This window comes from Dendroctonus ponderosae, unplaced genomic scaffold (genome assembly GCF_020466585.1).
Source record: "Dendroctonus ponderosae isolate FM_Combo_2020 unplaced genomic scaffold, Dpon_F_20191213v2 Dpon_F_20191213_5, whole genome shotgun sequence".
Taxonomy (NCBI): domain Eukaryota; kingdom Metazoa; phylum Arthropoda; class Insecta; order Coleoptera; family Curculionidae; genus Dendroctonus; species Dendroctonus ponderosae.
The window spans coordinates 1,530,647-1,598,557 of NW_026018715.1; the positions used below are offsets into that span (position 1 = coordinate 1,530,647).

The 67,911-nt window shown below is 34.9% G+C and overlaps 2 long non-coding RNA genes across 4 annotated transcripts; both read left to right on the plus strand.

Annotated features, from left to right (window-relative positions):
• Nucleotides 1-939: 939 nt before the first annotated feature.
• Nucleotides 940-2,591, plus strand: LOC125504639. The gene is made up of 2 exons (XR_007281616.1): nucleotides 940-1,022; nucleotides 1,078-2,591. It is a non-coding gene; the product is annotated as an uncharacterized LOC125504639 (long non-coding RNA).
• Nucleotides 2,592-20,349: 17,758 nt separating this feature from the next.
• LOC125504637 lies at nucleotides 20,350-60,211 on the plus strand. Of its 3 annotated transcripts, XR_007281613.1 has the most exons (4): nucleotides 20,350-20,445; nucleotides 20,502-20,547; nucleotides 49,314-49,348; nucleotides 60,096-60,211. It is a non-coding gene; the product is annotated as an uncharacterized LOC125504637 (long non-coding RNA). The 3 variants fall into 3 exon arrangements; XR_007281612.1 differs by lacking the exon at nucleotides 60,096-60,211 and having other exon boundaries at nucleotides 49,314-49,439; XR_007281614.1 differs by lacking the exons at nucleotides 49,314-49,348; nucleotides 60,096-60,211 and adding an exon at nucleotides 27,836-27,887.
• The last annotated feature ends 7,700 nt before the right edge of the window (nucleotides 60,212-67,911 follow it).

The window sequence follows — 67,911 nt, forward strand, 5'->3', positions numbered from 1 at the left end:
GGAGCAAATATTGGAGATAGTTGCATCAGAGCCTTCCAGGGGTACTCAGACCACAATAACTGACACTTTCCTAAGCATCAACTAAATACCGAAGAAGGGCTACACACAACAACACCGGTACAAATTGAGCAGGAGTTAATTAACCGGATACGAGATGCTGCTCAATAAGGGTGGATAATAAGGTAATTACACAGGCGCTAACTTGTTTCGAATTAATGACTCAAATGTATGTTTAATTGTAAACATAAATTCGAGGTTATGAGGACAATAATTGACATATCGGAAAAGAACGTTCCAGAGTCAACGAATCCTGTTGAACTTACCGTTTATCCTAGTATATTTTATTGTCACATTCGGTGTAATTCAATGGTCACCGCAGTTTTTAATAATTACGAAGCAACAGGTATTTACGTAATGTTAATTAGACAGATTACCTTGAAAAACATTGTTGCTGTCTTTTTGATATATATTTCTGCAAATTTCTCAGTTTTTAATAACAATTCATTATTTAACTATTCTTTATGTACTCTTAAAACACCGYCAGACCACACCCCCGGAAGCATGACGTTAATTTTGARTCATCCTGTTTGKCCACGAAGAAGTTTTTCCAAATTTTCTCGATTTCTCTTTTGTTCCTGTTGCACAGAAATGCATTTCTTTTAATTTGTGAAGCAATGTATGCCCATTAAAAAAGTTACCGAAATATACACAACAACACTTGGAATTTTCAATTATTGATAACATGTTTAGCATTACTCTGGTAACCTTGGTACCAGAGTACCAAGCGATCAATTTTCCAATGAAAAACAATAGCAATATCCATCTTCCACACCCATCGCCCATAGCTTGTAACCAAAATAAATGGGTTGTCCTTTTATAAACTGCTTTAGGAAGTGATCTTATCATCATTTCGTCAACTGACAGATTTTCTTTCTTCGAAAAAAAAATCAAAATTTCATCATCAATAAAAAATACTAACCAAGACAACAAAAAAATCAAAGACGGTGGCGAACTGGCGGAAGGTATGGCCAAAACATGTAGCTAATAAATTCGAAATCAATAGCACATTTGCCGCAGTCAAAATCCGGTGGAGCCGACACCGGGAATACTCCATTCTGAGGCTCAAAAAACACTAAGAGAGATAAAACTTTGAAAAGCTGCCGGCCTGGATGACTAGAAAAAAACTCAGATAATCTAAAACTTATTGAGGAGGAAAACATACACATTGCGAAGGGCAAATGGGTTTTTCTGAAAGAAGGGGTACCATGGATGCCTTCCTTATTCGCACTGTCTGGCCTGTTGTAAAAATGCATCAACAGAGGGAAGTATATATGTGTTGCATAGATTATACAAAAGCTTTTGACTGTATCAATCCGACCACACTCTTAGAACTGCAGGAACGAATAGGTGTCGATGCCCAAGATATAAAAATCGTTCAAAATCTTTATGAACAACAAGTGGCATCGGTCAAGCAGGAAAACATCGAGACAAGCACCGTACCGACAAGACGGGTAGTCAGACGAGGGTGTGTACTTAGTCCCATGCTTTTTAATACGTATTCAGCATCTATTTTACAAAACGCTTAGAACGAGGCAGTAGACGGTCTGAAAGTCAATGGGAATTTCATAAACAACTTAATATATATATATGCCGAAACAGCGCTACAGCGATAATGGCAGACAGTTCTGATGGGCTGAAACGCATAATCGACAGCATTCCAATTTCGGACAAAATTGGACTGAGGATTAATATCTCCAAAACGAAGGTCATGCTAATAAGTTGCAATCCGAACAACTACTTCGACATAAACATATACGGTTTTCCAATCGTTTTCCAATCGAGCAAGTCAAAAAATTTATATACCTAGGAAGTTGGATCAGCGATGATCTCATCCTGGAGAAATTAATCAGATGCCACTTAGAGCAAGCTAGAGCCCATTTTATTAAAATGGGGAACCTGAAACTGACAGGAAACCCAATTTAACCATAATTTTTAATTTTTAATTTCGTTAGATGTGTATTCCACGGTACTATATGGAATCGAGGCCTGGACGCTAAAAGTCAGCAGCATTAACAGGCTGGAAGCATTTGAGATGTGGGTGTACCGCGTAATGCTGCGCGGTCTATGGAAGATCATACCACCAATCTAAAGGTCTTACATAGAATAAACAAAGACCGAACAATTCTCGAGACCATAAAGAAGCGAAAGACTGCTTACCTTTTATATGTCATGAGACATGACAAGTACAGATGCCTGCAACTGATTATGGAGGGCAAGATTGAGGGCAAGATTGATTGAAAACATGGTCCTGGACGTAGACAGTGCTTTTGGTTAAAGAACATTAGGAATTGGACAGGCTTAAATTCAAGCTCTCTGTTAAGAAGAACCCAAAACAAAGACGAATTTTCCAGAATGATTACTGATCTTTACTGAGTGGAGAAGGCACTTCCAGAAGAAGAATAAAAGTCTTAATATCATTTTGAGTAGTACTAAATACATGCTTATTTTTTTGTGTAACTTCATATCCTACTGATTCTTGAGTAATAATATTAAATGTTTTGGTTTCAAATATATGTACGGCACAAAGTTGATTCAATGCAGTTTTCAGTTAATTGTATTTTTCTTTATCAACGGCTGACTGGCTAACTCACAGTTCGATTCACGAAGAGGTTACCTCGCGATCCGCTTGAAGAACCTGTGCTAACTCGAGAGCGTTTCCACCTTGTCTAAATTTGTAGTGGCAGCTCTGCACGATTTCGATATACAATACCTGTTAAATATACGCTATTAAAAATTCTGAGAAAAATTGAAGCTGTCTCTAAGATGTCAGTTGTCTTATACAATCGCAATTTCTTCAAAATTTTTAAAATTGTTGTTCCTTATAATTAGTTAATATAATCCGAAAAAACCTATCCAGTGTTCAGATATCAGAAATTCCAATCTGGAATCTACTGGCTCACATTCTTCACCCTTAAGGCATACGTCTTTTTACCGGTCGAGTGCCAAAGTCATTATCACCTTCTTGCTGTTTCTCAGACCTAGGCTTTATTTGACATTTTGATGGATGGTGCTCGAAAGCAAAACTGAATTATATGGAGAAATAATCGTTTTATGATCTACACGTTGGGATTGCTATTTCCTGAATACGGTGGTTGCTTTTGGTTTATTGGCAGCTAAAAAAGCGCTGATGTGCCTCGGGAAGTGCCATGCTCCTTCAGCAAATATGGGAATTTTCCAATAGTAATCGTGCATGTTTATGAAATTTGCAATTTCTTCAAGTAGACTTATTAACACACATGTAGTAAATTCATGGATATCCAATATGTGATTCCAACAATTAAATTAAAATTTGTATATTTCAGAATTTTTCGAGGGCCGGAAAATATATTTGCGTTAAGCTTCAACTAAATACGACAAAAACTGGAGAAAAAAATGAGAAACTGAAATAATTGCTATGTTCAATTAATTGCAATAATGTCAAAAGTGTCAACAGTGGATCATAAAGTTACATCGAAAAAGAATGCATGTTCAGATTTGATGGCTTTACATTAATAGCAAAGACAATTTTATTTTCAGTTTTGTAGTTTATTTCTTGTTGTATTTAATTTCTACATTTTGTTGCGTTTGTTAAGACAAAAAAAGGTAAGTTAAACATCAATATTTCGCTTAATAAAATGTAGGAAGCTGTTAAATGTTACGAAATAGTAGTTTTTATTCGAATGAATCTAAAAGTCTCATTTTTCGAGCAGAAGCGATAATCGAAAATAAGCACTTTTCTCTACTGTTCATTTGTTTTCCTTTTACGCACGTACTTTTACGGACATGTGCGCAAAAGTAAATGTGACAAATTGAACCTGCCACTGTTGTTATATTTTTTAAAGTATTGTTATTAAAAAGTGATCGATATGCTTTTTTATTACAACTATTGATTATAATTTAAAGTTTACTTACAATTTCTAAATAATAACTTTGTTACAAGTGCTCTGCGATCGCCGATGTTGCCACAAGCAAAACACGATTTTTTTAAATAGAGCAAATTTCATACGAGATATGCACCTTATACAAACACCATACCGTGAAAGCAGCACTTGAATTGTCAACACTTATTGTTTCACTTGTATATGCTTACAAAAGTACGCTTTTAAATAATTACAAACGTCAAAACGTGACAATTTCAAAAATCTCATTGACATCAGATTTAAAATATGAAGTTGACGCCTTGAATATTTTAATTTATTACAACTTATGATTCGTCTCATGTCTTTAATTCGAATAAAAAATATTGTTCGATACGAGGGCAAAAATCCGTTTTTCGCCCTTGTATTGAAAACTACTATTTCGATACAAGGTCGTTTTTCGAGCGACGACGACGTTTTGATGTCAATGCCATTTTTGAAACTGTCATGTTTTGACGTTTGTAATTTTTCAAAAGCGTACTTTTGTAAGTATATAAATGCAACTGAAACAGTGAGTGTGAAAAATTCCAGTGCTGATTTGACTACATGGTGTTTGTATAAGTTGCATATTTTGTATGAAATTTGCGCTATTTAGAAAATCGTGTTTTCCTGGTCGCAACATCGGCGAGCGCAGAAAAATAGACCATTTGAACGACTTTGAGACTGAACTTGTAACAAAGTTATAATTTATAAATTGCTAGTAAACTTTAACTTATAATCAATAGTTGTCGATAAACATTCGTAATTCATTAAAATAGCAAATTGGTTACTTTTTAATGACAATACTTTAAAAAATATAATAACAGTGAGAGGATCAATTTATCACATTTACTTTTGCGCACATGTGAGTAAAAGTCCGTGGGTAAAAGTAAAACACATGGACAGTAAAGAAAAATGTTTCTTTATGATCATCGCATCCGATTGAAGAATGGCACTTTTAGATTCAGTCGAATAAAAACAACTTAATTTGATTAACAGTCAGAGAGTGGCGAACTAATCCAAAGTAATGCTAGGATTAACTTCCTCGATAACACTGTCCTTAAAAAATCTATATTTTAAATTAGTTGTTCCGTTGAAGGAGTTTTTAGTTAGTACATTTTTAATAGTTTTTAGACAAAATTATGTGTGGCATTGTATATTTGCAAAATAAAAACTACTAATGTTTCATACTTTTTGTATTTACAGATTCTAGATAATCTAATGTTATAGAGAAAAATGTATACATATGCTTATTCTCTTTAGAAGATTGGCGTGTTTTTCGGAATAGAATCGATATTATCTAGATGGTATTTGAATAGTTGTAGTATAATGTTTATAGCAAATCATCGTTTCTTTAGAACAGTTAGCTTTCTTCCCTTAAAGCACGTCTTCCTACGGCGAGTCCGGTCTCAACTTCTTTTCGGCTTTGTAAAAATGTTTAGAATCATTCACTTCAGGTTTATGTAAATAACTCTTGGTAAAGGTATTGTCAGCGCGTTCGGTTCTGAGATAACTGCAACTATTTAAAAAAAATGAGTGTAAATAATAATGTTTCATTGGGATCGCATCTGATTTCCTAAATATACACTAAGGTAGAAACTATAACTTGAAAACAATTCATTTCAGTTTGAGAAAGTATCTCGAAGGTTTTTGCAAGCTTCCATAATTTATTATCTAAAGTTGACTAAAATTCGGAGTAGCTTTAAGTGCAATCTTTTAAGAAACCAATGAATCAAGGCGAATTTAAAATCTCCAATCTAAGCGCAAAAAATCTCACAGCGATTAAAATGGCAATAATGGTAAATTAATTCAAAAGAACAATGTAAACAGATCTCGTTGCCGAGTATAAATCTTAAAAGAGATCAAGTGTTTGCACGGGAAAGAAGAAAGTCGTTTTAAATATCAGCTGATAATTTAATTAAGCGATCTTTTAAGCGTCCCTTTAGGTAAAAGCAAGCAAAGAAGCCGAAAAAAAAAGAAATGTAGCAGCGGTTTCCTCAAATGCATTAGCGGGTATACATTTTAGATGAGGAAAAATTATAAAATTATATCCTTTTTTATTTAAAGGCTTTGAAATATTTTAAACTGCTTTTTCATGCGTAGATATGCATAGCCATGTTGTGCATTGTGGCTCTCATCGTGCTTTCTAGTTAACATAGAACTAAACTAAGATTTTAATTTTACTTCAAGTACATACTTATGTACGTACGTACATACACATGTGGTGCATTTACAAGCTGTTCTGAAACCATATCAACGGCTTCAACTTTCAATAATATCAATCGGATATGAATTAAGAGTTCAATCGGAAATTTTGCTTTAAAATAAAGACATTTCAAACCCAATCACCAAAAATACAGAGGTATTCAATTATAAGATTGAAGTTCCGGTTACATTTTAGCATATCTGTAAAGATTTAAATTTCATAGCGGTCACACAGTCTAAATTATATAGCCTTCAAAAACTTTGAACCTTCTCCAGTGTAGCTATAGTTACATATTGACACTTATGCTAAGAAATGAAATAAACTATTTGCAAAAGCACATAGCAACACTTTTTAACTTACGTTGTTCGTATACTCTTGTACGCCTTTGTTTCCATGGGTTTTGGATAACTTTATAAAAGATTTTTGCATTGCGGTTTCGAGTAACGCGAATCTACCTGATTTCCTTTGTTATAAAAACCGGCATGTTCTTTTATGTGGATTTTCGGTTGGTTTAGTGATTATAAACTTTCGCCTTATGGCTCGGTTTTATTAATTTCGGTTGGAAAGCTATTCGCGAGCTTCGTCGAGGGTTATCGCCATATATACGTCATACTTGAGGTTTTATTCCCCTCCTTTCTAAAACGGCGGCAAGCATAAAGTGTTCGCCTCGGTTTTGACTTATTTACGGTATTTTTTTATTACTTATTACTCTTACCTTAAAAGCAAAAGGGATTATGACTCTGCTAAATTAAAATTTATTGCAAAATATTCGAATTTAAAAATGCAAATCATAAACACAAATTGCAAAGAAATATTTGCATTTCCGACATACGTATTATCTGAAAGTCAGTATAGATGACGTATGGAAACTAATCAAATTGAAATTCAATTCTTTAGATTGTGAAGTTTAGCCTCGATTAAAATAGCCATGATTTTAAAGAATATCTTTAAATTGAATAATTGATTTTAAGAAAATTATCGTTATCTTTGTGTATTCGAACATGCGGTTACTGTGGGCATACTAAAATCGGCATTCGAAAGTGACGGTTATTGCGAACAATACAACAAGAGGAAAAAATTCTTAATTTAAGCCATTTTCTAAAAACTAACACCGGTATGAAAAGTCGATCTTTCTAGATATTGTTTTGGCGGATAGCCGAGGGTGCTGCGGTCGACGCGAAAGCGACGGATTTTTGATGCAAAGTTGTTCTTCGTTAGTTGGAATCGCCGACGATTCTCCCATAGAATGACTATGCGCAATATTACTATGCTGGTGGCCAAGCAACAACACATCATACATACAAGCCTGAATTTTTTTCACCAAGTAGAGACTGACAATAAAATTAATTTAACATTTCTGTCATCATAAGAACAGCAAGGCCTAGATTTGTGTTTTGTTCCTGGTGACTGATTAATGGGAACAAAACATTTTGCATTAATACAATTATTATTTGAATTGCATTTCACGCTTTTTGATGTTTTTATACTTACATTTGTGTTATGTTCAAATCTAATTCCAAGTCCAAATTATCCCAATTAACATTGTACAACACGTTGTACTTGTTGTTTAAATATACTCATATATTTAAACAACAAGAGAAGTTGAGACCTTTCGCTCATAAAATAGCTTTGGGAATCGTTCGGAGATACCAACACACATCTCCGACGGTTTCCCATTGCATTGCCCAACAAGATTAAAATGTACGTCCGTCAGACGCTCAACCGCTCGGTTCTGCAACCAAAATTGCCTTGAGCGAACGTCGGGAGACCGGCGGATCGTAAGAGATCGACTATGCATACCAGCCTAAGAGTTCCATACGGACAGCTCAATTTTGCCGCTATTTCAAAAAATGCAAACAAACACGGAGCGAATAAAATAAAATATATGAATGTTTAATGGAAAATTTGGTAATAAAATCAAGTTATACTATAATTAATTCGTGCAAACGTCCGATTTATAAAGTCCTGCAAATGTTTCGTGCATTTTTCAAAAATTATGAAATTAATTAAAATGCACCTCGGACAGTGTCAATGCGTCCCTTTCTTATGAATCTTCCGCAAAGCGTAGCCATTTGATGAGACCTACCTTTATAACATCAGATTTCCCTATCGCTCGATGGAAAAGTAATAGAAATATTAGAGTTAATACCGAAACACTTGAGGCTCTAGAAGCATAAAGAATTTACAAAACACTAACAGTAGGATTGTCTAATATGCAAAATCAAATTTGCTACGATTTCCAGAGAAAAATTTTTCAAGTCATAAAGACTTCTCATATACAGGGTGAGTTTTTTTCGATGACCAGTACAGGGATCTTCGAAACTATCGCAGTTACTAAAAAGGTTAAGTGGACAAAGAATTGTAGTTTTGAATGCTCCAATCGAAACCCATTTTATTTTTTTATTTGACAGCTGTCAATAGATATTTGTGAAAAGCTTATTTATGGTGAATTTTTAAATTACTCCTAGTTCCGTTGATTTTACTCTTACAGGAAAATTTTAAATCGAAAACTGTAGGAAATTGAATTCCAAACAAAACGGCAAAAGATATTTCTCGAAAATACCTGTCATTTTTGACATATGGCACAAATTGAAGTTTTTTTTAAATGGGAACCATACTTGATTATTGCTTTACCGAATAAGACATTGGATGTTTTCGAAAATAAAGTGTTTAAAGAACGCAGTTTGCACGAAACCGCAACCAAAGGACGGCCGGCCTAACTGACCGAACTAAGGAAAGACGCCCGTCCAATCTTTCGGGAAGAAAGTGAAGTATCTTACAATGTTAGGAGTCTTGTGTGCAGTCTTGTATTTAAAAACATATTCCTATTTACTGAAAATAGTTTTGATTCGCATCGTTTATTTTCCGAAATCTGGTGGTGCTTGAAAACAATAGTGGAACACGTCATGATGTCATCGCTTGTTTGAGGTATCAATTTTCAAATTGACAAGAAGGGGAAAAACTCTTTACTGGCATCCTAATCGCAATGAAAAGTAATTGTCAATTTGGTACCTTAGTTAAAGATAATTGAGAATAAACAAGTCTTTACGTTATGGTAATGAGGCAGATTATCTTCAAAAACATGTTTTTGCTATTTTTTCTATTCTCCCAACATAACCAATAACTAGAATAGAATAAAGAATATATATAMATAGAATACCCCCGAGGAAAAACTCAAATTTTGATTCCCCTGTATATTATGCTACACATATTTCGAGTATGATAGGGTATTTCCCCGATAATTGCAAATTTTAATTTGAAAAATGCGTTTTTTGAGGCAAGATTATCGTAAAACACACCCGATTAGAATAATGCCGCAAGTCATGATTAATACTAATCACCTTAATTTAAATAGGTTGTAATCTTCGCGATAATAAATATCTCGCCAAAGTGAAAAATTAATTTCCAACCCTTATTCATTTTAATTACCGGGCGCAATAAATATGAAAAATTGAAAAGCAACCTTGTTAAGGTCATAGAATTAGCATAATGGCATAATTAAAACACCAATGAAGGTTCTTAGGTGCAGAGCCCGTCAAAATCAGGTGCTTTCTATAACGGTAATTACTTTTAAGAGCCGTTTTAGACCGTCGACATGGATATTCTTGAGGTTTTTCAGACGTTTGTTGTATAATTAGTGGCATCCATTTAAAGAAAATGGTCGCATATTGTGCGCAAAATCTCTAATCAGATCAATTAATTACATTCGCATTATCCCCATGATTTTAGAAAAGGTGGGTCTCTTTAATTAGATACTTTTAATATCCTGATAAAATTCAACCGATTTTACATTGTTGTGCTTTTTCAATAATAAACTTAGTAAGATTTAGCTTTCGCTATGACTGCTTTCAAAATAGGCCCATGTGTCTAGACGTTAAAGTCTAGAGATAGCTTAAATTTAATGACTTAGTCGGCGGTGGAATATTTTTAAAAATCTACAGGTAAACTCGAATTCAAAAGTATTGATTTCAAAAATCAGATCCAAATGGCACGTGTACTCAATTTCCGCAGGGGGAAAACTTTGGCCTCATTTAAGTTTGTTACTTTGAAAAAGTTTAAGATCGCTGATCGATTGGCCAAGGTCATGAACTAAAGTGGATGGGGACATTGTTGAGTATTAAAATCCCAAGGGAAACGCTGGAATTAAAAATTTAGATTACTTAGAGGGCACTTGGACCCCTCGAACCACTACAAATCAACTAATTACTCTTTCGACTGAATCGCAATTTATCAAGGATTTATAGGGTTGTGCAAATAGATTAATAACGGAAGTGCCAACATGAATTTTGAAAAAGTGGATAAAATTGTTCATATTTTCAGCATGTTTAATGCACTAGGTGTTGTAAAATCTATAATGTATGAACCCTGCAAGAATAATTAAATCACGATCAAGTATTTATAGCAGAATAATTCATGAAATTATTTGATATCCGATATTAGGATAAATAAATTTTATGAATAAATAACTATTAATTCATTATTCAAGTAGGAATAAATATTATTTGAAAGCATACTGCTAAAGGTAGTGGGAATTTTACTGGACTAAAAGTCGGAAATGCATGTTACAATTGCTACTGAGTGGTTTCATTAGATCACGGTCAATATTTGTTTACTAGTCACTAAGTATATTTATTATTTTGTAGCTACGTTTGAACAGTAGTTAATTCCTTTAAATTACTCATAATTATTAAATAGTTTGCACTTATACAATATGGAAATGGGTTACTCAGTAAATTTTGAAGAATACTCGTGGAATGGGTTGATGCACCAACCCAACGCACCGGTGCAGTAACCACGTGCGTAGTATACTTTGGTTGATGAGTTATAACTCATTAATTTACAGAGCGACATCAACTTAATAGTGATGAATAGAAATTTACACAGTGTTACCCATGTCTATGCATAATGCATTGGAATATTCATAGTGCTTTGTAACGACGTGAAGATATTGCGAGAAGTTGTTTCTTAGAGCTTTTTAAGTCACTTGCTTCCAATAAGAATTTTGGACTTGAACAATCTATACCATTACACCGAATTTTGAAGTTAACCCGAATAATTGGATTATAGTATTTTGACAGAAATAGCCTGGTTGATTAGTTTGCGGTTTACCAGATTAGTTGGATCATTAAATATGTTGCGTTTTAAAGAAATTAAAAAATTATTCGGATATAATGTTAAGCTTAATTTCATTTAGCTTGAATTGAGTTCGGTTGAAAAAACATATACTAAACATCAGATATTTTAATTTATTTTGTTCAATGCATGACTCGAAACAAGGTAAGAATTGCAAAGTTTCATTAAACTAATTGAACTCGTGTACCTTAACTATTATTTCTCAGTTGCTTCAATATTCAATCCAATTTATAGTTGAATTATTTAGAAGTGAAATATTGTCGATATTTAGCACACGTTTCGGCATTATTTAATATACTAATATGTAGAGTAAACTCAAATCTTAACAAATATTGTGAGGTGCGAGCCAATAAAGAACAAAAATCCGAATCATCCCGAGTCTATGCATGTTAAAGGGTTAGGTGGACAGTATAGATTTTTTTATTTTTTAAAAAGACTTTAGGACTTTACTATTTTCAATTGTTTTTTTTGCTGCTTAAACAGTTTGGAGCTCAACTGTGAGAATGTGGAGCGCGGAACGTGCACGCGTAGCCTTATTACACATGAAAAAATAAACGCAGTTCAAACGTATTCCGTATTACGGTCGACTGAGCCGGTAGATTTTTCTGGAAACGAACTGCTCTGCACAAATCTTGAGTACTTCACTTCAGTAAGCAAAACGCGGTTGTGATACCAAATGTCCTAAACTTGATTTTTTTCTCTCCGGCATTTTACCTTTGCAGTTCAATCTAGAAATATCGACAGTAAACGCCATATTACCTTTTCCTTCAGGGTTGGTGTCTGTGCCAGGGAATTTGGCAGTGATAGAAACGCTGCTTAATATCCAAATGTTCATTTGAGTTATTTTCTTATGACAAATGGACAAGTCCCTGACAATGAAATAAAGTTCCCTGCCATCAACAAGAAGATTTTAGGTCATAAACTATTACATTACACATTCATGTTGTTTTAATAAATTGTCTGAGTTAGGTTCATCTGAAATTGTCTTTAAAACCGTCATTTGAACCTGCATGACTACTAACGCATAAAGCAGATTAGGCGATAGGCTTGGGTAACACTCTGTTGAATTGCGCTTTTGAGTTGATGCCGCTCTGTGAGTTTGTGAGCTATAACTCATCGCGCCTCACTGCGCCGCACCTCGTATTGCGCTTGTTGCGGAATAATTCTTCAAACCACCACTTTTAAAAGATATTTTAATTAGTCGCAATTTCGCTCGTTTCCATCATCGCTCGGATATTGTCAATCACTCCTAAGAAAAAAGCCTCCCGAACTGTTTATTAAATTAAACATTCACAGTGCAGAAACCAAATAAACAATTAACGATTTTTATTATTATATGCAATTATTGGCAAAGTTATATTTTTTATGAATCTATTAATAAGTAAAAATCAAGCAAATTTCAGTATGCCCAGTTTTTTCTACAGCGATAATTTGTTCATATATTTCAAACGAACCCTTAAATATCTTATATATCTGTAGAAAGCAAAAGAACAGTCAGACAATTTCGTCGAAATATCAGTCGAAGTGCACACAACTGCTAAATTGGTTCTGTTCTTTCCCACTCAAGATGCACATAGGATTTAATATTAGCGACTGTGGCATGTATGGCAATTTTGCCCGCAGAGGTTCTTAATTAAACGAAATATATTCCAAAACGAGTCGATTTTCTTCGGTTAACTTTACGGTTATGATTCGATCCCGCTCCGCTAAGGAACATGCTGTTGGCTCATTACATATCTGAATAACTGAACCGTAGCGTAGTAATGTTATTTTTATACGACATAAAATTCTAATGGCATGTTCGAGACACAATAAGCCGAGCAGAGCCAGTAAAGGAGACGCTATCGACTTTTCTATGTCGTCTACCTGCAGAGATGAGGCTCCTGTATTTTAATTGTCCTTACATCTAAATGAGAAAGCACAGGACAATAACTAGAGCCGTTAGGCTAATTATAGATAAAGGAAAAAGAGATTTCGGAAAGTATCTTTTATCTTTCGATGCAAGTCTAAAACAGAAAAAATCGTTAATCGCGGACATCAATTATTACATGACACTTGGAAGTTAAGTAGTAGTTAGTAGTTTAATGTTAATAATCGACTATTTGAATCAAAATTTGTTGAAGACTGAAGGAGTTAAACAAACGTGTTGTGTAACATTGATTCTTCGCCAAACCGCAGCATCTAGAATGAGAGTCAAAAAGGATTTGTCCAACCTATTCATAATATTGCTGTTGGCTTTAAATGTAACATTGTTATTGGACTGTGAAAGGTAGAATTTCGAAATGAGTACTAAGTTATACCGAAAGACAATATTTAGGGGCCTACTCAGGGTGACCCGACTGAGAAATGGCGGTGTCGCCAACTACCGGGCGAATGTCGCCAAACGTAGACTTAACAATTGCCAGTTTTGGCACCAAGTAAATGCAAACAAGGTAAACCAATAAAAACAAAGCGAACGGTTCATATTAAACAAGAACTTTATTTTTTGTTGTCAGAAGACAAATAAACAGATTAATAAATAATTTTTACTTATACTAATGCAAGGAACATCAAATTGTCGAAGTAGGTCTAACATTTCGGTTTCTTCTTGTTCATGATCTAAGTCAATCGCTTTGACTTTACTATCAGTATTTCGTTCTTGATACATTACGTTTGACGGATGTAAAATCTTTAATAATGTCAGTAGAAGGATTAAAATTCTAACAGCATATATCATGTGCATACAGAAATTGCATCTTTATCCTTAAAGACGACTCGAAAATTTGGCTTCTCTTTTTATAACATATCTAATGGTGGGTATATCTCTGGATTATTCGATTATCTAAAATCAATATATGCTTTACCTTCCCGAAGGGTTTACGTATAAGGTTCTAATATGCTTAGGTTTATGATTTAAGCTTAATCTTTCAGATACTAGCGTTTAGATCTTTAAGCTTCTACTGTATAATATCAAAATTTTGTTCAAATTTTCCGAGTCCTTATGCAAGACGAACTTCAGAATTAACTTGCGCAAAAAATCTACCGGTGCAAACAATATTTTTCTAGCGTTTAGTAGCAAAAGGTCTGTTCTATTCGGGGAGAATGTTTCGATTTTAGGTCATCATCAGGAAATGTTAAAATTTCCGGAATCCCGATTGCGGCCGAACAAAATTTATTTACGATTGTTTGAAAATTGCTTCAGCTTGGACGCTCTGCTTTACGTCATTCACTTTAGCCTCTGAATTTTTTTCAAACTTTTTCTGTCCGAAACAAGACTTTTAGATTGGAAAACCTTTCAGTCTGATACTCATCCCATTGCGTCGTAGGCTCTTGAAAACTTCTTCCAGTCCAAACCAACTACGTCTTATAAACAAATAATTGCGATGATGATACAATAATGGTATGGATAACAATGGTGAATACATAAGAAATTAACGTAATTTTGTTTTACATAAGTGTCTACATGTCTGCTAATTAAACGGAAGTTTCTTATGACTCGAACTGATGCACAACCATCGAAATAACTGAAAGTTTGTCTCATGTATACTAAAACATTTCAATAATTAGCAGTACATTAAAATTTTCGGTAAAGCCGTAGTTTGTTTTAAACATAATTAAATGCGGAAAACCAAGTTTATAACGGCCTTTCGTGATGTGCATTTTGGTATATCCGAAAATAGAAAGAAACTATTGAGGGAGCACAAATCCTTCTAACTGAAAATAATATTTATTTCAGTTGTCGTTCGTGATCACAAAAAATATCCACTGATTTAAGAAAGATTGGCCAAATCATGTGTATTTCTTCCTGAAAGAGCCGGAACTGACCCGTTACAGCCCTATTAGGGTAGATACAATGCGATAAAAACTCCCCTATGCCTTATTTCTGATAGTAAAAAGCGCAGTCTTGACAGAGTCCTTTAGCAGGAATTAAGGGTGAAGTACAGTTTATCTCTTAAATATGTTATTTATAAGTTTACGGTATTAAGAATTAAATCGCAGCATTATTAAACGTTGACGTTGAGTTCGTTATTATTTCTGTCGAACGTTAATATTTATTGGGATTGCCTGTAAATAATTTGCATCTGCTATATCATAGGCCAATAAAATGATGCAAAAATTGCTTCGTCTTCGAAATTTCACACAAATTATCTATTTGAAAATACAATATTTCTATTCATGATTTACGCAAAAGAGCAACAGCAATTATTCATTAGTGCATGTATTTTCGCGCATTACATTCTTGCATGTGATTCCAGGATTATACTTTCCTTAAATATAATATAATTCTCGAACTCAGTCAAACTATGAAAAATTATTTTTTCTATGCCGATAATGAAAGTAATCGCAACGAAAGTGCTAAGCGCAGAATTCCGAAAATATTGCTGATTTTTCCACTAAAACACTAATTCCCGAAGATAGTACCTAATCACGAGCAAGGATTCAGACTATTTTGAGATCTATAGTAATCTTTGTTGGATCTATAGTAATCAATAAGTTGTTGGTTTCACACATATTGTGGTTACAATAGGACACTATAGAATTTTAAATCACATTTTATTGGCAGGAACCAGAATGAAGAAGATGGTTTTAATATAGAATTTTGCGCTTACAATGTTTAGATCGTCTACCTTCCTTTTAGACCAGGTATGGCCAATAACCGGCCCACTTTAAGATATGATCCGGCCCGCGCGACATTTTTAGAAAAACCCAAAAAATTGATTTGTGCGTTTGGCAGTACTTATAAATGCGAACAGTTCTTTTCATTGATGAAAGTTAATAAATCAACACATCGTACAAGACTGACTGACGATAATTTGGAACATTCTTTACGTCTTTATATCAGTGAAATTAATCCAAATAACGATGCATTAGTTTCCCTAATTCAAGCTCAAGTGTCTCTCAACTCTCGTAATTTGTAATAATTGAAAATTTAACGATTTAATTATAATGCACCATTTTTTTAAATTTCATTATATCATTTTAATTAATTGTACTATAATAACATTGTCGTATTATTTCATGACTAATATCTATCGCAAAAAATCTTATTTTTATACTTGCTATTGCGCCTGTCTCCAGTGTATCCGACATGTTTCAGCCAATGTTTGATATATTCTTTTACTTCCGAAATGCAGACACTAGAATCTTTAAATCAAATGGATTCTAAAAATAAAGTTAATACATAATATTGAACTGTCTGCAACCAATCAAATGTGATTACCATTTATTGCCTTGTTAACTTCCAAAGCACTAAAACTAATTTTGGAGCGTTTTCCATAGTAGCCAAATCGTCCTGCATAGTTCATTTAACAGCCTATGATGCACTTTCAATTTAATAATTTGGCCATCATCCGTTTCGCGTTTCTAACTGTACTAAAATCCAATATATATAGCGCGAAAGAATTTACAAGAAGTTAATGACACAATAGACAAAAAGACAATCGCAAAGTTAATTTTACTTTAGACAGAGGGACAGATGTGAACCTTACTAACTAGAAATGACCACCCTCGACGGTCCATTGCACGTCCATATATGTCTGACCAATAGGCTTTCAGGAGTCTTTTCTAAGTCACTTGACGTACCGACCAAAATTACTTAATATAGCCGTCTCGCGGACGTTTAACTGGTGAGTGATGATACCTAGGGATCATTTCACTTCCATATTGAAATATTACCATATTAATCACGAAATTATAAATTCAATGCAGTTTGTAAATACGATGTTTTCTGTCTCAAGTCGTCAAAAAAATAAAATTTTTGTAAAAACCGAGTATTCCAGTTCCAGAAAAATAACTTTTCAGCACACCTTTAGCAGCGAGCCTTAATTTATGGGCTAAGTGATGAACCATAAAAGCGTGACACTCATTCCCTCACCGATTTGGTCGGAAACCCGAGCATTTTACTGGATTTCTTCTTGCACTCAAGCAAACCAAACACGTCCTTAGTTCGCAACTATGCTTCATTACGAGTCTCGGTTGTACATCTGAAAGCTCCATAAAATCGATGGAAAACAGATTTTTATACAAATTATCTCTCCACAACAATCCATAATTCCAGCTTCACAGAGAACATAATTGCATTTGCAGGTTCTGCACCTAAACTGACATAATGCATCTCCAATTAAGTGTATGCCATCACACACATTATTCTTCTTATTGTGCCCTATCTAAAATGAACGTCGGCAACTAGCATGGCTGTTTGGAACATCAAACAATAAGTAACCAAAACACTTAAATTGGACCTTGACACATCACAAGATGAATAAAAGTACAATTCAATTCATTGGCATACCTACGAAAGTTTTATTTCATTTCCTCTAATTCCAAATTAATAAGGAGCTATTGAAAAAACAATACCACCATCCAATTGAGTCAAACAGTCCCTACTTTGTGACGGAAATCTTCAATTTCCTTTTTAATATTTCCATTTCGATGATTAGCTTTAGCAGTCATTTGCAGAACTGCCTTTGAGATACTAAAAATTAAAGTTGTGAAAAAGCACAACCACGTTTTGCGACAGAAGCTTAATTAGAAACGTTTTCAGTTGAGACTTCTAAATCACGAAGCGTGGAATTAGCAAACGGTCCGTTGCAGAGACCGGTCCAATTCAGAGCCACTTAAATATATTTTAATTTTGTAAAAATATAAAAATGCGTTGCTGTATTTTGATATACCGATATCCGAGAAATGGAATTTATTCAAAGGACGACAAATTTTGGGTTTGTATCGATTCATTCAGAAACTTCTCAATATTTTGTCACATGTTTAATGTTCAAAGATAATATTTAAAATTTCCACGCTTTGAATGGTGATATTTGCGGTTATGCTCCTTGCTAGTTGGATAAGAGCGCATAGAAAGGAACCTTGTGTCGACATATCGAGCATATTTTTCAAAATGTTGCATATCCAACTCAAAACGTCAATATAAACATAAGTGAAAGCTAAAATTCTGCTGCTGAAGAATAATCGAGTAGATCTCTAACCAAATTGGCCGTTCACAAGCTACAAAAGTATACACCTACGATAAGCTGAACATAAAGATCGTGTGCACTTTAGATATAAGTTTGAATTCTACATCTAATCAAGGTGGAATAGATAAGTAACTAAACAAAACCGGTTCAAATTTCAACTAATTATTGAAGTCAGGGTTTATTACTTAAACTTAGCCAATTTGCAAGTCGTTTAGTAAATGCAACTAAAAGTTTGAGTTTTCTAGCTGAATTTAATTGAGGGTGCTATTTAAATAGCGCAGAATGTGTAGAGTTTTACTTTCATGTGAAAGAGTTTCTATTAAATATTCTGACAAACAAAGTCAGTACATCTAATTAATTGGTCAACCAAGTTTGTTTATACCAAGTTTGTCAACCCAGTTTTTTTGCAAATTATCATTAATTTGCATAACATTTTCGAGGATTACGCTATATTTCGAAAAATAAAGTAACTATTAGCTAAGAGTACTTAATAGTTTGAAGTTAAGCAAGGAAAGCCCAGTTTTTTAAGAAGCCGATTGAATTGTTTTAGAATAATGAGCCCGCCACTGTAAAAAAATTTTTACGAGCTCGAAGTTTTTCCGAATGGTTGGTAATTTTTATTTGCCTCAGCAGTATTTGTTCAGCAGTTGTCGTTAGTTAAAGAAAGATGAGAGCGTATGTTTTAAAATTTATTAGCCACACAAGTAAAAAACTCCCTAAGAAATATGCAGATTATGTGCTATTTCTGACCAAAAACACCAAATATTGAACTGTGGATTTTAGTTGTCCTTATGTTCACTTTAAGCACATCCGTTTCATAAATAAAAATACATCAAACTTTAAACAAAGGAAAAGTTAGTTCTAGAAAACCATTATCAAATTATATTTTGATTTGGACAGGTTTAGTTACTTTTCAGTAACCTTTTCTTTCTGCTGTATGTAGTGCAATGTGGCGTAAAGCACAGCTGAGCGAAGCGTCCCATGCTTAAAAATTGTTTTTGCAAATTCCCGCTGAGTCTTAGTTTCCTTAGTTTTCTTATCACTATTTGTATGATGTTTGCAAAATATCAACTTGGTACACTTTCGTTGTAGATTACTTGACACGGATTGTGTCTTCGGTTGTTACTTTACCAATCAGCATTTCAGTCGAGACATCAATAAATTTCTTCAACAACTTTCAGTTTTTCAGAAAAAATTCATTTTTCTACTATTACTGCAAAGTATTGACTAGTGACAAAGTTGAAATTATTTTTTAAGAGCTTAAAATGAAAAATTATGCTGATTTTAAATTACCCTGTATAATCTCCCCCAAGGCGAATACTCAAAAACTTTTCACCTCAAACAAGAAAATAAATATATTTTTTGTATGCTTTTCTAATACTGAAGAGCAGCTTCAATTCGTTTCTTTTCGATTCAAATCTGATTAATTTCCATCCACTCTCTGGATGCAGTTTCATGCATATAAAACGTATAACTTGCTGCACTTTATTAACTTCTTTGGCAAATTGGTTTTCATCCTAACAATACTTTTTCTTCCAACAATCAATAAGGATCCTTTCTCCATTGTTGTTACTGGATTGTTGATACTGGGAAACATTTTTGGGTTTAGCTCTATATTTTAACTTACAGAGACAATTTATATTTCAACAAGAAATAAATTAATTATTTTCCTATTTTGAAAGCGTTGTACGGATATTTAACTATGTAACCATCCCAATAGTCATCACTTAAGTGTTTTTCATATTCATATTTTATTTCAGTCCAACAGTCAGTACTGTCATTCTTGAGCATAATATTGTCTCCTTTCTCTTCACAAGACCTTCTGTTTTTATCTTGAGACTTCGATTAATGTTCTCGATTGCCTGTGACTACCCAGGCTAGTCACCGAACCCTCTCATTGCCCTTTAATTTTAATTTAAATGTTATATTAATTATATTTAATTAAGGAATATTTTCATTCAAGGAAGATTAATACTTATATTTATTTATTTAATTTTTTATATTTTTTGGAGCATCTGGAATTTGTTGAATATTCAGTATTTCGCACCAACGAAAAAAAGGTGTTAAAATTCACTTTGGCAGCCAAATGTGGAGTGTTTCTGCCCGATGCTTTTGAGCGAATGTTACCAGACTGGTCGCCATACTGTTAAGGCCGACTAGTCAAGTTCCTTAATCAAATTTCATTCTAATTTATTCTAATTTTAACTTTAGTCTGTTTCTAGTAAGTATGTCATTTAGAATTTTAGCCCTTTAGACCATTTCTGACTATCGTTTTAGATGTTCGGTTCGGTGATCTTGAGGATGTTCACTTTTGATTTGACGAGTAAGTTTTGTTTCCTGTTAATTTGTTTTTGTCTGCGTCCAGGTTGCTTACTGTTGCTTTGTTTGTTATTGTTTAGTGGCCATGATGATGACGTAATTGTCGAAAGCGCTTGGCCTTTTTATACATACATACACACTTTTTTACATAAACTTGTTTGATTGAATTCAATTTATATTTTCTTACAACAGAAAAATATCTGCAATTATATGTTGTTTCAAATCGCATTGATTTTCGTTTTGCAATTCAAATGAAACAAAGATCTTAGGGCAAATAAAATTGCATAAGAAAACAACTAATCTAGCAGCTTTCCCGTAAAACACTTTGTCGCAATCGATTTCGTTCCATTTGCCACAATATATTCATCCATACGAAATACACGTGACGGAATATGTAAAAGGTATTTGAAATGCATCAGATTTGGCGCGATAGTTTGTCTCTCTGAGTACCTTTTTAGGAACAACTTTATCCCGTGCTGGAGAAAAGTTAAGGTGGCACAGCTGACAAATATGCAAATGATATAAGGTGTGTGAGTGTGCCTCTCCCTCTTGACAAAATGGAAATACGATGAGCCAGGCTGGCTGTCTTTCGTCGACCCGATGCGTGGAATTATGAAAACGACTTGCGAAATATGGAATTGATGCATAAATTGGCAAAAGTATGGCGGGGATGGGGCTAAACAAACCTGGCAGCAGCCGCGTTCAGCTTATTTTTCTAAGAGGCTTACATTTTAAGGAATTCAATAATTAAAATACGGCGTTCCAGAGGGAAACGCAACTTTGGGAAGTTGTTTGCGTATGTGAAAAAGTTGCAATTTGTTTTTCACTTCTTTATTGAGGGAGCTTTTAAGTAGTCAACTTGAAATTTCCCACTGCAATTCAGACGTCTGTTGGAAGACCAAGTTTTTTTATTTTTACGCGCATAATCAACTAGAAGAATGACTTTAGACGAAAATGAAGAAATCATGTGAACATTGCTGTAGATAGAGTAATAAAGAAATTTAATTTTCAAGCAATTTACGCGTTTTCCTTCATAGGAAAAGAAAATATGATGTAGTCATTTCTCGAATCTGATAAACGCTTAAAGTTAAAATATTGTTGAAAATTGAAATTAAGTAAGTAATGTAAGCAAGTTATCGAGAGTCCTTCTTCCCGCTCTGAACCTTGCCTGTTCTTCCGGTTTTGTCGTTTATGTCTTCGTGTTTCAAGTTTTTCAGGATTCGCAAATATGTTTTTTTGCTTGTATTTTCTTTTTATTGTTGGGATTGCCGCTACACCCCGGTAATTTTTCGAGTTATCCCTGGGTCGCTTCTTATGTATAGCTATAATATAAGAGGTCCTCCATTCCTTTGCGGTTTCGTCTCCATTTAGACCTCATTTAGATAGATTCTTTAGCTTTTGTGTTAGCTTGGGTGGTCGGTTTCCTATAAATTTGAAATATTTCTCGCCAGGATAGGGGGATTTTCTTATTTTTGTGAATTTTATCGTCTCTTGCACTTTCACTAGTTCGAGATATGTGAGGTCCGCATTGGGCGGTTCTTAATCTGCTCTCATATATTGCTGTCACTGATTTTCCAATAGTTGTTTAAAAAAGTTGTCGACTGTGAGTTTGCCATACCATTCAGACTAGTTCCCCATTTGTTGCGTGTCCGCATTGCTTTTATGGTATTCCAGGCTCTGGACTTCGTACGCTTCCCATTTACTGGCCTATGTAGTCGCATTTTGTAATCCAAAATTGGTTCCTCTTTTTTAGTACTTCTGCCTTTACCTTTATTTTTTGCTTGCCTATATTCTTGTTCGTTCATTCTTCTTCTGTAGGAATTTTTCGTTAATTTGTTTTTTCTCTTTAATTTATTTCTCTGTTTCCCCGTTCCACCAGTATGGTGTGTCCCTTTGCCTGCATCCCAACAGATTCCCGAGGTGCTTCCGTTAAATGGAATTTAGTGTGCTGGTATACATCTTCAGTTTTTCTATTCGTTTGTGTTAATTCCTCCTCTAATCTCTTGCAGAACAGGTATTTGGTACTATCGCGTTGTAGACGCTCGAGATTTTATTCGATATTGTTTATGTCGTTTTAGTTGGATGTTACTTTCCTCACAATACCAGTGGCGATGTATTGTACATCGCAGTCGTCGGATCAGCAGTCTGTTCCCCTGTTTACTCTTACAGCCTGTACTCTGATTCCTGGTTGCTGTCTAGTGATGATGTAGTCGATAATCGATCTAGGCCCCCTTGTGTGTTGCTACCAGGTGTATTTATATATATCTTTGTGTGCCAAAAATAGGTTTGCTATTTTAGGTCGTATTGATCACAGATATTAATTAATCTTTGTCCGGTATAGTTTATTTTTTCATCTCCATATTTTCCGACCAATTTACTATTGTTTCGCTTTCCCACTGTTGCGTTTTTTATGATTTTTGACTCATCATTCGGTATCTGGTGGATAATGTTTCTTAGTTTTTCTTCAAATGCATCTTTCGTTTGCGCTGTAGCATCGTCACTGAACAAAATATGAAACGTATTAAAAATAAAACACTGACCTGACCCCTAATTCCGTGTCATTTCAGTTTGAGAATAACTCCCAACATCTTTATTGCCGAGTTAACAAAGAACACACAACACCAAAAATTCGCAAATAATTTTTACAATCCCAATAGTTTTAAACATGCTATAAGTCTGCAATAAATTGTACAATTTTTCGATTGCCGTCCAGATCCACGCTTTACGCTTTTATCTGGTGACCATTAATGGTTGGCTCAATTTATTGGACAATAAACTCGGAAAATCTTGTAGTGTGCATTTCGAGAATCATTTAAGTTCTTTTATAAGTTATAAATAGTTAATTAAATAGGTCTTCAACCGCTTTGCAAAGCATATGACACTAAATCTGAAACGTAATATCAAATAGAATATGTTAATTATCCTATTTAAAAATGTGACTGTTAATTTGTGAACAACGCAAACTCGAGACCTATAAAAATGGGCTGGTTCTATCTTCGGTTCATCATTTCTTGGTCTCAGGGGCGATTACGAAGAGACAATTCTGGAAACCCGGAGGGTTGGCTTCAAAAATACATCTTTCGTCGTTATGACTGTAATAACAGCGTTTTACCAAACACTTTCGAATGCGAAATTGCCTTTGCGTTTCTATCTATAGAGTTGCCAATAGTACAATGTAACCGAATCAAATCAGCTGAGAAATCAATGATATTCAGTTAATATTCCAATTAAGTCTAAAATAAGCTAGTCTTCAAGTTCTCAATGGAAGTACATACCAAAAGATGTGTGGCTTAGAACCCAGTTCACCTGGATTATTCACCGAGTAGGGACTGAGAGTTTTATAAATAAACGTTTGCTCCCTGGTAGCTTAAACGTTTTTTGCTCTCCGATAATCGAAAATTTGTCGGCGGATTAATCTGCGGTCTAGCTCCTACACCGCGGAAGAAGCCGAATCCTGAGTTGGGAGCTAGTTAATTACAAATAACTCGATTTAAGCGAATGGGTTAAATGTGCGCGGTTAATCTATTGAAATTAGTAAGCAGCGCACCTCGGCAAACGTTGACTTAGCTTCGGCGGCGTTAATAATGAGCCCTGGCAAATGTAGTGAGCCGGTAAATGGCCCGTGAGTTAACCCAAGACGTACAGTAGTTCGACCCTTCGAATATAGTGGGACAAATCAATGCACATTTTCTTAACAGTAACTACCCTAAACTAAACCTTTAGATTTTGTTCCTACAGGGTTTTGAACTATTTGTTTTCGTACTTTTATTCACATTTTTGTTCATCAATGAAAGTCAAGCTTATCTCACACTGTTCATGGTAATGGTAAAAAACAGCCATGTGGCTCTTCGGGAGCTCTTAGGAAGTTGGTTTAGACTTTGATACTTTTGCCCACATAAACAAATCGATCGAACAAATGGCAAATTTGCATATCCAGAGGTCTCAAAACGTGCTGCAGCTTGAGAATTTTTTTCTAAATCGGTTGCCAGTCTTGCCACAACTAAAGTTTTTCATAAGCTAATTCAATTTTTGCCCTATATTGGATGCATCCTATAGCAAAATCAAAAATGTCTATTCATTTAGATTTTCAGCTCAATAATCTTGCTTTTTCGTACTTCCGCTGTCTGAATTGGATGTAGGAAGAGGCCGTACACCAAATTGTAATCAATTTATTGTTCAATACACTAAGCACTAAGTAAAAAATGGTTCGAAAGAAAAGTGTAAAGTAACGCCTAAAGTAACGTTTAATTAACTGTTTGCACAATGTTGTTTGCAACAATGCCATCAGGCACTAAAACTTGTACAAAATCAAAATTAGGGCCACGAAGTGATTGCAACTCCATTTATCATGCCTCTCCGCGTTGAAGTTTCCATTTTTTATATTCCGTTGAGAGTACAATTAAAAAACCTAAATTTCGGACTTTCTTTTTAATTTTCTTCTTAAACAAAAAAACTCTCGTATTCATTTACCGTTCACAAAAGGTAACTGTAAAATAACCAATACCTAAATTTTCATCATTTTATTTGCAATGACCTGCGTGTAAAAATAACGAAAAACTACGAACAGGAAGAATGCTTGCTAATAAATCCATCAGGGTTATGGTGTATTTTTCTTTCGTTTTTAAATTATGTCGTTTGCAAAACCCTAAAACATATAATTCCTCAGGGATAATTTAATTTGGTGAAAATTTTAAGAAACTAGATCAACCTAGATGCTAGCAGTACGCAAAACTGAGCGTGAGTAATTTAAAAAGTACAACTTTTTGAAGAAAGCGAATTTGGAGTAGTACTCATAAGTAATGACTAAAACCGTTTTGAGTTTGATAGAAATAACTAACACCAAGCATAAAATCCACTAAAATATTTCGCTCAAAATTTCTTCTGGCATCGCGAAAATGCTTAATATTTTCAATAATGCACAATTTAAAAATATCTAGGTACTCTTTCTCAACTGATTAGGCTGACGAATGTGTAGCTCCACTAGTAAAATGATATATATTTGTAAATTTCTCCATTAGCTTTTCCTTTGCTGATGTACGCCTAAAGCATCATTTTGTTCAAATTATTTTTAAAAGTAAATAATTTGTAAAAAAATGACATCTCAATATATTCCTGCACATACGAGTATTTCAGTTCAAAATATTTTCGCTTTGATGTTAGCTACTGTAGAATGTGCAAATGTATTCAGAATCTCAGGCGAGGTCAAGTCGGCACCCTAACCCTCTTAATGCCCTGAGCTACAATTAGATATCTTTGTGCCCATAATTCACGGGTAATCTCTGCCGGCCTCTGAGCGCTCATCTGCAACTCGCCCTCGCTTATGGCTTCTTTCGCGACTTAAGATACTCGGAGACCGGCTTGAGAACTTTCCAGTTACGATCTACGTTTACGCTAAAGATGAAAAATACGGATGGTTTGTTGTACCATATTTTGTTGGAAACATAATGGTAAAATAATTTTCATTCCAAAATATTTAGGCACATTGAAACTATGTAGTTTCATTTGCGAAAATTTTTTGGACTTGCGACAAAAAAGTCGTGTAGCGGAAATAATTTCCTCACTTCAATTGGCTATAGGTCTACGGTTCCAATATCTATTGGTTTCAGTTAAATTATCAGCACAAAGGAAACTTAATTACACTTTATTACGTATATTCCACATTTCTTTGTCTCAAATTTACTTGTAGTAACTAAGCACGATGGGTCATGCAACCTTAGTCATCAGCACTTCCCAATGCACTTAATACATAGTTTAATTGACGATAATAATTTATTTTATGAATTTCATCAATAGCCAAAATATACGTGCAGTGGGCTTTTTATGACCTCGAACTAGCAGCGAAGTAGTACGAATAGTTTCTACAAACCGATTACCAACCTTAATCGTTGTGAACGGTGAGGAACTTTTCTTGTAAACAACTAATTTCGAAAAACAAAGTTAGTAACTGGAAGTTTAGTTTAGGAGTTGAAGTTTCCGGGAATGTTTGGCCATCGTAGGCCTTGACCCTCATGCATAAACGGGAACTAAACTGAGAAACAAGCAACTCGTAACGCACTTGGGACTCCAACTTTTTAAACTTTGGAAATATCTTAAATCTCGAGCTTTTAGAACCGGGGAATGTGCGCAGAACTTTTGATAGAAAGTTTTCCAATGAACGGTGATAATTTTGCAGGTCGAAAATCGATACGAAACCAGCAAATAAAGGAAAAGTATCATTCTCAATTCAATTCGGATCAAAATATTTTGAGGAGGTTTTATTATAAAGTAGCAAGTTTCCACAAAAAAAAATTGATTGGAAACGTTTTGTGATTCAACTGATTGTTGTACAGCACGTTTCGTAATTATTTTTTAATCTATTTAAAAAAGTTTCGTACCTATAGAATTTTTGTAAAATATATAAAGTTACATTTTCTTAAAGTTAATAGAGCCTGAGTTTGTCATTTTCACATTTGTACTTAGTACAATTTAAAATTGTGATGCTAATAACATCAAACGTATAAAAGTGCCGAATATGCCTCAAATTTACTTGCCTTGGAAAGACTAAATAGCGGCAATCATCTACATAATGCTATATATAAACACAAATACAGGGTCTGTTTGAAACAATAAGAGTTTTTGTGGTGTGCTTCAGAATAAAAATGTGAACGGATCACAGTTACCATAGAGTTTGTAACAAAGTCACAGAAACTTATTTTGAAGATCGCGGAAACTTGGTTTATTGATTAATTTACTTTAATTGAAGTAGATCATTCGACTGAATTTTTATTAAGTAGAGCTTGAAAAATGCAAAACATTTCTACCATAAGAGCAACTTTCCGCCTTTTCCGTGAAATCAATTCTATGCTACGAAGCTGATCTAAATATTGATGCAAACAATAAAAATTGGCTGTGGTGTTATGAAGAGATAATGTGACACCGCTTTTTGACGGTATAGAACATGTTCTGCAAAAAAATTCGTTTTGAATTGAGTAGAAATAACAGATTTTGTATTTTCACGAAAGTGTTAATAAAATGTCATTTTAAATTCCATGTCTGGTGAATGTTGCTTTCTAAGTAGTGAGATTCGTTTTTGCAAAATGCATATCATGTTTCTGGTGTTGTTACAACAATTCAGAAAATCTTATGACTTGGGGCAGTTTAGACGCTGTAGCGTTTAGACACGTTGGGCATAAAAAGAAGAAAACTGGTTGTCTGGAAATATTGCCTGTCTTTTTTTCACTGCAAGATAATTTGCGATCACTCGTTGCTCGAGTTCTCACATAGAATTAGTTCCTCCGTTTGCACATTTTCAGGTTTTCTCAGTACTTCAAACACCAACATTTTCAGCTCGTCGGTCAACTTCCTGAAAACTTCCAGTTTTATTGCGCAATAGACAACGTTCTGCGTAAGGATTAGAAGGGCTTGATGCAGTTTGATGACACCCTCCGTAAATAATCAAAATGTTCTCCAGCTCTTTATTATCATAGTCAGGTGTCTAAACTTGTTCAGTAAGATGCAATATAGAAACGCAAGGAATTGTTGGCGGTAAAAGCACAAAAAAGACACCAAAGATAAGAAATGGCGGTAGTAACTCGCATTTCAATCTGTTTTTGCAATGCCGTTAAATTTACTTTTTTATTTTTTATTTATTTAAGAAAGTTATAGGAAAGTGTTGTTTGATTTACTTCTATATGTATAGAGTTTATACAATGTGATACATACATTATGGCCACATGAGGCAGGTTTAGGCAAAAATATTTCGTTTCATGCAAATTTGTCTTAACCGAAAGTTAATAGATTCCGAGATAAAGAGTGTCAAAGTGCAAATAAAAATTTGGCTTTTTCTGAACAGATTTTTAACGACTTTTACCAGAGCCACAAAAAGCTAGCTGCAATAGTCTAGAGCCATTTAACACATCAGAACTGTTTTGGCGTTTCAAATATCGTCAAACGGTTATATTTTTTAAACATTACATGTGTACTTGTTCGACGTGGATATCTCTCACCGTTTACGAGATATTTCAGATTGAAACATATGGTAATTTTTTGGACTAATTGGAAATCTATCTCAAATATGTCTAAATAAAAGAATTTTTTTACGGAAATTTTCCATTAAACAAAACATGACAAACATTAGACAGTATTTATTTAGGCGCGTTTAGAACTACTTTAAAGTAAGTAAAGTCAATTTACGAAAATATTAGGGATCTAATTTGAGTTGGTTCAAAAAATGACTAGATGCTTCAACGTGAAATATCTCGAAAACGGTGACTGATATCGACTTGAATCAGGAACACATTTTTAGATTCGGAAATATTGTAGAACCAGACAATGCCAACAAAAAATCGATATATTAAAGCCCAAATAAGTTCCAGTTGATGTTTTAAATGGCTCCAGGCTATTGCAGCTAGCGCCCTCTAGAAACTACAAGCCAATCAATAGAGAATTTGGATTTGCCGATCTAAAAAACCCCCAAACACAAATTTTTGTGGTACTATTGAAACTGGTTAAAAATCTGTTTAGAAAAAACGAAATTTTTGTTTGCAATTTGACACTCTGTATCTCGGAATCTATTAACTTTGGGATAAGACAAATTTACTTAAAACGCAACATTTTTGCCAAAACAAAATGAGAATGATTTTTTGTACATTAGTTGAGCACCACCCTGTATATATTTTACCTTCTATAAAATAGATTCATTAAAATGTAAGTGGCTGTATGTATGTATGGGATCAACAATTCTTGAAGTAAACTTTTGGGTGAACTCACCTGGATTTTTTTTTCATTCAGCGAGAATAATGTTTGCCGTTTACATTTTCGAAATTGAATTTGTTTTATTGTCGATACTGACATGGAATGAAAATTTGCAAATCTTTCCGTGGTGAATTGAAGTAAATTGTTCCTAATGGAATTGCTGCCAAGGAATACTGAAAATCCTCAACTTTCTGTGCATCATTTAAGATGATCCTTAAATGTCCTTTAAAATAAATCGTTTATTATAATTGCAGTCTATTTGATGATTGTAAAGTTGTTATGAAAGCTACTATGAATGTTGTAGGCTATTGGGTCCAACATGAAAGGTTATCATATGTACCTGCCCCAAAATATAAAACCACATTAACGAAAGTTTGTGGAAAAAGAAAAGTAGTATAAAATCCCGATGCTCGGTCGCTCCTGATTCCAAAACGAGTCCCTAGGTGTGGGCGCGGGGGTCGACGAGAGGGAGTCATCCCGCATTTAAATCCGCGTCTCCAGAATAGCTCGCGGCTCCCACAGCTCTCGGTTTTGTTTTTCACCGTCGCCCTGAGATTTCCTTTATCTGGTGATTAAAACTTCATCCTGTCGCGGAGCTGTGGGTACACACTTTTAATAAAGGAACGCATACGCTTCGAGCACCGGCTACATTGTCCCGGGCTTAATTTTTAATGTAATTTACGAAATGGGCGGACTACCGACGACCGACGACTTTGCTCGCCACCATAAATTTGCTCAAGTGGCGCTGCCGGTGGCGCGCCTACCATTTAAACACGTTTTGTCGAGATTTTTACGCTTTCGCCTAATTGTTTTAATCGAGTAAAGGGCTTTCGGTAGAGAGACAACGCGGCGTCTTTGTGATTGATAATCCTGCTCGAACCCCTTTCAGACTTCTTTCCCTCCGTTTCTGTCCGTTCTCCGAACACACTCCACACTGTAGGTACACGTTTTTACCCACTAATTTCCTTCGCACAAGTTCGAGCGGTGAAAATATTTCAGTAATATTTACGCTGCAAATGTAAGAGATGTCTATTCAAATTCATTAGCGATATTATTCCAACGTCTTATTATTTGACCAATAATTATTTTGATATACAGGATGATTTACGTAGATCGCGCATTAGAGGAATTCGAACATAGAGTTGTTGTAGAAAATTCAAATTTTGTTTTGGTGATAGGTTGTGCCGAAACAAGGTAAAATATATTTAGCCCTCTAGCTATACAGGATGTTCTAAAACTGTAACCTAACTTTCTTATTTTAAATGTCAACCCCTAATTAATTGCTAAATAATAATTTGCAGCATGGTTGGATTAGCTTTCGAATTCCGAGTTTGGGCCGGCTTGGTATTGTTAACTTATCTCTTATGGTAATTGATATATGTGCTATGTATGTCAATTGTTTAAGAAAACAATTACATTACAAATTTTCACGCTAAAATCCATATGAAATTAACGGTTTTAAATTGGAAACCCAAATTTAGTAGGTAGTAACAAGACGTTCGTTTTCATCTGATCATGGTTGATATTTCAAATTAGAATGGTTTTGTCTTAAATATTTCAAAATATGTTTCCAATGTTAGCTATATAGATCCAGGCCATAAATTTTGGAAATTGAAGTTAGGTTTAGCTTGAAATTGTTTATTAGATCTTAGTTCATAGTACTTCTATATTACTACACGACTTGAACAGATACTAGTCACATATGATTTCGTCCAACAAATCATTCAAAAACTTTGAACAGAATACACGTTTAGCTGAAATGTTCGTTGCTAGTTGATATAACATAGACACCAGATTTGCTTTAATAAATTTACAATCGACAAACATATAATGGCCTTGTTAGGAAAATAATAGTTTACTGCTTTTTACGCATAAACAAATTATAAATCATATGCAAAGATGGTTAAATGTGTGCAATAAAATCTAGTTCAATTAAATAATTGCCAGAAAATCACTTCTCCAGTCGTATTAATATTCTACCAGTATTCCCTAACACCTTGCTAATATCGCGCTAATGCCGTAAATTAGCGATATTAGGCAACAAGTACATCGCGAGACACAGGGAAACGCAAATTAGCAAGTATATGTGTGAAGGGGGAGCAAAATACTGATATTTCCTCACTTTTTGCAGAAGGCATAGTTTTCTCTCTTTTGATATAATATCGTCTGTTTGCACTGTGTCTTTCTTTTCTCCGAAATTGATTTTGTTTATGCAATAGGTACAGATCAAACTAACTCGATATAACAAAACCAAATTTGACGTTACAACAGGCATGCACAATTTTTATGAATAAATGAATACAAGATGACTTGCAAGCCGACTTTCTCCAACTTGATAGTTCGTTTTTTTATTGAATAAAATACCATTTTAGAATAAGGTTTATAAATAACTTCAAATTAGAGAGTTCAAGCTCTCTGTCTCTAAGTTCCCTGTCGATAACTTCTCTCCAGCTCTTTCTCGGTCTTCCGGGCCGTCTTCGCCCTCTTGGCTGCCAGTTCATCTCTTTCTTTGGGATTCGGTGATCTTGAATTCTTTGTATACGGCCATACCATATTAGTTATTTGTTTTTGATGTCATCTATTACAGAATGCGTTATTCCCATCAGTTCCCTCACTGCCTCGTTACACCCGTTATGCGTTCTCTTCTCTATATTCCAGCCGCTCGAAACCACAAATTAATTTCGGTTGCTTTTTGGCGTTTTTTCATCGCTTCTTTCAATGGCCACACCTCGCATACGATGGTCGCCTTGCGCGATTAGCAGTTGGTCATGGCGATTGATAGAGTATACAGGGTCGTGTCAGAGAGTGGTACGTTCATAATATTAAACTTCTCTTTACATCTTTTAAGATTCCGAACAGGCATATTTTGAACAAGGTCGACGCGGTATAGCATCCTTGTTTCAATTCTTTAGGTCCTGTGAAGCAGGGCGTTATTTGGTTTCCTAATTTCATCTACATTACAGTTTGCTTGTAAATCCCTTGATGGCTTCAGTTAGCTTTACATTTATGTTCATTTTTCTAATATTTCCCAGAGCTTGCTTAATGGAACACTATCGTAAGCGGTTTTCAGGTCCACAAATAAGAGATGGATTGATTGGTTGCGTGCCATCTTTTTCTCTATAACTTGCGTTAGAGTGAAAATATGGTCCACGACTGATCTACTCGCACGAAATCCAATAACTATTTCTCAACATTCATTTTATGTTCTATTTTACAGAATTTTTCCGTACATTCTACACATAGTGCTTGCGACCACTATGCCTCGATTGTTCTCGCACTTAACTTATCCCCTTTTTTGTATTTTAGAGTTATCTATGTATTTTGAGCGTATGTGTAAAGAGTGGAATATCTTTTCGGATTTCCGATAGGTATATGTATACATTTTTGGATTAGTGTTATCAAATATAAAAGTTATACAAACATAACCTTTATGTGCCATATTTGAGGAACTCGCCCGGAATATTTCCTGGTCGGGGAGACTTTGCGTTTTTCAACTATTTGCGCACTTTCCTTACTTCTCCTAGTGTTATTCTGGGACCCGGTGACGTTAATATTGTCTACGTTGTTTGATTCTTTCTTTGAATTCCTGTCTATTTTCCGTAAGTAGTAAGTAGTTCTTGAATATACTGTTCACATTGTTATGGAAACGTCAATAATTCAAGAACAATATTGCGATGTATACTTTTCGGAATCTTGCCTACCACTACAGTGTTTGGCTGTTTTGAAAGTGTTTCGAACAATTGAAAGTTATACTTCTGCACGTGTAGTATTAAGCTGATTCGCAGTACCTTACCCGTATTTCTCCAAGTAAGATTTTAAAAATATGTCACAAAATATAACGTGTTTCAGTGTTGCTGAACAATATTCAACAAAGCATTCCCAATTTAATGGAAAATGTAAAGTCGGATGTTCGTCTTGCAAATAGCAACTGAAAGGGCTGGAAATATGCGTGCGGTATTTTACTACACAATTCATGAGGCATTTTAAAAGTAAAATCCATCAAACCCTAAACCAAGCCAAATCGTTGGCGACTAACAATAACGTTTACTTAAAAATACTAATAAATCATATAAACTTTTAACGAAAAAGATATGAATAAATTTGACACCAGTTTTATCATCTTCGTTCGTAACTATAAAAGTATGGTTACATTGTGTACAATGATTAATATTCAGATTTATTGGAAACTGCTTTAACTTTTGAACTACTAAATAGAATGGTTCAAGTAGCAATTTCCAATGGTAACAGACGCCAACATAGTATAGCAGAACCATGTGCCTAACTTATTTGTCAACCTTTGGTGATGACAACTATACTTTTCCCATTTTCAGTTCAGGAAAAATAGATGAAAAACCTTAAAAAAATTCCAAGAGTCCGATTTCCCTGCGATTGCCCATGTCAAGCCATTTAGCTGCTATTTCTATTTCTTTTGATCGGCCAGTCAAACAAAATAAATTGATCACGACTATCAAGAGCAACCTAAAAATCTGAGACATTGTTCTCAATGCTCCAAACAAGTTTCATATTGCATTAATTGTACGACCATTTAATCTTAATTAATATAGCTTTTGAATGTCTAACTTCAGGCAAGATGCGTATGACTCGCACTTGTTTCTACTATTGTATAGAAGCTCCAACGAACATATGCAATGCTAAAATACAAGGTGTTCCGTGATCAAGAGGATACTGCAACATTCATACGCTCAAAAGGAGACTATTTAAAGAAAATTTTCTTAATAATTCGTGAAGATTTTCAAGCAATCGTAAGTTGTTGGACTGTCAATGCTTTCGCGACCGATCAACCTATCGGTACGAACGGGTTCTGAAGTTATAATCAGTATACCATTTTAATTGCTTATGCTCGTTTCGTTCACATCTACAGCGAAAACTGGTTTCTGAAATACATTTGAACATATTTATTACCAGACAAAGATTACACCTTCTTACAGCTACATTATCTACGGGTACCTTAAATACTCATCAATTTAATGTTCAATATCAATGTACTTAATCTACTCTAAAACAATCCCAATGCTAACGCAACCTAATACATCCGCTCTTACTTTCTAAACCAACTCCATAAAAGTTCATGGTCCATTTTCCTCCATGTCGCCTTCTTAAGCTGTATCCGTAGGTCTACTGTCACCTTCTTGATGCAACAAACCCGGAAGGTGTGATTCTAACTTTGCCATGACGACCTCATCCAGGAACTTTGACGTTAAGTTGCTGATGTGACCCAGCAGGTTTTCTGCCATCAGGACTCGCCTGAGTGTGGTGTTTCTGACATGGTAGGGAGCATTTTCTGCTATCCTCAAGATTCTGTTTTGGTGTGCGGCCAACTTCTGTTTTTGCGTGATGCTGGTAATGAACCAGGCAGGCGATCCATGGGTCAGCACAGAGCGAATCAGTTGTTTGTAAGCTCTAACCTTGCAGGAGGAGCTTACCTGTAAGCATTGGATAGTAGGCTTGGAGTAGATTCCTTGTTTTGGCAATTGTGACTGCCAACTAGACGTGGCATACTAGACGTTTATCATAGATAAGCCCAAGATATGTGGTCTTGGACTTCCATGAATAGCCTTTGTCCTCTAAGTTCTAGTAAGCTTGGAAGCGGTTGCCTGCCGGCTGAGAAGACTATCGATTGCGTTTTCTCCGGGTTGAATTCCATTTTCAAATACCTGCTCTATTTCTGGATATTGCCGAGGTGCCTTTGTAGCTTGGCTTCCATTCCAGCACCTTTTCCATTTGCAGTGAGTGCTACATCATCTGCGTAGATGTAGCTCTCCGTTTCCGCTCGACCCATGCGGTACTCCTGGCGATCGTTTTGATCGTTGACATGTGATCATCGGCTTTGACTTGGAAGCTGCGTGCAAACATGTAGATGCGGATTAATTGGATTTGGTACTCAGGAGACCCGCCAAACCTTGTCAAACGCTTTTGCCATATCCAGGAAGGCGGCTACTATCTTGCGTCATCGGTTTAACTGCTGCAGGATTCTTGTTGTTAGCCGGGCAGTGCGAGTATTTGTGCCGTGTCCCGGCCTGAACCCATGTTGCTCATCCAGCAGCACTTGTGTCTCCTCCATTGTATCCGGTAGGTGGTTCAGGATACACATCTCCATTTGCCCAGTGTAGGCAGTAAACTTATGGGCCTGTAGGACGTAAGCAGCTTCCTGTTTTTGCTTTTTGGGGCACCAATACCATTATTATTTGGGCCATCTTCCGAATGGCCTGGAAATATTGAAGGTCCAAGATTCCATATGCCACTGTGGTAAAATCCTCAATAGCTGTTTGCGGCAGCTTTTTGAGGACTTCATTTATGATTCCGTCGTGTCCGGGTGCCTTTTTTCTCTTGACCCCTTTGATGATGTTCTGGATGAGGGTCATGAACTGGTACTGTGGATGCATTGATTCTATTTTGCTAGGTTTGTGACGGACGAATGGGGCAATAGGAATACACGGGGTTTCGGAATCAAGGGGTTCATACATTATGAAAAAAATCAACCCCACATTAATGCATACATTTATGTTGCACAACCGCGTTATAAATACGCTAAAAATTTTGTTCAAACCTTGGATGGTAAGTATTCATTTGAAGCCACAACCGTTCTTCTGGGTCTTCTATGAGAGTGATACGAATTGCACTCTTTAATGATCTCTATTTATAAGCGATAAGACATGGCACCACTGTGCCATTTAACAGGAACGAGTCTTGTTCATCTGATCTACTTGTGTGGAAGAGTGTGATTGAGAAAGGAGATACAGACAAGTTTTCATCGATAAAATGAATAACTTTCTTGCATAAAGACTTAAGCGATGATTTCTTCCTAAAAAGTTTTCCAAAATTATTCCTGAAGGTAGCTAATAGGAATCTTTTGATCCTACGTAATCTTGGAAATAATGGGAATTGAAAGGCACCCTTTATAAATTCAAAAAGATGCTTTGTCATCGAACTAAACTCTGCGGTTGAAGGCATGGACTCGCCCATAAAGCCCCAAAATGGTAAAGTTAAATCCAATTATGGTGGATAAGGCTTCTACTTGGACACATTCTTGGGAAAATAATTACGGTGTAGTGTTAAGATGCAATAAACGGTTATTTTTAACATGCTAGACCTAGCTGTTACACAGCGGGCATTGATATTTATATTCCCAGGGATCAAATTTAAGATGCTTTACTGCGGGACTACCTTTTTAAACTTCAATCAATCAAACACACAGTTAGTTGTGAACTCCTTCCGCAAACTCCTTGATATCCTACAGTCTGTTTATTAATTAGTAAACACATTTTGAAGCAAATTTGTCATTATATCTGACGAGTGTCATACATTTGCTTATCAACTTGCCATAAAATAAGATGGTTTATTAGCACCAAAACAGAAGAATATTTAACTATTAACGGTTGAGTTACATAAACACCGACTAGAATATGCTCTGTCTTGTAGACTTGCCATCAATAACAGAGGAACCCCACATTTTTCTTTATTAAAGTATACGTTTTTCAAATTTTAAAATCTAATTAACTTGATCGTCTTTTGAGTCTAATAATGACCGAGTACTTTTTGATATTGTGCTTCTGGGACGCTTTGCATATTTTTTTGTTTTTAGATCGAAAATCTGACCATAGTCTAACTAACCAAAGAATCAAGTTCAGTGTTTGTTTCTTTTTTGTAAATAAATATCTAAGTAAAAACACTTTTGTTCTCTAGTGTGAAATGAAAATTTAGAAATGTTAAGTTTTCAAAAAGAGAATGTTTTTACGGTTAAAAAGTTCCTCTGTAGTAAAATTTCGCTATATATTAAAAAATAACTACCACGACAAATAAACTACTACGCAAAAGAATGAGTTATGCCAGAGATAAAATAACACCAGGAACAAGTCGAATATGCTTTACTATGTGTCCTTGTAGTTTCCAAGGGAGCTACAACAAACTCTTCAGATGGGCTAAAATCATCTTTGATTAGAACTAAAATTTCAATAATGCTTGATTATAAGTAGTACATGCATACAAATTGTTTTTAATCGGTTAGCAATATGTGCTTGCTTATAAAATCTCTTCAAACTCGTGAAATATGGCATTCGATAAAAAATTTATGATTTTTTCTAAATTGACAAATATTTGCTTTCTACCCTCGTATTAAATCCACAAGTGGTTTCACAGAGATAACATTTTTTTCCAGAGTTTTCTTTCGACACCCTTAAGCTACTTCGCATTCATTGTGTGTGGCGGAAAAAGCGCGTTGAAATTTTCAGTGCGTTTTCATACGCTGTTTTACATCTACATATACACACAATTAAGAGGTGAAACACTACGGTGAACCGCCGTTAGAATGATTACAGGGTTAAATAAGGGGAAAAACGTGATAACGTTGCCTTTTTGGTTAACGAATTTAAATCCTTAATGGTCATTTTAAAATCACTTTATTTTTGCAGATAAACTTTGTTCACTTTCGGGTCACAGGTTGGATAATACGAGTCGTTTAAGGACTGGGATATCTGTTGAATTAAAATGTTTTACATGACATAGCTGGACTTCTAATGAAAAATAAAAATGTGGGGAAGTGGAATAAATTGTCAGTAAAGTTGATAGTTTAATACATTAGTAAAATTATCTGGGACTGTTATTGATTTATGCTATTTTGGTAAGTAAATATTAAACGAAAACTTTAAACCGTTTCATTAGACTAATATGTATAATACAAATAAATTGAATCTATTGCGAAATCTATTCGGAAACGGTTTTAATCTAATTGCTAGCCCTAATGAGTTTAAAGGAGGCATAAAGAAGTAATAGAACTCCGCACACACAGGGCTATTGACAAAATTTCCTCCATAATCAAGCAGCATTCCTGGTCGAGAATAGTTTTTATCAATAAGGTCTTGCCAACGTTTCGTTTCCAATATGCGGATGCTAGAACTAAAATTTCAACGAATTTTTGAAAAAAGTATTAATTACTAAATATATTAACATATATTATTTGTGCAATTTAATGTTTTTTTATCATACATCGTGCGTTTTAGGTGAAAGGAATAAATCAAATTTCAATATTGTTGTTTACTTTTTAAACTTTTTTACAATAAGTTTCAGTTAGCATGTACGAAATTAGCATATTAAAATATGCGGCGATGGCAATTATCATTTGTATTCAAGTATTTTATCAAGTGATATTATCGTTTATTAAATAAGACACGACGATTGAAATTTTATATATCCCAATTTTGGGATATATAAATAGGCGTTTGCAATATATTCTGTCCTTATTGGCATAATAAGATTGCTTCTCTTAACAACGTAATAAAATATATAGTTTCCTCCGCAGAACTGCGTTTTCTATGAATGTATTTGATTTGAGTCTTAATTTTTTTTATTGAGATAGTCGATTTTGAAAATGACCTGAACTTTTTTATCTGAAACTTTTCAATTCAGTGAACAATTTCTAATTTAAGTTTAAGTCTACGTTAACATTTAGTTGAATTATATTTATGAAATCGTGACTGACAGAGCAAGAACAATTTTCAGTCAACTTAACGCAAACTTCATTTTAAGGGCCGAAACACTAAACAGGAACTAACAAGAGTACTCAGACCTATAATTCTCAATCTCAGCAAAGATGCATCACAGAATGAAACCGTGGAGAATCGGAGTTTCGTTTGCCTTTTCTGTAAGACGGGATCGGAAAAATGTTCAAAATACATATATATATTAAACTCGTCTTTAAACTGAGACGAACAATCAGACCGAGCTTTAGGTCCGCTACAGTCAAAGAAGATCCTTTAGCATCATTGGAGGCTACATGATTCCATGCAGAGAATTCCAAGCCATTTTCATTTTCATTCAATTCCATCCCATCTCATACTTTCGAGTGACATACAGAATAGAAAATCACTACGGAGTAATAAATAGTAAATAGCATGAAATCAGATAAAATAAAATTAACATGTTTCGTCAAGAAAACCAGAATGTCAACGTTCAAGCAAGTATAACAAACCAAAAAGATGTCAAAAACTTAAGAGCATTAACAATATTAACCATCACAAATTTAAATTGAAGTGAATCATGTTAGAGTAGGAATAGCCGGCCCATAAAGAATTTGTGCGCTTCTGATGATTTCCCAGAACAAGGAAACCCAAGGAAATTAATATCGTAAATATAAAGTTAGTACATAATTCACGTTACCTTACTGTTAAATTTTTCTGATATATTGGAGGCCACAAATTTTCGTGAACCACGTGTAATGGATTTATGAGGGCATAATTTAGTTGTATTTATGATTAGGTAGGCAGATTTTCGGGATTTATTTTCTGTTTATTACTTATAGCATCGTGTTCTCTGCCTGGAAGGGCAATTAAAAGTGTCGCTGCTTTGGGTCAGATATACGTAGGAGATATTTAATTTTGTTTGAGATTTATTAAGTAACTTCCAGAATAAATTGTGACGTGTAGTAAATTAGCCAGACAAAATTAAGGAAATAATTTATGAGATTAGGCTACATCATTATCCAAAGTCCACTGGTTGATCCCCAAATCGTCAATACAAAGTAGCCTTAAAATGTAATATACAGAATAATGGAAAATTAACGTAATAATTAACAATCCTTTAAACATATTTTGATTCTGAAGTAGAAAGCTCTTAAGTTTTCTTGATTGATTTGACTACATATTAAATCACGAAAATAAATACCTTATTTGTAAATTTTAATAAAATAAAAACTGAATACTGTTTCGTATGTTTGCAAGTGGCGCTTACTGTTGCAGTGAAATTCTTAGAAGATAATCTGTAACTTGCAGCTTGAAAATTGTGATATTGTCGATAATGAAAGTATACTGTACTTAGCTGTTGAGCAGCACGTTCTAGAAATGTCTAGACCAAAGTACGGAATCGAATTCATCAAAACGACTGTGGAGCACGTAATGTTTCATCAAAAAGGATCCCTTAATGCCATTACACCCCCTGCTTGATGGGCTTCAAGTGGTTGCAACGTATTTATATGTTTCGCTTTGTCATATCGCCAATTTCCATCCTATAAAATAATCTACAATTGAATTCATTAAACACAACTAAGAACTTTTAGATTCCAATGATTCATCGAACACCTAATCAAGTTTAATAAAATAATCTTCAACTTGACGCTACCTCACTTACGCCTCAAATTAGGTATTCCTAAATATATTGAAAGTGTATGTTTTGCAGACTTACTGGTTGTATACCGTTCATTCAGATGTGAAAATTATACTAGTTTTTAGTTAGTTAACTATATGAACATTTACAATACACACTATAGACTCTTAGAAGTGTTCGTTCTGTATCGCTCGAAATACTTGAATAAATGTTTTTAATTGAAAAACGTGCTCTTACGACGCATATTGGATTAGCCGGAGTAGTCAGATTTCCCATTTCACATTTACATCCTGAAAAGTTTTAATATCATCTGAAGCCACTTTAGAAACCCTTTTGAGTAAAAAGATCCAACTCGTTTGACATAAATTAATGTCTTTGCAAAAAAGCCTTTCCGTTCAAAGGGATTTCCGCTGGGTTTAATTAAGAATGAACAGACCGGCCAGTCGAAAGTCTGAAATCGCATTGTCATGTCCCTTGAATTGAAATTAATAAACCTCACCACAGTACATATGATGCGAACTGTTAAAAAATATAATCGTTATTGACTCCACAATTTTCACACGGATATCAAAAACTAAAATAAGCTAGTAAATCTCGGCAGAAAAAGTGTGTCCCAAGTCCAAAATCCGTCAAAAGTCCTYGATGATAATGTGTGATGAACAGTCRGCTAKAATAACAACATCRACGCAGTTTTAACAGATAATACACTTATGCAAATATGTACTGTATTTTCATCCTATGACTTTTCCACATTTACAGGGTGATTCCAAACCGGCGTCATTTTTTTGGGGTATAAAGAGAGTACAATCAAAATGATTTAAACAATCTGATGTCTAATAATTCTCAAATGTAGCCATCTACATATTTGTGAGTGCAACTCTCTTTACATAACTTATGTCACACAAATGTGCAAATTATGGCAGAAGGGCTCAACTACACTTCTTAATCTCACTCCACAACATGTTTTTATTGCTTACGAAAATTTTGCGGCTGACATTCCAGCATGTTGTTAAGAAAAAGGTATCCGGTAAAAAGTTGTTAAAACTCTTATTTGCTCTATTTCTTAATACATTTCCTTCAACAAGTCAAGATCAAGGAAAATATACGAGGAATTTTTTACTTCATATTGTCAGTTCACCTGTCCTCAATTCCACTTTCTTTAACAATTTCACCTTTGCTTTTTCAAGAAAATCAATTTAGGGGTACTAAACAACATACTGCAAAATACTAAATTTAATTATATAGATGATTTGTCGATATTGTTTATGTATATCGAATACTCACAAGAAAGGTAAACGTTAAACATTCTCGCTTAGACGAGAATGATTTTGAACATATAGGCGTTTCTGGTTTTGAAGAGAATAATCAAAAAACTAACCACAAATGCGTTATAATGGCTAACACACATGTTTGTTAGACAGGATCTGTATAAAGGTATATAGAAATTTTATAGAACCGCAATTTTCGAAGCAGTAATCTTGCCAAAGTGTACTCAAATTTTGTAATATTTTATTTATAATTTTTAGCAATACTAATAATTTCCCGAATTATGAACAACTTCCTAGTATTGCTTAGTAAAAAAGCTGCAAGTATAGTTTTGGAATCTACTTATAATTTATCTTGTTCGGCATTAGTAATGCTTCGTTTCTAAATTCAGATAGAAGTTTCGAGTAAGCAACGTGTTACAGCTCTTTCCATATGAAAGTGGCAGTTTGCTTAGTATTTCCAATTGATCTTGTTGTTCCAAAAAAGTAATTCGGTGCTCACGGCCTTACAGCAATCAACGCGTCTAAAAAAAATTACATATTGGCAAAGCACTTTACAGGATTCGTGAATCAGGGAATTGGTAAAAACAGAAACATTTTGGAGAACGTGGTTTCCCAAATTACTTTAATCACTATCGTTGTTGTCCATACTTGTATTCGATTACCATCTTGCGCAATACTAAATTTGCAATTGTTAATGTGAAATATTATATTCACTCGCATTCCAATTTCCTTTTCATATCTGCACTTGCGTGGATAGTTTTTCTATGGGAAAAATTGCACAAAAAAATAACTTTGCCTTTTCGTTGAAGATGACTGTCCTAACTTGTAAAAACTTACCCGACGAAAATATAAAGTAAATTTGTATTTTGCGAAAATTAAAATATTTTTTAAATCGTAATATCACAACAGAAGTAACCAGTAGGGCAACGCGACTTTATGAAAATAGCATTAGAAAAATATTTAAAGTGTGACGCATTTTATGACCACCCGGATAACAGAGATATATAAAATTTGAAATTATAAATAGTTTATAGAAATCTTAGCCATATCGTCGTAGTCATAAATGGTTCTTTTGATTATACCTGCGTTAACTTAAAAACACATACAATTTTAAAACCAAAATTCCTGTTTATATTTACCGAATTCTCCAAAGCCAGCCAAAATTAATATATCCGATTCGTTCCCCCAAAAAATGCGTACGCTTTTTAGCCGTCTCCCCCGTGAGACGGTGCTTTGGGTCGGTTTTGTTTTAACCGAGTCGCTTATTGGTTTTTACGATACATGTCTAACGAAACGAGTCTGATTTTTACGTAGTTATATTGTGCTTTCCTTTTTCCAGTTGACACCTCCAAACGTTGATAATTTAATGGTACAAGGGGTACGCAAATATTGTGAAAGAAAAATTCTCGTATGCGAAAAGCTCATAATTTGTTTTGTTTTTGCCGAATTCGGAAATACCTGGCTCATTTGAGACGCGAATGAAGTATGTTTCGGCATTTTATTTTGTTTGGGCTTTTCATTCATGAGAGCCACTTTTTGCCGAACAGTTCCTTTTGATTTAGTATCTGGAACGTTGTAGAAATATGCATGAAATATAGCAGGCGGGATTTCAGATGGGACAGGTCACATTTTCCAGCTTTATTGAGTTGATTGATACAAACCCGACATCTACCACGAAATAATTTTATCTATGCAGGGTGTAGCAAAGGTGACATCACTGCTTTACAGCATTACTTTGAAGGCACGGAATCAAATGTTACGTCGATGATGTTATTATGCGCTTTGCAAAACCGATTTCAACTTTTAAAGCCCTTATTACTTTAAAATAGTTCAGGATAAATTGGCATAAAAATGTGTATCTACAAGTTCACCTCACTCATGAATAAGGACAGCACTGGTTTCAAATCTTAAAGTCTGGTCTTCAAATTTTGCTACAAAAATTAGGCTTTTGCGTTTAAGATGGATAAATGAAGGAGGAATTTCCGTCAAAGCAACTTATTCAACAATAAATATTTTTGTAGCAAAATAGGAGTAGCAGTCAGGTAGCCAAATTTTGTTACTAATTTCAACTACTCGCTTATTTGTCTAACTTAAGGTAACTGAGACAATTTAAATGTGTTTTTATGACTCATTAGAGCTCCGCTTTTTCGAACAGAATCTCATACAATCAAATAATCTAAGACTTGATGCATGAATACAGAAGCATGAAAAATGACGCAAAATGCAGAAAGATGAAAAATATTTCCAGAGCCGATGCAGGGATTCCGACATAATCCCCGGCTTCCTGAAGTGCAAAAGAACCCTTAGGACCACCCAAGCACCCAGGATATACAACAGGACCGAGAAATTATTCCTAAAGGAAAGGATCCATAGCGTGAGAAGTAAACTAGCAGCAACAGACAGCGAACTTCTAAATCTCTTCTCTCTGGAATAAGATCGACGCCATCTCCCATAACAGCATGCAAGGAGAATTTGACAGACCCACGAAGAGACAATAAAAGAAATTTGAAAAATTGGAAGCCAAATCTAGAGGAACAACCAAACTACATCAGGCCTGGACCCAGCATGAACTGTAGTGAACCTGAGCAGTCACTCACGAACGCCTGCGAAGCAATCTGTCTTAGCCAAGCGAGAAAACTTTGCTATTAGCCCAAGAACGATACCAATAGAGGAAATCATATCGAACACCGAAACAGCATTGCAAGGGCTCCCAGAACAAACGGCAAATGAAATTCTTCTGGAAACCACCCAAATCCTACGGAAAGCGAAACCACCACCAAGCAACTTATGCAGAGGCGAACAACATGCCCTCAAGGAAATACGAAGGAACACAAGCATTGTCGTCCTGTCAGCCGACAAAAGAAACGCTAAAGCCGTCATGAACAAAGAGCAGTACGAGCAGAAAATCCAAAACTTATTGGACCACGTCACTTACACAAAGCTCAAAAAAGACCCGACTGGAGCCAAGCTCAGGAACATCAACCGCCTGATCAAAATATCCTCAATAGACGAGAACATCATGAAGATAATCATTAGGTTAGAAGCCCTCCCCCCACGTTTGTATGGATTACCGAAGATTCACAGGGAAGGAATACCACTAAGACCAATCGTCAGTGCCCCGGGATCACCAACTTACGATATAGCAAAATATTGATCCTCTCTTCTGCAGCCACACTTGGGGTCTACAGAAACATACATCAAGGATTCCAAACATTTCATTAAGAAGATTCAAGACCTCAGACTGGAACTTACGGACATGCTGGTCAGCTTCGATGTTGTATCTCTATTCATAAAGGTACCCGTGGACGAATCCATAGAATTGGTGGCGGAGCTATTTGAAGAGAGTACAACACATATGTTCAAGACATGTCTAAAGGGAAGCTACTTCCTATGGAATTGAGATTACTACGAACAAAAGGAAGGAGTAGCCATGGGAAGCCCACTCAGTCCGGTGGTGGCAAATCTATTCAAGGAGAAGTTTGAGGAAACAGCATTGAGCACCGCACCCCTTAAACCTACGCGACCATCTAAACAAACAGCACCCAGACATCTAATTCACCATGGAAGTTGAACAAAACCACCAACTGGCCTTCCTGGATGTTTTGGTGTCTAGGCAAGGGAATCGTTTCGACCACAAGGTATATCGAAAAGCCACCCACACAGACAGATATCTTTACAAGCTATCTAACCACCATACGAGTCACAAGCAGGGAATCATTAAGACTTACGGATAGAGCCAGAAAAATATGTCGACCACAACATCTAGCCACAGAACTACAGCACTTGAAAAAAGCTTTTCTTCGGAACCGATATTCCCAGTTAGACATCAAAAAATCTGCAGGAGTGGGCCGTACCGAAAAAAGTGAATCCACTATGAAAGCTTTCCTGCCCTTTGTTCCCAGGGTTACGGAAAGAATTGGGAGACTCCTGAGGAAACACAACATAAGAACAGTGTACAACCCCACAACAAATATCCGAGAATGTCTGGGGTCAGTTAAAGACCGAAGACCCCCCTCGCAACTGCAGGAATCTACCAGACTCCATGCTCCTGTGGAAGCGTCTACATAGGAACTACTAAGAGATCAGTTGCGACAATAATAGAAGAACACCGACGGAATTGTAAACTGGGACATGTGAAAAAGTCGGCAGTGGCGGAACACGCTCTCAGCGATGGAACACACAACATCTATTTCGAAGAGGCTCAGGTCGTGGACACAACAACAGGGTATCGCCCCCGACTAATACGACAAGCCATTGAAACCTACAAACACGACGACAATTTCAACAGAAAATAAAAGACAATGGCGCTAAACAGGATATGTATTTCAGCACTTACCAACGCAAAAACAGCAAGAAAAAGCAACAGCTAAGGACAGGAGAGTGAATCCAGTACACCGGAGGATAGCAACAACCATGAGCAATGAGCAGGCTCCGATGATACAGGCGACATCATCACAAACTACGTGATCGCAACCGGGGCATAAATACGGACTGCGCCCGAGGAATGGCATCAGAACAGTGTAAGCGTTCAAGCAAACCACTTCTGAATATGAAAGCAACTCGTGCATGCGAAACGGCAAGAAGAAATTCTACCGAACGACTGCACAAAAACCCGAAAACCCCATTAGTTTTATTCCCAGTATATTCTCTATAAAATCAATTAAGTATATCTGAGTTGGTCGTCCCTTGAGTTAACCAAGTTGGAAAAAATTGCACTTGCGTTACAGATGCATTGAGATTCATAAATTCTGCAATACGAACACATAACCATTTGACGCATTTTGTAGAATCCCGAAATAAAGTTTAGAGTGTAATTGTCAAACTATCTCACATTGGCGTCATGCTTGGTAGACGATAAATTGAATATGTCTGCAAAAAGATTCTAATTCACAGATTTACTGATTATATAAGAGATCGCTAAAATTAACCGACAAATACTATAAGAAACTAGAACATTCCGGTCGGTATTGCTCAATTCTACTAAACTCACATGAAATTATACCTTTTAACTCCGTGCCGCATGCATCCATTTGTATGATGGTACGATGATACGAAAGTGTTTCTATTGGTTGGAGATCTGTCAGTTCGTACGACGGCGGACTAATTGACAGACCTCCTTTTTTTTAATTTACTCCTTCTCTCATTTCTTCACAAAACGCCTGAAATTGTTCTTGCAACTTTTGTAATTTAAGAGCAAAGCAATAAGTATTTCTTTAAATTATAGTTTGGTGTCTCCCAATTACTATAATTTTTAGTGGCAATTTGGATTTAATCCCTATGTTATCCTTAATCCACTCAATTAATTTAAAAATCTAAATATGCAACAGAAGGCAATGTTACTTAGAGTTTTTCATATCGACCGCTCGCTGAAAATCTAGGATTAACGAAGCAATTACGGCATTGATTCTCTCGAGCATTGCAGCCAATGTACGGTGCTACAATCGAATCCACATCAGCCGATATTCGGCATGATTTTAAAACCAGACAAAGGATTTCAATTAAAGACGCGGTACGAAGAAAATTAAACAGTGTTTACCCAAAATACGCTCGCTGCAATTTCTTGCCAAAATTGCAACTGCGGAGTCTATTAGACAAGGAGCAACGGCGTCTGTAGATTTCGGAGTAATGGACCCCCAATGCGAATCAATTCGGTTCCTGATTGTTTTCCAACCAGGGTTGGTTAGTAGGGGTACAGTTTCTCTTCACCTTTCGGAGTGTAATAGACATATCAAATAATTCTCATCAAATCATGAGGATTTTATTCCCGAGGCACAAATTAAAGTTGGATGCTGAAATCATTGAATTTAAAATCGAAGCGATGTTTCCATATTTTTCTCGAAAATCGTAAAATCCACACAGCTATTCGGCACACGCAATATTCGTTAAGGGCGATCACAATGAACAGGTAATTTTGTAGAAGCAAAATGAAACATTAGACTACAATTTTTACAAAAATCAAAATGACTTTTAAATTTGGTTTAGTTTTTTGTAAACGAAGTTTGAATCTAAGTAGTTAATAATTAAACCTTAAATCAGCCTTAGAGGTTCTGAATAATTGATTAATCGAAATAATTATTGTAATTTAAGTACTTAGATTTCTTGGTGTATAAATTAAAAATTGTTTTGCCAATGCTTGGTATTAAACGATTAAAATAAAAGTACCTCCTCTTTGGCACATTATACATAGGCAACAATTTTCGATTGGCCTCTACAGCAGGCCCACCAAAAGGAAGTTAGGAGTGGAAAGGATGGCAACTAACTACTTTACAGAAAAACCAATACTCATTTTTATGAAACCGAAAGCAATCTTAATTAGTAGAGACCAAAAACTAAATGTTTTCAGCAGCTTTTGATTACCATTTCAAGTGATCCTGAATTCTGTAATGAATAATGTTGGGCGTATTGGCTGGAATTCTTTAGGGCGTACAGAAAAATATCACTTAAAATAATAAAACACCTTGTTTATAGTTTCATAGGTAAATCGATAAACAAAATAAACTAAAAAGCAAATTAAAAAATGTTTTACTGTCGGAAATATGAATTTGTTGCGTTGAGGAAAAATCCAGCGTTCCAAATTTAGTTTATCAATTGAGTATCCAAAGCAGCAGAATATCTGTCTATCAAATTCGTATTTTAATTATATGAGTTTTGCGTATTACGGCACAATTAATAGTAGACCTGCTCAACTTAAGTTGGCCAACCTCACTACACAGCAGCATTTTTAATTTAAACTGTTTCTTTATTTACATTATCCAAAGAGGAAAGTTTTATTTTCAAAGTGTGCACCATTGACAGAGCGGTAGAGCTTTAGCCCTTAAACTATTGCTTGGCACGGAGTTTGCTTTCGTTTCCTAATTAAGGGAGATGAACCCGAAACTTTTAAATGGGGTTTCATGACTGCGTTAGTGTTGCACTATATTAAACTCGAAACGGTTGATTATTAGTACTACTTGCAGTATGACTGCAGAAATCAACAGATCCTTAGAGGGAAATAAAAGTTTCTTCACCAACTATCAGTTCTTCTCAGTAGAAATAGCTTGGTTGTAACACACAATATTCTCGTTGCGCGTGTGTGTTTTCTATGAAATTTTACCTATTTGAGGTTTTCTTACAGACAATATTGATGCCATAATCACAATGTAATATATTTTGCGTTTTAAAGAACACCCAAACAATCTCCTCTTTGAATTACGAGATTTGTTTGCTCGAAGGTCTTTTTAATTTTGTAAAATATATTGAACAAAGCTGTAGTTGGTTGCCTGTAACTGGGTTCAACTTACATGGATTAATTTTGGAAGTATTACTTGTGGAAGGTGCACAAATATTGTTAGTCACTTAAGTTCTAAAATTAGCTCTTTGAATGGTTTAAAAAAATTATATGGTCTATCGAGCAACAGTGTGTCTGCAATGAAAAATATTTTACAACAAAAATTTTCAGTTTGCGAGATGTCAGTCACCTAATATTTAATTTTACATTGCATTCGCGATCTATACCTGCAAAGAAAAAGAGTAGTGTTTTGCTAGTAGCGCAAGCTCAAACGGTGTCATTGTTAACCTTTAGCTTGTAAACCCAAAACGGGACTAAACCAAAACTTTTCTCAGTGACATCTACAGTACTATTAATTGCAAGGTAATAATATATTTTTCTTTTCAGGTAAGCTACACGACAGTGGAACTATAAAACTAAAGGTATATGATTTGCAAAAAAACGACTCAAGCTCTAATTGGTATTACTTAAATGTACCTACTCCGTCTTAATTAAAAAATATTTTGGCTCTTATTCTACTCTCCAGAGTCTAAGTTAATAAGTTCCAATTTCTTGACCGATATCGAATAATTGCAAGATAGTTGATTTTCTTGGGAATTCGCTCAGGGCAGTGGTGAAGAAAAAGACAAACTTTTTTAGCTACCAAGCTTTCGGCAATTTATTGTCGCCTTCCTCAGGGTGCTAATCGTTTGGCCGTAAGAAGGCTGGGAACCTTCCAGAATAGAAGAGGAATTCTATCTTTTTGATACAGCTTGATTAAATATTTAATCTTTTAGTCACTTTGTTTGGTCGTAATTTATTTGTCTTGGATTACACAAAATACGACAGACTACATCTAATTTGTTTGTCTCTAGGTTTAGACTTGACTATAAGTCCTAATTGTTTAAAGATAGTTTATTGCGCCACTAAATGTAAATATCTTTTTGTCGGAAGCTACTAAATTCTGATGAATATACTTTACCGTTTCTGAGATATTAAAAGAGCAAAGATTTTTTATAGGTAGTGTTTCGCCCCAATATACTCTCATGAGTCATTTAATTTCTTCTATAATCATTTCTTATTTTGGTGCATATTAGGCGGCAGAGTCTTGATTCGATTTGAACTTCATTTTAGCAATGAGAAAAAGCGGACCAATGGTCTATTTTCTCCTTCTCTGGGTGCATTATTCATGTTCAAGAATCTCGAATCAATTTTTTTCATTCATTTGCAGGTAGTATTTAATTTTTATGATTAAATTGAGTAAGGTTTATAGCTATTTTAGTTAACGATAACATTTTTTATTATTTATTATGACTGACAAGGCGATACCACATTTTTATTATTATGTACAAGTCTGAATTGCATTTGGTGCTTATATTTAAATGAAGCTTTAGATGAGAAATTAAGATGTTGGGAAAATCTATTAACTAAAATTATCGAAGAATAGTCAAATAAGTAAATTTATCTTTTATAGATCTACGACAAATATTTTAGAAACCTAGCAAGAGAAGCAGTTGCGACCTCCGTAACAAATTAGTTCAGTTTACGTATAAAATCAAATTTTCTTTTTTTGTTTGCCTTACTGATCTATCGACTTAAGACCCGAAGTTGTATTTGTACACCAAGGCGAATTTGTAACGTGGCATTAATTCATCATGTGGACCTGCCACTATAAAATATAATACACATTTGCTAAAATAGACAGATAAACGAATAAGATTTACATAGATTCCAATCCATTGTCTTTTCGGCGGCTATTTCATATTCAAAATTTTAAAGGCTAGCGAGCGAGAGACGCATCGTTTATTTAGAATTTGGGGTAGCAGAGGAAATTACGTGTCAGATTTTGATACAAGAGACGGAGAAAATCGGGGTTTGTACAATATTTCGCTTATTTTCGAATAGACAGAAAGGAACCCCCGAAATTCGATGGGTTTTTGTTGCGATACGAACGATTGAAAAACTAATCAGCAGCGCCCACACAGAAATAAATGTATAGAAACTGTTTGCAGGTGCTTTAAATGTAAATCGTCAGTGCGCCAATTCGTCTTTACCAAGCAATAATGAACTGATAATAAAGCGATAACAAATTTTTAAGTTGAGCCTCAAGTTTACACATGTCAAGTGGTGTCGATAGGCCCGAGTTTGATGACAAAGGATCTTAATATCTCTGTAGAAGAGTCGTTAAAACGAAGGCATGGTGCCTGGTGTCGTCTTCGCAGGGGATCGGCTTTCTAAAGGAGCATAATGGGATCACGTTCATCCCTCTTAGATGGGATCAGCCTAGCTTAGCTTGGCAGACTTCGCCTTTTTACAGGAACCGCGTCTTATCGGGGATAATTTTGGTAGTATTTTCTATTTTGGTTTATGTAGCGTGTCAAAATTAACTTATGAGGGAATTTGCCGGTTTATATTTATGATCCTTGGAGTTGCTTAAATCGGGCTATCGGAGCAAGAACATTTTTTTCGATTTGCCAGCTCACGTATTTGCTGAAAAGACGTGCCGATGTTCATTATGAAGAACGTCAAAAAGAATATTATAATTAAATATTTTTTGATAAACAATACATATTGTGGATCTTAATGACATTATGTTATTTATTTCAACTGTCTACATTTAGAAATTTTACAGTGCATCCTTAGGGACAGGATGCACTGTAAAACCGGACTTTTTTTGTATTGATGGAAAAAGTACAGTGTGATTCAACGAGAGCAGCGAAAGGCTGTGCAATTTTTTCATTTTCTATAGTTGGTATTAGTGCTTTTTTTTATCAAACTAAGTACGGTTTTCATCTTTACTTATGATCAATGCCTCCAGTATACAAATAAGGCTTCAATGATTCACACTCTTCAACAAGATTCCTAAAAATACTTCTCACCAATTACATGCACGGATCTATCTTTGTCGAGCTTTTTCATATTTTTTTCTTGAAATATAAGTTTTGCCTGAGTTTCATCAAATGTTACCATATTTGACTTGTTTGCTTCTTTTAATTATTATTCAACTACTGTTAAATATTGTTTGATAGTGAAGTGGGGCGCTGATTTTCAAAAGAATCTTCATATCCAACGGAAATCAATTGATTTTGTCCACATTGTCCTTTATTCTGCCAGTAATACCGAATAAAATGGCTCTTTGGAATTTTAACTCACCCTGCACAAATATGCAAAACTAAGACTAATCCAAAGGCGGATCCAGGAGGGGTCATGGGGGTCATGACTCTCCCCTTCTGCTGGGTTTATGTCGACTAACGATAATTTTTCTAATTTCATAGACAACAAAAGACTGAATTTCTACTATATGACCACCCCTGACTTGAAGGCTGCTCAATGTATGATATTCAAATTTCGCTTTTTTTTAAATTTATGGGTTAAAAATACTCGAATGGGGCTTGAGAAACGTCGAAAAAAGTAGCGTCATGTTTAAGTCGACTTTGCAACTACAAAAACACCCAAATCTAAAACTTCTTTTTAGAAGGCTGCCAACATTTCTTTATCAATTGTTCACTTTAAAAAAATGCTATTTCATTCTCTCTAGAATGATGTAAAAATGCACGTTGTTCCTTCAGAAAATATGTGGTACAAAAACCATAATTTACAAAGCGTTAAACATTCACTAGTTTTTAAAGAAACAAATTATTTGGGAAAGCAAAACCTTTGAAACAACTTACCCCATAATTGGGAACATTAGCTTTTTTTAGGTCTTGGCTGTCTTGAAACCTCATATTTGCTTGAATTATTGTCTCCAATTAGCACCGGTTAAGCGTAAACTCACTTTACTTCATCGTTGGGACACCCCGTCCTTGCCAACAACTATCCACTGTTGTACCATACTTTTCACTTTCAACTCGGGTAAGTTGTTGGCATCCTCGAGTGTTATTTAAAAATTAAATAAAACACGACTTAAGGTCCTATTCGGGTTTTGAAAGGTATAAGCAAATTACCGTGCGGCCAAAGCCATAACATGTACGTCAAGTCGAAATCATTAATTTTTGGAAAAGGCATTAACTTTTGAGAGTCGCACATGGTTAAAATGGAGGCGATCCAATATTGTTAGTGTTTGACTACGATCTTATTTACAAGGCTCTTACTTACTTTAAACATTTAACTAGCAAAACCACATCTCTCTCAAACCGTGAATAAATATGATATTGCTTCTGCCCAATAAATTTTCCTTTGAAGCATTGGTTACTTTGCTGCCACACTGTTTACTGTTATCGTAGTCGATAAGAATTAATGAACGAGATTTCCGTATTTTGTTTCATTTTTGAATTGGCAATTAGTTGCACATCTAACATGAATTTAAGATTTCGCGCTTCAACGGAATTGAGTGCTCCCGGAGTGTTCAGTTCTCAGTAAATGTCTGTTTGTATGCTTCGTTTCTTCACTTAATATATTTTTAATGAGCATCGAAGATATAGACGTTCTTGAATTATTCACTCATCTCGACGAACTATTGCCGGCAAATAGCAACTTACAAATTATAGAAGGAAATGCATCTACATTCAAAAGGCAATACGATTATTCACAAATAACGACCTCCATTGTTCAGTAACAAGTTTCTTCTTGTCGCGACAAATTATTATGACAAAAAGGAATAAAACAAAAAGCTACCATTACTCAAGCCGATATAAAAACGGTTTCAGTGCGAGACCCGAGACACAGAGAAAAATGTCAAATAATTAGTTATCCTGTTGCCGGGCCTATCACAAAAACACGAATTGTCGTTTAAGCGCAGTAATAAGAAAAACTCTAGCTACATCGCTCCTGGGAAATATGTAAACTCGAGAAAAGGATCGAAGTTTTTCCTCGGCAAGGTGACAAATATGAAATTTACATATAAATGGGATATTTCCATCTGTGATATGCACAATTCGGGCCTTTCAAGACCCTTCTGTTGACAAACACTTCATAGTGTTTACTGAATTAAATAGGTAGCTGCCGTTTTTTCACCACCTTTTGTATTGTTTGATTTATAAACCATCTGATAGTTGAGGGAAGCAATTTGGTTACCACTTTAGTTTAGATTCAGTTTATACATGGTGTCCCATGACAAATCACTACTTAGCATGTGTAAGCGTCAGAACACATGGAGGAAAGAATTGCAATAAAGTTGCTCTAAACTAAACCTTTTTGATAATACAGGAGGCCACATTGTTTTAATTCAAACAATTTCAATTTAAGCTTAAGACCACTATACAGGGTGGACCAAGATAAGGATGTATTACACATGGATTTCCGAACCCATAAGACAGACAAAGTAATGAAACAGCTGCGCAATTAGGGGCCATGTGTATCGCACACATGGCATTTTGGAAAATAAAGTTTTTCCAATTTTCTGTTTTATTTTTGAAGCTATATCAAATCATCTGAATGAACGAAAAATACTTTCTCATGTAACCGAAAATTAATTACAACGTTTCGCTTCTTTGAAACGATCACCAACTTTTGTTTCTCATATGGATCGAAAAAAGGCCATAACGTATTGGGTAGCTCTTTTAATAGCGAATTTAACGAATATAACAGGACGATCGCCAGACTTGACCCCACTCGACTTCTTCCTTTGAGTTTACATAATTAAAAGTTTACGATCTTCATTTTGACACTAAAGACCAACTTTTACAGGTGCAGTTACAGAAGTATTTAATTCCATAACTCCAGATTTAGTATACAGATTTGTAAATTCAACCGTTAGAAGAAGAGATTTGTGTTCAGAAAATAATGGTTACATTTTTGGACATTTATGATAAACTTCTGTATTATATACGTACAGGTTAATTTTATTCAAATTACTATTTTTGTATAACTTTTTCTTCATTGAAAGGTTTTATTCTTTTCTTCGTAAGTTTTCTAAATGAGACGTACTCTTTTAATCGAATGGCGTCTGAAATTTGATCTGCTGAACTGTCTTCTTTCAGGATATTTGTTGTGGTACAAAAAGTGGTGCTTAATAAACCTCATTTATTGAAAAATGTTTTTTTTTAACGCAAGAACCGGTGCGAATCGTACTGTATGGACATCGTGGAATTCGCTATTAAAGAAGGTCTCTAATACGCTATCTACTTTTGTTAGGTCCTTATGAAAAACAAATTTTGATTATTTTAGACGAAAAACAAAGCTGGTGGCAAACGAAACGTTTGAAAAAATGTTCATAGGCATCATTTTGTGGAGGTTTTAAAGGTGCCATACGAATGAATTTCTTGTTTCTTAATATAATAATAATGGTAATAGTCTTTATTTCCAATCGTATTTCTACAAAATATGAAATTAAATTGCGTCACAGGGATTCTTGTTGGTTCTGTCATCATGCTATATAATCTCTAAATACTATATGGCCTTAAATCTGTTAACAAATTTTTGACCCTTATTCTAAACATTTTCTGACATACTATATATTTGGTATCACATGGTAAATAATTAAATAATTTTAGACACATATGACTTGGGTGTTTTTCGGTTAGAGTTAACATTCGCAGTTCTTGTGTTGTAGTCGTGTGCTATTCCTAAGTCAAACAAAGTTTTGTGATCGAAAACAATGTTAAACAGGCAAAAACGTAAATAGCATAGAGAGTGAGTATTCTGCGTGTTCTAAACACTCCTCTACAGCTTTTTCATTCATTCATCAGCAGCTTCATTTATTTTTACTCATGATCTTGGTCTTATTCAGGTTTTTTTTAGTGCCACCCGCAGGGACTTTTCATGGAGTTCTTTCATCATGATCTCTATTTCATTGGGGTCGCTGCTCACACCTCACTTAACACAATATCATCGGGAAAGCGTAGGTGGTTGAAATATAAACCGTTCACATGTATACCTCTTGCTTCCCAGGGCAACTTCTTAAATACATCTTCCAGAGCCAATGTAAACAATTTGGGTGAGACAACATTCCCTTGACAAACGCCTCTGTTCATTGAGATTTGATCTGATATTAGATCTTCATCTATTGTAACCTGCATTGCTGCATGTTCGTAGATTTATTTTATGAGGGTGGAGTATCTTGTATCTATTCTGGCTGTCTCCATTGCTGTTGGAAACGCCCATGTTTCTGTCTAGTTAAACGCTTTATGTTAATCTATAAATAGCATATGGAGAGGTATATTGTATTCAACACTTTTCTCGATTAGGTGGTGGATTGCTTGTAGGTGGTCTGTTGTGTTAATACTTTTTCGGAAACCTGTCTGTTCAACTGGTTGGTAAAAGTCGAATTTCTTTGAGAGGCGGTTTGTAACAATATTTGTCAGAAGCTTGTAAATGTGCGATAGGAAACTTATTGGTCGATAGTTTTCCATATTTGCGGTATAAAATAACTTCTGCGTTTTGCCATGTTTTGGGGATCTTTCCATGGTGAAGGCATTTATTTAGAAGTATGCGGATTGCCTCTTCTAATACATCTCCCCCCCCCATTTTAGTCCTTTGAGTTGTTATTCGATCTTCCCCAGGCGATTTTCTGTTCTTCATTTGTCTGAGCGCTAACACAACTGCTGATCTATATCAGGGATCTCTTCGGAGCCTACATTCGTGATCATTTGTGGCTGGGTTATTGGTTCTGGGGTTATTGAACTGCATTAATTTTGGTAAAAGCTTTGAATCACGCTTTTGATTTCGCTTTTGCGGTTCACGATTATTCCCTGTTTATTTCTAATTTTACATATTTTTATCTGACCCTTTGATAGCTTTGATCTTAATACACGTATGTTTTTATTATCTTCTATTGTGTTTTCAATCAATCTGGCATTATGTGCTTGTAGATCTTTTCGGATTTTTTTGTGGATGATTTTGTTTAATTGATTGTATTCATTTGAATCTCTGCTCCTATTTCCCCGTTTCTCCATTAGCTCGATTGTGTTCGATTGAAGCTTTGATCATATCATACATATCTGTTTAGTTTTAGTAGCTGTTTGAATTCTTTCTGTAATTTTCTACGATGGGACATTTATCTCTCAGCCTTCCAATGGCATTAATTCCTTATTTAGAGTCTCCTGGTACTTACCCTTTTCTATCCCAATTTCTTCCAGTGTTGCGTAGTCATGTTTTCGTGTTAGTTTATTGCGTACAATTTTGGTGTTAATTTGGAAAGTAGCTCTAACTATTCCATGATCGCTACCTGTACCAAATTTGTCTAGAACCTTGACATCTGTACATATTTCTCTTTTGGTTTTATTAACTTACTTTTTTCAATTATACATGTTAGATTTTAAAAAATAATACAATTGGCCAAGAACAAGTGAATGTATTGGTCTGTCACATATAGAGAGAAAAGTAATAATAAGCTGAAAATAATCGTTGAGTTTTGCTTTTATTGCTTGAATATGCTTCAGTCATCATGACTGGGGGGTGTTTTTGCAGATTACTTTATCTTAGGAATGTTTCCTTCTTGGAATACATTAGACTGGTAATTGATGGCCGCTGACTTGGTTTTGTTTTTTAATTACTGGTTCGAGATTTATGGCATTCGTTCTGCGTTATGACATCATATCAACAAGATCTAATATACATAAAGCATCAAGTATTAACGCCATACTAATAAGAGGAAGGTAATTGGCAGATTCGAACAAATATGTTGTTGAAGAAAATTTTAGCGGAGTTCTTTGTGAGTTTGTTATGACTTTGTTTAAAAAATGTCAGCAATACAATCGTAATAAGATTATTGAAAGGAACCAACAAAGGTATGAATTTCTCAACATTTTCCTTGTATAAACTTCATTAAAATTTATTCATATACATAGGCGTCACTAATAAATTTGAGACCTACAATTTTGAATAAGTTATCAGAAAATTTATCAGTGAATCCTTTGTATTTGAAAACTATACTTTGTTCCCGACATCGTATATGACCCTATAGATCCAGCACACATAAAACCTACATTGAAAACCGTGATATATAATAAAATTTAATAGACATATGTTTTATAAGATAAGCCGACTTTTAGTATTGACCTTTGATGTACTAAATAAGTTAAATTTGAATAAGATTTTCCAGTAAGGATGATGCTTTTATCAAAGTGTCTTCTTGCTTCTCCATAAATTAGTCATGTCTCCCAAATATCGACATTCAATTACGAGACTTGTGGACCCCAAGCCCCACCGTTCATACCTCCATTTCCTCAAGTGTTTACGTGCCAAAATAAGGAAGATGCTACATTTTTATTTTTATCACTGTGCCCTTCTGGCATATGAATATTTAACAGCCGAGCCGACGTAATCTGTGTCAGGGGAACAGAAAGTGGCCAATATGAGTTTCTTTAGAACCCCACACGACGTTGCTCCCCTTAAATGAAGGGACCGCGTCCCGAAATTAAGACGCAAATGATTTCTGATTTATGAAAACATTGCGGCTGGCTCGTTTTAAATAGGGGCACAGGCTTTTGAATTAAGGAAGCGACTGTGTAAATAAATCTATATTTGAGAAAGCATCTATCATATATCCTTAATTAATATATCGATTTAGTAAATATAACTGAAAATTTTAACACGGAAATCCATATAGGTTGGAGGACATACACAGAATGGTTCAACTGGGCGTCTTGCTAGGAAAGCCGGGTGTATTTATTTAAACGAAATAGTTTTGATAATGAAAAAGTAGTTGCGTTACTATGGTCTAATCTATGTCTATTGTTACTTATCTAAATATTTATTGAAAGGGATTGCGTATTTAAGGAAAAGTCGAAATCTGGTCTATTGCCGACATTTGGGTTTTGATAGTTTTAGTTTAAACTTTATTGTTCATCATATTTGTTGTTAATTTTGTGCGTCGGCATGCCCGAATTGTTAGTTTTTTTGGGAATCAAATAATAAAAATTACAACAGAAAACAGAAAAAAGTTAGGACAATTTATTTTTCAAATGTGAAAAGTTTAATGACAAAAGTTTTATTACGGTTTTTAAAGCCAAATATATTGGCAGATTATTATTGGTTTAAAGGCAGATTTTACTGAAATAAACCTTTAGAAGTTTATTCATGACTATGTTAGTGCTAACGTTCTATCAAATTCGAAACGGCAATGAACAACGATTAGTACTGTCCCGTATGTTGTCAGTATCTCTTGTTCAGATCTTCTTTTAAGATCTTCACTTCCACGTGCTGGAATTCCGCAATTGACTTTTTGTGTTGTTAAGTTTAGTTCGCCGAAGTAACACAATCGAAGATTGAGCGATTCTACTAACGCTTGTTTGCCTTGCACAATCTGAATCATTCAATAATTGAGGTTGTGCATGACGTTCGAAATGTGGTGAATTGATCAATCTTTCATTGTAGGATTATGCGCATTAAACCTAACAATATACAGGGTGTCCCGTAAGCTCATGATCAAAAGGGTACTGTGATATTATTTGGACCAAAAGAAGACAATTAACAAAAAATGTCTGGTTCCTCTGCTATTGAAGTTCAAAGTTCTTCAAAAAATTTATCGTTTTTGAAATACCGGGAGAATGGTCCGATGTATTTAAGTGAAACTCGCTGTGAACTTGTTCTTATGTAAGACTCATATTTTGATGAAACAATGGAGTTTCATTCATTTTCACAAGATTGTGAACAAATGATTATTGCATCAACCTAAAAAAAATGAGCTGATTTCATCCTCCAACTAAAAAGTTCTAGCAGTTGTAGTGTCACGACACTCGAAGTTTGTTGAAAACGGCTGAATTCGACTGTTTCATCAAAATATGAGTCTTACATAAGAACAAATTCTCAGCGAGTTTCACTAAAAGACATCGTACCATTCTCCCGATATTTCAAAAAAGATAAATTTTTTGAAGAACTTTGACCATCAATAGCAGAGGGGCCAGACATTTTTTGTTAATAAAAGTTAGGTCAGATATCGCAGTACCTTTTTGATCATGAGCTTACGGGACACCCTGTATAGATATAGATTTTTAAAGGTTACGGTTATTACATTTTATTCTGCTCGCTGTCGTAAAGGTTTTGTCACTTGAAATCTACGCTATTACGAAAATTGCATTGCAGCTATATCGTTGGAAGTATTGACTCATTGAACAAATATTCGGGAGCCCACACTTCAAACAAACTAACTTCTTATATTCTGTTCATATTCATGACGCGCATAATCTATATAGCCATTTTAGCTCAATTTCTCGACAAAGCAGTTCCACAAACTTATAGTTTGCTAATGTAGCCATTTTCTCCGCTAAATCAAATAATACACAATAAATTACCAGTTGCCTCTAATTATAGCAATCCGACCAGTTTATTAGGAAGAGAATCATCCATCTCAATTACAAACGGATGTGATCGCTGCCGTGAGATCTCCAAGATGATATAAAGAAAATAAATTGATGCCAGTTTCGAACCCCGAGTCTGAGGGGATTATTCTTCGGCGCTTCTGCATTTCTAATTAATACATTTCCGTTTCTAATATAAGCATTTTACTTGGACATATTCCAGTTTAAAGCAAATTTGTTTTGTCATGTGAAATACTGTTATCACACATTGCAGTGGAAATAAAACGTTTAAAAATGCCCATCTAAATGTTGAGGAATACCTGTTTATTATCAATTATCAAAGTGTTTTTGTCTCAGCACTCTTTTACATTTTACATATTTCCGAAAATAAGTGTCCAATTTTCATTGAAAAATTATTCGGCTATTTAAAAGCTTCAAAATCTGCGTTTCTCACAGTTTTTAGATGCCCATCTTGTTATTGAAATTACTAATGAAAATATTATTTGTGCATACCTAAAACGGTCAAAACTGAATAGCACGTAGGGGACGTATTACTGCAAATTTTATTATAAATTAAAGTGAACAAACCTGCAGCTTGCTCGGGAGGATTTAAGTGCGACATGGTGCGACATGGGCGACCGCGCGATGTAAACTTGCAATTCGAATGCACAAAGTGTTTTAATTTACCCAAGAGTTAGCCAAATTAGCAAAAACTACAGTACTTCTAAAAATGTACCCAATATGGGAATGAAATTGAAATTTATTTAATTATTTTTTTCTGTCGCTACCTTCAGCTGAGTAATTATTATTATCACCTTTGATTAGTTTATCTCACCAGACGGGGTTGTTTTCGAATCCAAGCATTTAAACTTAACATAATGAATATTAAGTATTTCTCGATATGTCATGACGCTGTGAAGAACGTTTTATCGATATTTGCTACATCTAAAATTAACTACCTTAATGTCTTACGCAGGTAAGCATGCAGGCATAGTCAATCGCAGCGATTCGCCGATAAAATCAGCCGGCATAGCGAAGAGCGAGTCAGCAGCGAACCAACGGCGGTATATCCAATTCTGTATCCAAAGTATCTCGATGTACAGTATACAATATTTCGAGACCTCGATCGGTATTAAATAGCTTAAAATGTTCTTAATACTTTTCCGATATTACGCCCAAAAATACCGAATTCAGCATATGTAAGATCGGCGAACGAACAATTATAATAATATTTTTATCTCGGCCAACGGATATTGTTATGCCAGTGCTGCGAAGGGGCGACAAATTGCAAATCGAGATCGAATTTGTTAAAATACGTCTCAAATGTTGAATACCCGATATGCGCCAATATTGTCGATAAAGCAAGCACTGCCAAGTCTTCGTCAACGTTGGGCGATTTGAACGACTTTTTGTTTATCATTGTGCGACTTTCTTTACCTAAACCTTGATAACAATGATTCTGTGTCATCTATGACGGCGACATTACGGCGAATCGGCGCTGCTTGTTTATGCAACCGGCGTTAGAGTTTGTTATAGACACAAACAGTTGATGCAACTGGAAGTATACGTACGTATATATAAAAAATAAAGTTGTGCCACATCGAATATGATGCAGAGTTTAAAATGCGAAATAGCTCTGATACGATGAAAGCTGAACAAACAAACTGATGTTATTAGTTTGCTACTTTTGAAACGCCAATTTTTGATATAAAAGATATTCAATTCAACACACATTTCATAATACTATTATGAACTTGTTTAGACCAGTTTTTCGATAAAACTAAGAAAAAATATGTTATTAAGATGTTATTAATGGGTAGGAATCAGCTCCAATTGGGTCAGAAAAATTTATCCAGTATTACAATAACCAAGAAGCATGTTTGTTATGTTATGGATTAATCAGACCTCCAAAAGATTATCCTAGGTACTGCTGGTTAGGAATCTAGACTGATCGGCAGTGTCTGGAAGCTAGACTGACAAACGAAAAGACAGCAAATCCTAAAGATGATTCCATCTCGATTTGACAAATAGTCTTATCCAAATGTGCCTTTTAAGAGAGACAGGGCACTTTGAACATTATCCTTTTACAGGGTTGTTTTGTTATCAATGAAATGGCTTTAGTGCTTATCACAAGCAAGACCAAGGCCCAGATTTACATGGTCTTGTTAAGCAACAGTCGTGTTCACCAAGTATAGTGGTCTCCGTCTTGGTTTCGTGATGCATGTTAAGTATAAGTGTTCCTCTTACCTTTTAAAAAAGAGATAATTTAAATTATTTTTATAAGGTTAACATGAAAAGATAATGATAACCAATACAACACAATTTTCGTATGTTCTTTTTATTAATGGTCAATTAAAAATATAGAAGTTTTGAGAATAGAGAAAAGAAAATTATCTTGAAATTTGAACTTCTAGACGCTTATATTTTCAATGCCAGAAGACATTCTCTAGCTCTCTTTAGAATTCTCAGAATATCTAAATAATACTGTAAGAGAATATAGAAGTAATAGAAGTAATAGAACTACCGAATTTTGAACTCGTCCGAAATTTCGAAACGGTGGTTAGCAGTGGATGACAGTGGATGACTAATGAAGATTTCTGTGAGACCGTTCAATGGGAATCACATATGTTGGAAATCTGCTTGATGGTCGCCAGTGATCACGGTGGTTCTGTGAGACCGTTCAATGGGAATCACATATGTTGGAAATCTGCTTGATGGTCGCCAGTGATCACGGTGGTTCTGTGAGACCGCCGGCTAATTGTGCAACATTTTCCTAATTTAACCGACTTCGTATCTCTTGTAGTTTCGGAGATCGCCACTTTTATGTCTTGGACACTCTGTATACTTTTATTTGGTATAAAGCATGTTATCCGACGCCTACAATAAGCAAATATGGGGACGACCAGAATTTCTGATAATGAACAAAATCACTAATTAGGGTGCTTCTATTTTGTATGAAATCAGCAAAGCATAATATATGATTTTTCAAATTCATCGAAACAAAGCAGCTTGTTATTCTAAAATACGCTGGAGTTTTTGAAATTAATAGAAAAAAAACAGAAAGTGGAAGCTTAAAAAAATTAAAGTATAATATCCGTCCACAAATGTGACCCTTATGTTTAAAATTTGAAATCGTTTTTACCCCCAAATATAGTACATATAGGAGTTATCTTGCCTTCCTCTACCTACATATAGAAGTTAACACATAAGCTGTGCAATCCTTCTAGATAAACAGCAATGTGAGCAATTAAAAAATTACTATGTCCATTAGCCTAAGAACTAGAATTTTCAATAAGACGATGTACTGGAGGTTTATCGTTTCTTTACTCCAACTATCCCATTACATGTCATTTTAATATCCCTTGTTCCTTGATGTGGCTGAATTAAAAATGTAAGTTTGAGATCAAATTATAAATGTGAATCAGTATCAACCCGACAAGTAATTTTATTTTTCACTCTGAAAACTCGATGACCAACACCCGTCAAATGTTAACCTTTCCACGTATGAAGATCTGGATCGAGATTAAAACCTTTTTGAATCTCCAAAAACGCTTTGATCATTTATTCGGTTCTTTCCCAGGGCAATTTTTCATTTTAAATAGTCGTTATTTTATCAAATACGGACATTTCTGTGAGGAATCAACCAATACACATTATTTTGAGAGTATCGCCAATGCCGGTTTTGTGGTGGATTTAGTCCTTATCAGCGGGCAATAGAGTTTGAGTAAACGGCCAAATTCAAAAACAACTTACCACCCTTCCCTATGAATTTAAAATAGAAGAAATGATTGTTAGTAATAGAGCAGTTTACAAAAACAAAAAACTCCTTGAAGAAGAACAATGCATTGCGGATATCCGAGGTCTTGCTTTCAGTAATTTATGCAGTATGTTTAACAATCAACTAGGTATTTAGTCTACTTTGCTTATAAAGTTCGTTTGTTATGTAAAGTTCGTTTTGTATAATTATGCGTAAACATGGTGAAGCGCTAATAGACATTATGAAAGATATAAAATGAAAGATATTAACGACAATGTTGTGCACAAATGTTTAAAAGCAATGAGTAAAAATCCTTACTATCTGCGGCCGAGAAAATACTGATCAACCGTGAATGGCCTAAAAACAACATTAAAGGGGATACTGACTAGTAATTCATTTATCAAACATTTTGTATACTGACACGTCATCGTCACTTCGTTATTTCGGTCGGCGAGCGAGATACATGTCGCCCTAATTTTGAAGAGAGCGAATGGTGTTGAGTGAGAGCGGTCCGGGGGCACTTGATGAACTAAAGTCATCGATCATCCAATTAGTTCGCCGATCAATCATCCGATGCCATTTGCTGGCTGCTCTCGTCGCAACACGCTCATCAGTTTATCTGCATACCGCGGAGAAACTCAACTTTACGCGTTTGGTTGGTCATTGGGGATGAAAATCACTAGAATGTCAGTCTTTTAGGAACACTGCATTCTCCGAAAGTGAAAAAGTGAACCAGAAAAATCTAGCTTTAAAAACAAATTTGCAAGCTTATTCGTTTGTGATAATGGAATATTAGATTTTGTTTTTCGTGTTACTTCTTTCTATTTCTTGATGCTCTTTGTTGGCTATTTTACGATTAATCTCGTTATGGCTTGAGAAGCACGATAAAATAGTTTAATAAATTGATAACTCTGAGTGCATTCAAAAAATGTCGTTGTATATTCAAAACATTTATAAAACTTTAGTATAATTTAAATTCAAATCGACGTGACCAAAGTAACACAAACTCTCCATTTTTATATTTTCAACTTTAAGTCATATTTGTTGGTTTAAATGCAGATCTGCTTTTTTTGGTCACGAGTTATCTTTATGTTTCGGCATGCATACATATGAATTACACTCTTTTTTGTTTGGTATAGAAAACAGGCGTGTTTTTTTTCCGAAATTTCCACTGACTGACTGAGATCGACTTATCGAACCAGCTCACATTTTGCATTTTGCGTAAAAATTCTAAAGATTCCTAAAATTCTGTTTGGTTTCAAAAAGTGCGCATGTCTGATTACCTACAAAATATACAGGGTATTTTGTAAGCACATGATTAAAAGAAAACGTTCTGACTTAACTTTTACCGTTGATTGAAAGAGTATACTCTTTCAATCAATGCTTTTACTAAGAAAAAATGTCTGGATCGTCTACTAGTGATCGTCAAATATCTTCGAAAAAAATATGTTTTTTGAAATATTGAGAGAACGGTTGGATGGCTTTTGAGGAAGCAACGGCATTCATCCGCTTAGGGAAAATGAGGAATTTTTGAGTGTATACGAGAACTTTTTAGTCGATAGCTGGAATCAACTGATATTTTTTAATAGATGCACGAATCGTTTTATGAAATTTTTGTCGTCTATGCAAAATCTTGTAGCATTCATGGTTTTTCCGCAAACCAATAATTCTGTCCTCTTGATCAAAATTGGTAGTAGTCCAATTTTAGACATTTTCTAACTTTTTACGTTAACAAGRCATTGATTAATTAGTTTTTTGTAATAGCGGAAAAGMGCTCAGATGGATTTTAATAAAACTTGCTGTTTGGATGGCATGGGGATGGATGTGTTCCTACGACAGGACCATATTTTGCTAAAAACTCGYTAAAAYCTTCTTTTAGGACAACAGGGCCTAAGATGTTCACATTGTCGTTCAGTTAAAAATATTAAAACGCRTTCCAATTAATTTATTACTATGGAACATTATCGCTTACTMCGACACAAAACAGAAATCTTTTTGGCGCCAAAGCTTTGAATCCTAGCAAATTTTAYAGGCCAAACATGTTCAAAATGGATTAGCGTGACCTGTATAAARCCATATTAACMTGGACACCAAAAAGTARGTGTTGATTAAAGCTAAAGTGGTTTTTTGAAAATTTAAACTTCAGTTTCTGAGGAATTATCTCAGGTCATTAATGATTTCTGGATGTTTACAGCAGATTCTACTGAATATTATGCTGATGACACTGGTATAGTTGGAACTATAAAAAATTGCARTCAATTTAATATAGTTTTTTTCCAATAATTTCTAAACGCCTAACGCGATTTTCAYTAATTTTTTTACCATCAATTACCACTAAAATTAACGTGTTTTGAYAGYTTACCGATATTTTTTTAATTCGTGGAAATATTAAAAATGACTCCTGCTTAGTTGACAAACATGTGTATTTTTKGTACTTCTCGTACAAGTAACTKTAATTTCTTTCTGCTACTTGCTGATTATATTTTAAAACCTTTGGACTCTTGTAAMGCATTTGGGAAACYTACAGTTTCTGWGCAAATAATTATTTATGGCATGTAGCAATTCTGTTTTTCATTATTCGGAACTMAAAAAAAAACRAGGATAARYAATAATTCTCAACAAATGCTCAACATGTTGACCGTTTTTCCCAACAYATAAATTAATTATTTTCAAAACTTTAAACTCTACTGTATTTTAAATAATAAGTAGCATTCTACAGCGTTACAGAACATTTTTTGGCTTTTGTAGCGCCGAACAAAGCGGACAGTTTTGATTGAAGAGAGCCACACAGAAGAAAAAAAATCAAGCCCCGTTAGATCGGGTGATCTTGCTCGCAAAGTAATGGGTGCATCGTTGCCTCTTACAATGCATGCATGAGGATGCGTTTCATTTAAAAATATTGGAAAAACTCGGCGTTATTTGTATTTGTTACTAACAAATATGTTAAAAATTCTGACACTCAGACGTCCAATTCCTTCTCATAATCCATATACGAGAAGCATGTCAAGTTTCTCAGCCACAGAATGATGATTCATTTTAGAGCAGCAAAAAATACTAGCTTTGCGGTTACCTCCGGTTAAACTTCGCTCAAAACATATATTTTTAATTTTGAAGCGAACATTTTAAGAATTAACCACAAATTTAACTTTGACATACCAGCACGAATTAAGAAAAATTCCATATAATCTATCAAAACGTAGATAATTCTCGAGTTTATTAAAGGAAATGCTTCCTACAATTTGGTGCGGGTTTGTTGAATAAAAATGTGAATTTCAAAGTAGTTGAGCCAGCGCTATAAAGCGGACGGGCCTTCACACAGCATGTAACATTGCAAATGCAATAAATCCACTGACCGTAACAGGCAAGTAAATTTAATTTAAAAGCCAGCTAGTTCAGAAACTTTCCATTATTGTACGTTAGACCGTAATTACAAGTCGAGAAACCTGTACGGAATTCAACGTGCCAACGACGTCGGCCAGCCGTTTCATTCGATTGACAATTTGACATTTTCAATATCTTGTTACGACTCGGTTGCATATTGAATTTGACTTTGCACCATTCACGATTTAGTCCAGCGCGCGACAGACCCATTCAAAAGCACACAAGTTTGCAACGTGTTTCTATTTGGGCTTTGACATAAAAGGGCCCGGTCATTACAAGTGTTTCGCTAGCGTTTCCGTCTGGCTACAGTCTGGAAAATTAATTTTCCAATAGAACAGCGATTATTATATTTAAATCAGATTCCTATCTAGAAAACCCGAGGCACATTCTCCCTAAGTGCTCTTAACTGTTTAAACTCAATAGAGCTACATCCACTTTTCGCAGAAGTGCTAAACATTTATAAGTGAATATACAGGGTGATTTAAGATTGGCGTCGTTCCTTTTAAGGTGTGATAGTTTTAGCATGAAGCACAAGTTAATTAACTGAACACGAGAAGCTGCTTGATAAGAGTGGATAATAAGAGATTACACAGGCACTAGCTTGTTTGGAGTTAACCATTCAAATGTTTGGTGTTGTATGGATTATTTATGTAAGCACCAAACCCCGCAGAATTCGAGGTTATGAGAACAA